Below are 70,338 nucleotides of genomic sequence, written 5' to 3' on the forward strand. Positions count from 1 at the left end.
TGACGAATCCTTTGTTGACACACACCAATCTTCATATATAACAAATCATGCCGAAGTCACGCCCTTTAGTGATGCTATGATCAGGGTAGTGGTTACTAACATAACTTGTTATATATAAGATTACCGTGGTGTCTCAAGTCTAAGGATTAATGGCACACAATTGTAAGGTGAGAATCCTATATTCGACACATAGTTTCATATAGAATTTCTCGTCGGATCAATACAGTGAACTAGTTCTCTAACTAGCACCCACATATGCACATTAGTGTCTCCACACTGATATCCATGGAATGGGATATTTTCCCAATTGAAAATACATCATATGTACTAGTCTATCCGAATCATTAATGTCCCGTCTCAATGATTCTATGACTAGGTATATTTAAGATCTAGGCTTGTAAGGAACATATTCCATGATTATCATCACTATGCATAACCATGTTCCATGAGCCACATTGAACTAAGGACCTTATCCAAATTACTTAAATATATGAATATATTTACAACAAGTAAAATGATAAGCGGTGCTTTTATTCAATACAAATATTTAATTTACATTACTATTCAAAATAAGATTACAGAAATGTTCAGATACTAGCGAATCTAGAGCCAATCACATTGGTTCTAAGGGCACATTTCTAACGGTATAAACTCGTAAATTCCATCACGAATAAACTTTAAAGGATTCGAATCATATTGAAAGGGTAAAAATATTGACACGTTGCCAAAACATTGTTAAATACACAATGGATCTTCACATATATGCTCATGGAGAGGTAATTTGATTCACTCATCCAAAAATTAGTTAACTTGACTATTCCAAAACTACCTCGGAAAAAAATCACAACCTAAAAAATGTATTTTTTACATAGAAAGTGATCATTCGGCATAACAAATCCAAAGATGAAACAAATCCCATTACAATAAAATCTTCAGATGTCTCTAAAAAAACATCACATATAATCGATTTCGAATTGTTTAATTATCCAAGTAGAAATCAGAATAAACTAAACTAAAAGGATAAATAATCTGTATACTATCGTTTAAGTGACGATTCAGGAAGTGAATGGATCTTGTTGTTGTCTTACTGAACATAAATCCAGGCCTCGAATGCACATAAACTGAAAATCTATCCTCATGTCCTTGCAAATCAGGAACACTTTTTCATCTCCAAATTCTACACACAATAAGAATTTCATGCTACTTTTTTCAGATATATTTTGGAAACAAACACACTACCACTGCTTTCAAAACAATACCGACAACATAATTATAGCATTTTGCAAAATTCAACAACCAAATTCATAAACTAACCTTAAAGAATGAATCCCAAAGCATATCGAGAGGAATACGATTCCTGGCAATGAAGAGGAAAGCGATTTTGGGTTTGTGAGAGTGATCGAAAGCAATGAAGTAGGGTTTCACCGATCACCGTTTCAAGAGACAAGAGGTGTGTAATTACATACTCACCCCCTCTATCTGTTCTACAGCTGGGCTGGCCCTGGCATTTTTTATTTTTTTTTACAAAAGCCCGCGGACAACCCGGGACCTGCTCGGCTCGAGCTCGCAAAAGCCCGGGTTCGTCGATCCCGAGCCCAAAAAAGCCCGTCTTCTAAACGATCTTTATTTTCTTGACCGGGACCGCTCATTTTTCGAGCCGATCCGAACCGATCCCAGACTTTAAGCCCTTCTTCCCAGCCCTAATTGTTAGACATATCGTCTTAGTATAGCTAAATTTTTTTGTTTATTGTATTGGATTGATTGTTTAGACGTGGAAGGAATAATATTTGTGTCGGGTAAAAAGTGGTCGGAGCCCCTGTATCGAAAAAATAGCTTCATATAGCTCCTTGTGTCAGGAAAAAATGATTTGAAGAAGCTTTTGTCTCCTTTGTCTGATTTTTGCTTATGTTTCGCTTATGTGGCAATTAACTAATTAATTATTGAGTGAAGCTCGTAACAAGGAAATCAACTTAATTTGTTAATGCGATACTTAGAAGCCTCTTTTAATCTCCTGAAGGCGCATTTTAACAATACCAAATGCGCTAAACTTCGTCATTATCTAGAAAAACATAAAGATTAGGGTTTTCATTACTGTATACTAGATTAATTCACAACTCGTCGGACGAAAGATGGCTGCCGCTATTGTATCGTGGATTGATCTACCAGACTGTCTTCTAGGTTCAATTGCAAATTCGCTCAACACGAAGATTGACGTGAAGAGATTCCGATCAACCTGTTCATCATGGAGGTCGTCTGCTGAAGTCCCTCGTGGTATTCAAATTCATCCTCCAATTCAAGAGAATATAATTTACCATCTACAACACCGTACATCGGGTAAAGAGTGGTTGATTAGAATAAATGAAACAACTGGCAACAGAGTAAAGCTTCTAGATCCATTTGGAAGGGAGCAAAATTTTGAATATACAAGTGATGATCACATGCCGTCTTCAAAGATACTAGACTTGAACAATTTTCACATATTTGAAATTACTAAAGTTTATGTGATAAATTGTTTATATAAATATATAAGTGATGATGATGAAGATGGGTATGCCGGTAACATTGATGTGGATGAGGAGGAGGATGATGGTCATGATGTTGGAGATGAAACTTATGCTTATATTGATGATGAAAAAAATGAGGGAGATGATGGAAATGGGAAAGATGAGGAGGGTGAGAATGAAGATGAGGATGATGATGAGGAGGAGGAGGATGACGCTGACGATGATGATCCTTATGATTCACTCTCATTTCATAAAGTAGTTCTATCATCAAGCAGTACTTATGAACAAAATGATAATTACATTGTTCTGGGTATGGATTTTAGTGGAGTACTTTTTTATAGAGGAGTGGAAGATGAACATGATGAGTGGAAAAAGATGACTAGTGCTGATTATAAAGGTATGTCATGGAATTTCAAGGCAAATGATATTGTTGATTATAATGGAAATTTTTATGTAGTCGATAAAGATAACTATTGCATTTTGGTGTTCAATTATTCATTGGAAGTTATAACTTCCAAAATCGATGTCCCAAACGACAATCTTGGCATCGGATGCCTTTACTTTTTGGTGGCTTCTACCGAAGAACTTTATTTAGTTAAGAAGGTGTGTAATCCGATGTATTGGTTGGTTGATTGTGACCCATGTTTCTTTGAAATTTATGTGTTAAATGTGGCGTTGCAAGAATGGGTGAAACTGGATAGCCTTAGAGACAAAGCTGTGTTTCTCGGAACAAATTGCAGTTTTGTCATCTCAGTGAAAGATTCTAATCAGTTTAAGGAAAATGTCATCTACTTCCTTCTCGATTATACAGAAAAGGATGTAAGTGTTATTTGGGAGTTTAGCTTAGAAACTGCTATGTGCAAGAAACAACGTCATAATTCTTTTTTAGGCTGCAAGTCCCCTCAGAAACATGCTAGATCAGCGACACTAATGGATGAAGAATAGGGATAATCTCGACCGCGAATGTGCAACTTGCCGATGATGTTCATCTCTCTTTACTTTTTTACCTTAATTTACATTTATGGTACTATTTGTTCCTAAAGACTTGATTTTTGTTGGATTCAAGTAAAAATAGTTCCTTTTCATGGATTATATTGGGCATGTCGTCCCCTTTTTCTTATTTATGTTTCCTTTTACTTATGATGACATGGGTTTTGCTTGAGTGATTATTTTAGTTTATGGTTGAAGTTTGGTTTTTATTTTGTCTTTGATAATTTCTTACTTGATTAGTCTATGCCTGCGGTTTGGCATTTTGATTGACATGCTGATAGTTCTGATTCTGCAAATTTTCTGTGCATATATACAAACTTGAAATCATTGTCTTTAGGAGTTAAGTTTGAGAAATATGCATGACAATATCAACCAAGATTTTCTATATAATTATGTTATGTAGATTTAAACATGAATTTGAACGGGGTTTAAATCAATATTGACTCTAATTGAATTTAGGATTGAGCTAGTCTTTCTCAAATTATAAAATATTATTCAATCTAGTTGGACTGTATAAGCATGCATTAGCTCTTGAAAACTTTGTTGTTACATGAAATTTGGTATAAAATCAATTATTAATTGGATTTGTGGATGAGATAGTGGAAAAAGAGGATCCTGATATTACTCAAGTCAAATTGCTGGTGTTGACAAAATCTAAGAAAAAGTTTATAGAGTTGAATTTCTGATTCGTTCTCATGCTAAGGATGGAACACCTGTGGATTGAATTGGGTATAGGCAAAAAGTGGGAAGAAGAAAGCTTTGGAAGATGATGTATTCTAGGCTTTTATATGTAGATGATTGGAAATCTAAGCCTAACCAATTAGTCAGCACTAGTACTTTTTACCCATTGATATTAGCATACCATCACTTTTATCTATCAAGCTTAAACACATAGACGTAGACATAGCTATGGTCCCAGATCGGAATTGGAATCGATCGGGGTCAAAACCAAACCAAATCGGTCAACGTGGTTTCGGGTTTGGTACCGAAATTTTACGATTTCATTCCTATTTTTTAAAAATTTATATGGAACTGAATCGAAATCGTTTAGAACGATTCCGATTTGATTCTATAAAAGTTACGGTTTTTATTCGATTCCATAAATTTTAAAAACCGTGAACAGTCAGATTTAAACAAAAACCGGACCGTTGCTATGTCTACCATGAATGCAGAAAAAAAGTCTATTAACAAATGGCAAGGGATTAAACATTAGGGACCTTTGTGAATTCGAATGTAAACATTAGGAATGTTGTGGGTAGTTTGACAATTAATATTATAATCTATCAAAACACAAGAACATTATAAGCCCATTTACACAACTGAACAGCCACTCGTGACTCCCAAAATAACGCACGAGAATATTTTCCAAATGAAGTAAATGATCCGTTGACAGTTGTTTTGTAAAGTAGTATAGTGAATTTTTATTGAATATTACAAGTTTCTTTTTCAGGCTTCAATCCAAAACATTTGAATTTCAGCGTCCGTTAACAAGTTATTGTCACATTCCATAAACAAGGCAGCATTAGAGGACAATGGAATTGGCATGATCAATTTGATGTTTAGGTTAGGTAGGGAAGAATATCATTCATTTTTCATTTAATGGAATGTTTGGATTTTAAAGTAAAAAGAGTACTGATTATTTCTTTTCCTAAACGAGTAATTAACACACCAACTAATACCATCTAGATATGACCACGGTTTGATTCGGAACTCTCTAGATCCGAAACGGAATCCTCATTAGTATGAACCAGAACCAGACTTTATGTGATCTATTTCGACGATATCATTACTGTTGGAAGAGACAATCTCATAAACAAGTCTCCAATGAAACGTTATCGAGATGATAAGAATTAACGATAAAAAAATAATTTTTTTAAAGTATTTTTGTTGAAGTAAGCTAGTGGATATCATTAAGGTGTTTATATCTTTGTTATTTAGCTTAGGAATTAGGATTATCATTATTTGTAACAAATAAATTATTCACTAAATTTTTGCTCATCGCTAAATTATACTCCCTCCATTTATCGTCTCATAATATATGATGTCTCGATTTTAAAAATATAATGTAGAAAATAGTATATCTAATATAATATTTATTGCGTGATGGAAAAAATACTACTTCCATATCCAAAGAAATTGGATGTATGTTAAAAGTCAAAACTATACTTATTTGAAATATACACAGCCCAGTATACTTAAATATACTTAAATATAGAGAGAGAAAGAAAGTGAAGAGAGAGAGGAAGTTGAAATGGCTACGTCGAGACCAAATTCTTCTCCTTCATCTTCTTTCTCCAACCTTAAATCGTACCTCCGAGCTCTATCAAACACTCCATCCCGCCTTTCACGGCGAGCATGTTCCGTCACCACGCCATTCGAAGAATTGAACGGCGTACGGGCACTCTCTGGTTCCGACATGCAAAAGACACTCCGATGGTTCGACCTCATCTGTTTCGGAATCGGCGGCATGGTAGGCGCCGGCGTCTTCGTCACCACCGGAAAAGCAACTCGTACTAATGCCGGACCTGCAATCGTCATATCATACGCCATTGCCGGAATCTGCGCTCTCCTCTCCGCATTCTGCTACACCGAGTTCGCCGTCAACATGCCAGTCGCCGGCGGTGCCTTTAGCTACCTCCGAATCACGTTCGGTAAAATCAGTTCTAATCACATTTGAATTAATCGAGACTACTAAATAACATATATATATATATATATGATTTACACAGGTGAATTCGCGGCGTTTTTGACCGGAGCAAACTTGATAATGGAATATGTGCTGTCGAATGCGGTGGTTTCTAGAAGCTTCAGTGGTTATTTAGGATCCGCCATTGGCGTCTCAACCGCGAAATGGCGGTTTGTGATCCATGGCTTGCCCAATGGGTTTAACGAAATCGATCTCGTCGCCGTCGCTGTCGTTTTAATCATCACATTCATCATTTGTTTCAGGTAAATCAATTTAAACTTAATCACAATTAATTATCTCATAATCAAATTTAATTTCTCCGTTTAATTTAAACAGTGTGAAGCAGAGTTCGTTAGTGAATATAACGTTAACAGCATTTCACATCCTGTTCATAATCTTCGTGATCATAATCTGTTTTCTGAGAGGAGACGTCAAGAATTACACAAAACCCGCTAACCCGAATGAACCATCCGGGTTTTTTCCATTCGGAGCATCCGGCGTATTCAGTGGAGCTTCGATTGTATACATGTCTTACATTGGATACGACGCCGTTTCGACCTTGGCTGAAGAAGTCAGAGACCCGGTCAAAGATATCCCTTTGGGCGTTTCGGGCTCGATTACCATCGTAAACGTTTTATATTGCTTGATGGCTGCTTCCATGGCAATGCTCCTCCCTTACGATATGGTAATAATTAATTTCGATTTAATTTACTAATTGGGATATAATAAATTAATAATAAAATGATCGTGTGTGGGCGACGTGCATGTCAGATTAATGTAGACGCGCCGTTTTCAGCAGCGTTTAGCGGGAAATCTGACGGCTGGGGATGGGTATCTAACGTGATCGGTGTAGGGGCCTGTTTTGGGATTTTGACGTCGACGTTAGTGGCGATGTTGGGTCAATCTCGGTACATGTGTGTCATCGGACGGTCAAGTGTGGTCCCCACTTGGTTCGCTAGGGTCCACCCAAAAACTTCTACCCCTGTCAACGCCTCCGCTTTTCTGGGTACGTTATTTTTATTTCTTTCCATTAATTTTGTATCTTCTTATTTCAATTAATAATTACTCCTTCTTTTTCGAATATAAATAAATGATATTTTTGGAGATTTTTTTTTTCTTTAAATAATTGATATTTTGAGAATATTTATGTATTTTTTTTATTTTTATTCCTCCACTAACTTTACGCATATACAATTAATATTTGAATAGAAAAAGAATAAAATTTTAAAATAAAAATAATTTATGTCTTGAAATTAATAATATTGATATGCGTGAAAAGTGTGAAAATATAGTCTATTTGAATTAAGAGATAATACTAACTAAACCTCAAAAAAAATAAAAAAGTTATCAACTATATAGAAAAACGAGAATTTATTAGGGATTGGAGAGAGTATTAATTTACGTGTGGGATTGATTGATTCATAATGTATACTAGTACTTTGTTATCGATTTATTCACGCTAATTCCAGCATTTAAAAATTTCGATATGCATTGAATCATAAATTAAAGCATGAATGAATGAGACATGCTTAATTAAGATAACACGCTAGTAATGCGTGTTAGGTATTAGAATTGTTTTTGTAATGTAATGCTGATTATGTTTTGTTTTCCTTTGTAATAACTATAATGCGCCTAATGCTGGTTGGTTTCTTCTTCCTGTCTGCCATTGATATAAGATTGCTGATGTTTAATTCCTCTTCCTGTTTGGCATTTAAGATTACTGTAAACAAGAAAATAAACGCAACGAAAAGCTTGATTAGTCGTTAAAATTTCTATGTCTACAGTAATCATTGTAAATTCTGTTCCACGAAATCTCTTCCGTTTTCATTTTAAGCCGTACTGATTTAGCTACAAACAAAAGATTTTTTTCAACTCTAGGTCCGAACTTACCTGAGATTTTATTTTCTTGGTCCCAAAACTTATACTATCTCCGTCTCAAAATAAATACAAATTTTTACAAATAATTTATATAGAAAAATTTGCATCTATTTTGAGACGGAAGGAGTATAATGGTCCTTTTAGTCGTTTTAGTTATCTCTCCCTTTCATATAAAATATATGGAGGCAGTCATGTAGGGGCTCCATTAACGTGGATGGTGTCAATTTTGCATCATAAATAACAATGTTTCACATGCATCCAAAGATATACAAATTTGTTTTGCTAGAATTTAATTCTGATGTTCAGTTTTGCTTTACTAAATCTGAGACGTGTCATATTGGTTCGAAAAGGAAGAAAAAAAACAATCAAATTCGAACTCTGTGGCTCAAATTCAGTACTGAGAAAACATAATTCACTCACAAGATCAGCATGGAAGTTCGCATCAATGTAGTCTAGGACTAGTCCTACTCTATAATGGAAGCATCTTTTCATTTATTTTGTTGTCGATATATACTTCTCTGTCCGTTTTTCCAATGTAAATTGCATAGGAAATCGACAGTTAATTAAGGACGGAGGTAGTATCTGAAATTATTATTGTGAGATATATAAACTATTTTAAGAAACATGCTAACTGCTTGCTCCAAGACCTATTGACATTTCTTTTGCCTTTCCAGGTATTGTTACGGCTGTAATCGCGCTTTTCACTGATCTAGATGTTCTCCTAAACCTCGTCTCAATCGGTACTCTTTTCGTCTTCTACATGGTGGCAAACGCCGTAATTTATAGACGTTACGTGGTGGTCGGAACAACTAACCCATGGCGTACATTATCTTTCCTAAGCATTTTTTCAATAACATCCATCATTTTCACCCTGGTATGGAAATTCACGCCGGACGGCAAGCCTAAGGCTTTCCTCCTCGCATTTTTCTTCGTTATCGCAATTGCAATACTACAAATATTCCGGTGCACGGTAGAAGAAGCAAGGAAACCTGAGTTTTGGGGAGTTCCTTTCATGCCATGGATACCGTGTGCATCAATCTTCCTAAACATATTTCTATTGGGGGCGATTGATGGAGCTTCCTATGTTCGGTTTGGAGGCTTCTCTGCTCTTACAGTGATTGTATATGTATTATACAGTGTTCATGCAAGCTTTGACGCTTCCGAACGGAATGAATCTTCGTGAGAAAATTAGCCGAAGATGATAATTGAAGGAAATGAATATCTCATAGTGTAAAAATTCTCTCATTGTTAGAAATGGCAGGATTAATAGAGAGCAAAAAGAATTTTGATTCAAAATTTAAGGGTCGTAAATGTATAGTTCAGGGTTAAGTATAATAATTAGTGACCAAATTAAACCTCAATTAGTTTGTGGATCCTAGGCATTGGATGATTAATTAATGAAATACATTTCAGAATCCTTTTTTCATTTCCTCATGTTTTTTCAATCTACACTACAAAAATATACGTTTGCTAACTAAGACAGAGTGAAATGGCTAAGACATCTGTCCCGGTTCGTGAGATTGAAAGTTCGAATTTCGTGTAATATCTCTTTCGAAAGTAATGTTAAACGATGTTCGAGTTAGATTTGGCTAAATTATTCATATGGACCGAATTTGTTGGCTGGACCGACGAGTCATAAACCATGGACTTCGTGAAACGAGTACTGAACCAATTGTGTTCATACCGAACCGAACCAGAAATATTGCGGAAAAATAATTTTAATCCACTAATAGGGTCAGGCCGCTCATTCCAGGCTATCAGAAATCTCAATTTTGAAATTCGATAATAACAAAGCCCGGCCCAAATAAATTATAAGTCCAAAGGGGAAACCCTAAATCCCTCTTTCAGTCGCATATTTTAACACACTGCTAAAGAAAAAAACGAATCTTTACAATACTTGACCAATCTCTGGAGCAGCGGCGGTCTTCTCTTCTTCAAGGTACATTTCTGGATTTTGGGTTTTGCTCCTTATTGCGTTTAAATGCTGAGAATGCTTAATTGATAGAATATTTGTTATTTATTTGGTTTTATGATAATGTTAATTGTGAATTTAACACCGTTTGCTATTCCTGCTACATAATGAACTGCGTTTTTGTATGTTAATCGATATTGTTCATGAATGATACGAGAAGGATTATCATCGAACTGCTTTATATGCTTTATTGGGTGGAGTGTTTGAGAGTTTATATGAAGGGATTGATAGAAGTTTAGGCTTAATTCTTTGTAAACATTGTTCTATAGCCTCAAGTTTTGAGATAGTACGTTTGTTTTGCTTGGTGTGTGATAATATTTTGACATTTCATTGTTTTTCGTCCTTCATAGTGAAATGTTATACTGTATGCTAGTTAAAAATCATCTGTTCATGTCAACTGCTGCTCGAAATCGGATTTATTATTGGTTTCTTGTCTCAGCTAGTTTTACTTACTTTTCCAATGTAGCAGCTAATATTAACTCAAGATGGGTCGTGTACGCACCAAGACTGTGAAGAAGTCTTCTCGTCAAGTCATTGAGAGGCACTACTCTCACATGACCTTAGATTTTCACACCAACAAGAAAGTCTTGGAAGAGGTTGCCATCATCCCATCAAAGAGGCTGAGAAACAAGATTGCTGGATTCTCTACTCACCTGATGAAACGTATCCAGAAAGGTCCAGTTCGTGGAATCTCGCTCAAGCTTCAAGAACAGGAGCGCGAGCGTCGTATGGACTATGTGCCCGACGTATCTGCCATTAATACCGATGAGATCAAGGTCGACAAGGAGACGATGGACATGCTTGCTGCTCTCGGCATGTCCGACATTCCCGGCCTTGTTGAATTTGAGCCTCAGGCTGTTGCTGCTCCAGCAGGTTTCGGCCGTGGTGGTGGAAAAAGATTTTAAGACAAAACTGTTTCTTCTTTTCTTATGTTAGAATCTTAAAATATTTTGTTTGGATTTTGTCACAATTGTGTACTATTGTTTCGTTTTGGCTTCGACATGGAATGTGATCGATTTTGAACTTGTTTATGTTGATTTGATCTCAGATGTTTTTGTTCATAGTTTGTGAATCTTGCTGGACATGTGTGCTTGAATCAAGTTAAAATATTGGCATATTTGTATCATTTGATTGGCAAAATTGAGGCCACTCTTGCGGACGTATAGTCGTAAACGACGTCGTATCTTGATTGGTAACTTACAAGAGGCAAATGTTTCTGCCTTGACAAATATTGATCATAAATGATTCAGAATACACAAGCTCTCCTCTATGATGTTCCGAGCAGCATATTAACTATTTGTAGGAATCAAAGTTTACCTTGAAGTGAAGTCTGAAAAATAGTACTTATGGTAAGGAGTAAGGACAAGCAAGCCATGGTTAGATACTTGTTAACGATCTTAGTATAATTGTACCTGCATAGTAGGATATTCAAATTTGCTCAAACATAATTAATTGTATTCATGTAAACTTGTATGAAAAACCCGAAGCACCTAAAGAAAGGTCGAATATCAAAATATAAAGCACAACGTTATCATATCAATCAAAATGCATAAACTATCCAAATTAATGAACTACTAATTATGAGCGTTAACTAAACCTTTAAAAGTTTTGAGATATCAATATTTGATGCTTATAATATCACTTGGGCTAATTTTGGGAGATAGAAATCCAAGGTTTTATTGTTGTCACACCTTCATCTCCTAGAGGTGCACATGCATGCTTAAGTTAGATATTTTGTCTTAGTATAGTTAAATTTTTTGTTTATTATCTCGAATTGATTGTTGGATGTGTGAAATATGCGACATCTAATATCATGTCATAGTTTTTTCCGCCAAATTATTTTCAAACTCTTAAAAAAGGTATCGATGATGTAACCATTACATTCTTTAAATTTATACTTTAAAACTTAAACGACATTTAAATATATCTAAGACACATCTTACTTCGTTATTATCGAGAAAATTTTAACCATTAAGGTTTTTGCTATTCAATAGATTGTTAAACTCGCCGGACAAAAGATGGCGGTCGCCGTTGCATCATGGATTGATCTGCCGAGTGACCTTCTAGGTTCAATCGCAGACTACATCGACAAAAAGATTGATTTGAAGAGGTTTCAATCCGTTTGCTCATTTTGGAGGTCGTCAGTTGAAGTTCCTCGTCGTGAAATTCAATTTCGTCCTCCGCTTGAAGAACATGTAATTTACCATTTACAACACCACACATCCGATAAGGAGTGGTTGATTAGAATATATGAAACAGATGACAACAGAGTAAAGGTTCTAGATCCATTTGGGAGGGAGCAAAAATTTGAATACGCAAGTGAGGATCACTTACCCTCTTCAAAGGTACTAGACTTGAACAACTTTCATATATTTGAAATTACTAGAGTTTATGAGATGAATTGCTCATATAAAGATATAAGTGACCACGATGATGATGATGAAGATGACTTAGTTGATAATATTGATGTGGATAATGAGGAGGAGGTGGCGGAGGAGGAGGAGGATGGTCCTAGTGTTGGAGATGAAAGTGAATCTATGGAGGTTGAGAAGGAGGAGGTGGAGGATGGAAATGGAAAAAATGAGGTGGATTGGGAGGATAAGGATGGCGAATACAATGACGATGATGATGATCTTGATGATTTATTTTTCTTTGAAGATGACGATGATGATTCATTCTCATTTCGTAAAGTAGTTTTATCATCAAGAAATAATAATGAACAAAATGGTGATTCCATAGTTTTGGCTTTGGATTTCGGTGAAGTACTCTTTTATAGAGGAGTGGAAGATGAAGATGATAAGTGGACAAAGATGACAAGTGCAGATTACGAAGGTATGTCATGGAATTTGAATGTAAATGATACTGTGGATTATAATGGAAGTTTTTTATGTAGTCGATGAGTGTACTCTGGTGATGAATTATTCATTGGAAGTTACTTCCAAAATTGATGTGCCAGTCGATAATGTCAGCCTACTATGTTCTTACCATTTGGTGACGTTTGTAGAAGATCTATATTTAGTTAAGAAGATAAAGGATTTTAAGAGTCACCGCACTATAATCCATATTTTTTTGAAATATATATGTTGAATGTGGCCCTACAAGAATGGGTGAAAGTGGAGAGCTTAGGAGACAAGGCGATGTTTCTTGGTATTGATTGCAACTTTTTTGTTTCGATCAAAGATTGTAACCAGCTTAAGAAAAATGTCATCTACTTCCTTATCAATTATATTGCAAAGGATGCAAGTGTTATATGGGAGTTTAGCTTAGAAACTGGTATGTGCAAGAGAAAACATCATAATTTCTTTTTAGGCTGTAAGCCCCATCATGATCAGGATGCTGGATCAGCTATGCCGATGGATGAAGACTAGGGATAATCATCGATATTGCTCGTGTGGAGCCGATTATGTTCATTCCCCTTCACCTTTTTACCTATTATGCATTTATCCGGATATTTAATTTCTCTTAAAGACTTGGTTTATATTGTATTTAAATAACTATATAGTTCATTTTCATGGATGATTTTGGGCATGTCACCCCCCTCTTCGTACTTAATTATGTTTTTCATTAACTTATGCCGAGTTTTGCAAGAATGATTTTTTTTTATTAATATTATATTATACTGTTATGCGGACTGTACGATTCGAACCCCTCACCTCACGAATGAAGGACACCTCACGAATGAAGGAGGGGATGTTCACCAATTGGACCACTGGTATGCCATGGATGATGCCTGGGTTTAATTTTATGTCGACTTTGATAATTGCTTACTTGAATTGTCACATGTAATGTGACTTGATTGAAGCCACTCTTGACTGGTAACGTACATTACACAAGAGCCTACTATGTTTGTTTTATTAATAACTCAGGACCCATTGCCGTAGAAATAAAAGAAAAGGACCATTTATGACTAATAAAACAAAGTATGGGGATCATTATAACATATTATCCCATAATAATAAAATATAAAAATCTAGCTTCGTCATCGTCACTGGTTCGCGGTTCGCTCACTTTTAACAGATAATGGAAGTGTTCTCTCTCACTTCCACTCCACGCTGTCATCCCCGCCACCAAACCGACCTCCGCCACCGTTCGTCGAACATCACCACCTCCCTCTCTTACTCACTCAAACCTCCTCCTCCTTCTTCTCAACCACAATATCAGCCACAACCCCGTCGTCCCAGCCCCCTCAAACCACCACCACCAACAACACCTTCCTCCTCCGCCTCCCAACCTCCGCCGCAAAACAAAAATCCTCCGCCCGCGAAGACCAATCCTCTCAAACTTTTCAGTAACCCAACTCTAATAACTTCCACTCCAACCACCAAAGCTTCCAATTCTCAGTCTCTCTCATCAAAGCTCCGGCTTTCCAGCAAACTCAACCCTCCTCCACCGCCACCGCCATCGCCACTTCCAACTCCCCCTATAGCTAAGAAACTAAACCAAGAAGCAGAAGTCACTAAAAAGGAAACCCGAAAGTGGGAAACTGAGGATCCTGCTCCTGAGTTTCGTCAGGAAGGGAAAATTTTCGTGGGGAACTTGCCTAGCTGGATTAAAAAGCCTGAATTTACGGAGTTCTTTCGACAATTCGGGCCGATTAAGAATGTGATACTGATAAAGGGTCATGATGAGATAGAAAGGAATGCTGGGTTTGGGTTTGTGATATATGATGATCCAGGGGCGGAGAAGGCCGCAATGAGGGCGGTTGAATTTGACGGAATTGAGTTTCATGGGAGGTGTTTGACTGTGAAACTTGATGATGGGAGGAGGACGAAGACGAAAGTAGAGGAAAGAGCAAGGTGGGTTGAGGGAGAGGATGGAGATGAATCGAGGTCTAAGTGGCATGAAGAGAGGAATGGGTCGAGGAATGCTCTCAAACGGGTTTTGGATTCGCAGCCGGAGAATTGGCAGGCGGTTGTCACGGCTTTCGAGAGGATTAAGAAGGTAGAGAATTGAGATACTCTCTTTGCTTGCTCCGTAATTTCAATTTTATTGATAACTTGATTTTTGTTCTGAGAGGACTCTGAGCTTCCTCTGTAGATACTTATAGGCACTTTGGATAGCTGAATTGTTGTTCTGATTTTACTATGATGGAAATGGCAACACTTTGAGGTTGAAATGAGTTGTCCAGCATGTTCATTGGTTGTTTCAATCTTAAATGGTCTTTGTCCACGTAACCCTGGGTTTAAACTTTTCAAATCACGATTGAATGAGCCAATTAAATATATTATGTTTAGGGTTACCTACTAGTTTTGTGAAAGGAGTCTTCTTTACTGTCATTCTTCTTTTCCTTTTTAGCCTTCAAGAAGAGAGTTTGGGTTGATGGTGAAGTATTATGCAAGACGTGGGGATATGCATCGTGCACGCCAAACTTTTGAGAGCATGCGGGCAAGGGGTATAGAGCCAACATCACATGTGTACACAAGGTATTCACTTCTAACAAATTATGCTATATTCTAGTCTTGACTTGATGTCTATTTATATTAGCTTGATTTCAGTTTTCTTTAATAAATGCTCTTATAAGGATGACCATGGCCGTGATGGACAAATGTGGTCTGTGTCCCGAGTTATATTCTTATACAAGTTATTAGTATTATCAACTTTCAAACGGTGTCTTTCTGTGAAAAACAACTGATTTTTCCTTTAGGCTGTGTTCTAAAATGAGGTTTATTTCTTAATAAGTTTCTTCCTTAGTTGAACATTAAAATAATTTATTTCATGCAGCCTCATTCACGCTTATGCAGTTGGTAGAGACATGGAAGAGGCATTATCTTGCGCCCGGAAAATGAAGGAAGAGGGCATTGAAGCGAGCTTGGTTACCTACAGTATAATTGTAGGGGGATTCGCCAAAATTGGCAATGCTGAGTATGTCTGCCAACTCATATTCACATCTGATTGACTTTTTTTTTTTCCACTGTTAATATGCTACTATCTAATACCACCTCATGTTGCTTTGGAAGTGCTGCAGATCACTGGTTTAGAGAGGCTCAGAGGAAATATACAACTTTGAACGGAATCATTTATGGGAATATTATTTATGCCCATTGGTTAGTATTCCATTCAAAGCTCATTAGCGGTGTTTTGTTCAACTATATGCTTAATTTACTGGTGTGCACCTCTTAACCCCTGAAGAGCTTCTACATGAGTCAAGCTCAGTTGAATCATCTTAGAGAGCTCCAGTCGGTATTTGTGGAGGAAAAACTTTAAAAAGTAGAGTTGTTTGTCAGTACTAGTGATGATATTTGCTGCTGATATATGGTTTCTTTACGTAATGTTGGTTCTTGTTTCTGAGTGTGTGTAAATTTCTCTGATGGTGCATTAGTAGATTTCATGCCAACTAAACACATACTCTCTAAGCTACTTACGTCCCGTCTTCCACGCTCTGATCATTTTGTTCGGATGATGTTTGTGTGATCGAGCTGAAGTATATTATTAATCTGATATGTACTACATCTTTTCAGCCAAACATCTAATATGGATCGAGCTGAAGCATTGGTAAGGGAGATGGAAGAAGAGGGTATAGATGCACCAATTGATATTTACCACACAATGATGGATGGTTACACCATGGTCCTTAATGAAGAGAAGTGCCTGGTTGTTTATGACAGACTCAAGGTAAAATACTTTCCATCAAGCGTTCCCTGTGAAAGACAACACTTTGATTAAATGACTTTTAATATTAAGCTAAAGCTGTATATACACGAGTTTGCTTGCTCAGTGTTTTTTTCTGCTTTAATAATTTTGCTTTCTTTGTTTCTCAACACTGTAGAGATGTTATGTTGTCCAAATCACTCACACGTGTATTTTCCATAGGAATGCGGATTCACTCCTTCAGTAATTACCTATGGATGTTTGATCAACCTCTACACTAAGGTCAGTCAACGGTCATTTTTTACACTTCATAATGGAGCAATTTGCTCTTCTAATTTAGCAGTTTGAAAGTATGTGTACGATTCATAATCAATGTTCTCAGCTAAGCTTATTTTAAAGGTCGTTTGCAAGTTTTTCTTCCCAGTGGGCAGTATCACTTGGTTAAGCCTTTATTATTTTGTGACTGCGTCATGTGTAATTGTAATATTTCTCTTGGCGTGCTTATTCGTGCTGCATTTTCTCTAGATAGTATGCAGGCGTCGTATGTTTTTTTTGATTGTTATCTTGTAAACTGACAATTTAGTATTTGGTGATTAAACCTTAACATAGCATGCCTACTTTTCAGGTTGGAAAGGTTTCAAAGGCGCTAGAGATTAGCAAAGAGATGAAATCACTGGGGATAAAACATAACATGAAGACCTACTCTATGCTCATAAATGGTTTTACAAAATTGAAAGATTGGGCAAATGCCTTTGCAGTATTTGAGGACGTGATGAACGACGGATTGAAGCCTGATGTGGTGCTTTATAATAACATTATCAGAGCATTTTGCGGTATGGGTAACATAGATCGTGCAATTCACACTGTCAAGGAAATGCAAAAGGAAAGGCACAGGCCTACGACACGTACATTTATGCCAATCATACACAGTCTTGCAAGAGCTGGGGAAATGAAAAGAGCCTTGGAAATTTTCGTTATGATGAGGAGGAGTGGTTGCATTCCAACTGTACACACTTATAATGCTCTAATTCTTGGCCTTGTTGAGAAACGTCAGGTACATTATGCTTTTATTAATATTAGATGGCCAAACCCAGTATTGCTAATTGAAGGAAATTTTATAATCTCCTTTTACAATTTATTTGCAACTTGTGCAGATGGAGAAGGCTGTTGAAATATTAGAAGAAATGACAGTAGCAGGCATAAGTCCAAATGAACATACATATACAACCATCATGAATGGGTATGCTTCTCTGGGGGATACCGGAAAAGCATTCGAGTATTTTAGTAGATTACGGAATGAAGGCTTAGAGCTCGATGTATTTACCTACGAGGCATTGTTGAAGGCTTGCTGCAAATCTGGCCGGATGCAAAGTGCCTTAGCAGTTACCAAAGAAATGAGCTCTCAAAATATTCCAAGGAACACTTATGTCTACAACATTCTAATTGATGGGTATGACTATATTATGTATTTATGTTTATGTAGAGCCATATCTTTAAAACCTGTCTGAAATCGATCTTCTCTGTTTAATTTTATAGATGGGCTCGAAGAGGTGATGTCTGGGAGGCTGCTGATCTGATGCAACAAATGAAACGAGAGGGTGTTGAACCTGATATCCATACCTACACTTCTTTTATAAATGCTTGTTGCAAGGCTGGAGATATGCAGGTACTTTACACAATTATTTACTTAAAATTTCTTAAAAACTGATTTTCTTTCATTTGTCTAACCAGTTTGCTGCTAAAACATAACACATAGGAATTTCATATTCAAAGGCCACGTGTCTTTTAATCATTTTGGTTTGGAGGTCCTCTGTTTCGGAAGTCCCTATCTACAATTTCTGTTAAAAACTCCTTACATGATGCTGAATAATGCGTCTAACTTTGAGATTATGTCCAGAATTTGCCAATAGGGTATAATTGCATCATTCTGTGCTACTTTGTACAATCTCTTTAATATATTTCAATCTGTTTTTTTCTAGAGAGCCAGGAAAACAATTAAAGAAATGACTGCTTTTGGAATTAAACCGAATGTCAAAACCTACACAACACTGATTCACGGATGGGCACGAGCATCTCTTCCAGAAAAAGCTTTGAGATGCTTCCAGGAGATGAAGTCAGCCGGATTAACTCCCGACAAAGCCGTATACCATTGCTTGATGACGTCATTACTCTCTAGGGCTGCCGTGGCGGAATCTTACATATACTCCGGAGTACTGTCTATTTGTAGAGAAATGATAGAATCTAGTTTGACGGTAGATATGGGCACGGCTGTTCATTGGTCGAAGTCTCTACGAAAGATTGAGAGGACTGGTGGTGAGCTAACAGAAATGTTGCAGAAGACATTCCCGCCTGATTGGAACACTCACCTCACTGTCGATTCAGATTCTGATCCCAACTCGCCTGCCGACGGACATGACAGTAGCGTCGACGATGATGATATCGAAAATGAAACGTATTTGTCCATAGAGACCGATGATGAGGATGATATTAATGAACAATTTGTGTCTTAGCATCATTTTTTGTGAAATGGCTAGTTCCTTCGTGCTAGGAATATTGTATTTGTAACTCTAAGACAATAGAATGTAGAGATGTGTTTAACTTCATCAAGTAATTATTCAGTCTTTACTGCTTTTGAATCTGAATTTTATCTAATGAAATAGCCACTTTGCAATTGCAAATGAAGAGTGTGTTCTACGACATCCCCTCTTATACCCTCAAAATACGGAGCCCCGCCACTCAAAAAGCGCCAAAGCAGGTAGTCTTAGTGCAGCTTGCCATTTCTTTTCCCCTTTGATGTATGCAGTTTGTGATATATATATATATATATATACATGCTTTATGGAGAATTTGGCTGCATGGTTTTGCATGGCTACATAAAACATGATTGGTGAGTGGTGAGTTGATGGAAGATATGGTACATCATACATACTCCTACAACATAACATTTTGGGCTGGGCCCAGAAATGTGACTGTAAATGGGCCATACGATGGCCCATCTCAACAAGAAAACTAACAAATCCATGCAGACAGAGAGGGAGAGACAATGTTGTTTTCTCTCTCTAAAAAGTTAAAAGGTTTTAATGGCAATGGAAATGGCAACAATGGGCAAAGCAAGCAAGTTGTGCAAGTGGGAATGTGGAATGCAGCTGACAACCATTACATTACAAAACAAAGCAGCCAGTATCGGTACACTCACTCCTATTCGTTCATCACTTCCATCTTAATATTTTATTATTATGTAATCCAATCCAAGCAACAATTTCTCAATAGACAAATTAAATAATTTTTTTGAATTAAAAAAAAAAATCACAAGAGAATATCCTTACTCGTGTTTTTTGTTTAGAAAGAATACAAATATATGTCCCTATTGCTGGTTTAAAAGTAACTTAAAATACTCATTATAAATCTATTTTTCTTTCTTTATTTATGCATGTATCTTTTTTTTTTAAATTAAATTTATTTATGTATCAACAATCAAATATTTTAAAATATCTATTTAACTCTTCACATTATAAAAAATGAAAGGCATATTGTATTACACAAGTATTCTTTTCCCTATATATTGTGAGTGAGTCATTTTGACTCAAACAAAGCATACAATTCATGGATGAGTTAAGGAAGAAAAAGAAAATTACCTAATTATTTTATATCGTAATACAATCTACCAATCTAAAATTCATTCTTCAGAGTCGAAATCAAGACCCCACATACGAATAGGAAATGCGTTAAGTCCTTAACTATTAGGAAAAAAAGTTACCCTTATTCATTTTTTTTAGTTACCCTTATTCATTGCTCATATTTAAATTATTAATTTTTAAAGCTATGGATTTTCCGTCCAACGGACGGACCCACTGACTTGTTATGTACACATGTTAAAAATAAGTACACTTTTAACATGTAAGAACTCACAACAAAAAGATGAATGTCTAAGTCCCACAAAAGCTAGCTCAAAGGAGAATCCCTCTCATGCACACCAACATATAACATGGTTCAATTTGATTCATTCATCGAGTTCATATGAAATTTCTACATTGATAACATGTTAAAAAGATGAATGTCTAAATCATCATAAAATCTACCCATGAAGAGAGAGAGATAAATGTAGAGTAATGAAGAAATGATATTGACAGTACAAGCCTGTTATCTCTACTAGAGAACTTAATAATCTACAAGCATAAACAATTCCTAAAGCTGCCGAGAGTACAACAATACACTACTTCAAAAATCCAAAGCTTCCTCACACTAAGCGAGGACTGGAAATTCTCCAGTTCATTTGTAAGTTCATCTACAGGTACGCAAAACACGACAAATTTATAATCGATATGAAAAAATGATCGGGTGTTGTGCCAGGATCTTCATAATAATAGCATGATCGTTTCTCGGAATTTTCTTTATTCCTGTAATGTGAACTCTCTTCCCTGCCAGTAGCTTACACATGAACCTTCGAGGTATATTGACGTTCTTCAATGAACCCTCCATGTCTATCCAGTTGGCTGTTGCCTTCGTGGTTCATGTAACAAAAATCCAGTTCAGCTTCTGATGAATATGTGGAGCTTAATTCGTGAAGTTTCATGGTCCTTTTTCTCTTTAGTGGTTACGTAATCATATAGAAAATCAACCAATTCTTGATAGGAGTATACAGTAATGGCTGGATCCAAGGCTTTGATATATCTTATAGCAGACAGTCAAGAACATGTTGCAATTGACCCACAAAGATCTGAAAAGAAAAATTTTAAAAATTAAAACATAATCACTTTTAAAGTTAATAGTTTTTTTTCTCTCACAATTTTAAGTACATACTTGTTTGTCGCTGATCCACAACTGGAGGAAGCCAATTTTTCCAATTATCGAAATCAACAGTCCAATTATTCCAATTACTCCAATCAACAGTGGAACCCCTAGAAGGTTAGAGATGTTTTAGAACACTACCACCATATAAGGTTGATACAACATGGACGGTAGATCTTGCACCACAAACAAGCACTGTAAAGGCCTTTGTTAGTGCCAAGAGCAAAATCGCTTCACAATTGATTTTGAAAATATCCTTGAAGCCGAAGCCATGAGATGTTTGAGACCACTACCGCCATGTAAGCTTGATATAACATGAATGGTGGATCTTGCACCACAACAAGCACGATAAAGGTTTGTGTGAGTATCAAGAGCAAAATGGCTTCACAATTGATTTTGAAATTCTTGAAGCTGAAGCCAGGAGATGTTTGAGACCACTACCGCCATATAAGCTTGGTACAACATGAATGGTGGATCTTGCACCACATTTGAACTTTTACATTATATTGAAGTTATGAATCGGAGAGGAAGCTTTGAGGTAAACTCAGTTTTTCTATTAATTCTAACTTTAGTGATAAATTACAAGTTTGATTGGTTTTCCTATTTATACAACTAGAGCTAAGATAAGAGATTAATTAAATACAATTGGTACTTGACAAATCTAATCTAAATCTTGTCTCAGCCATACTTAGACTGGTAGAGTGGCTGAGAGTTGGTGAATGATGTCATGAATATTCTTGTACAGTGATGACTTTGGGAAGAAGCAGCAAGGCTTGCTGTCCAAGCAACCGAAAGGAAGAAGAAGGAGTGATGGGCTTCAGAAGAGACGAGGCCCGCCTGGGCCGAGATTGCTTCCGGCCCATTTGCAATGCGCGAGTGAAAAACGACGCTGAAAGTCGTCGTTTTGATTGTATAGAGCGCAAGAGAAAAACGGCAGCATTGGATGTCGTTTGGCCGGAGCGCGTTGATGCCAAAACGCAACGTTGGGTGTCGTTTGGCTTCCAACGGTAACTCCCAATTATGAATTGAAATCCCTGTTCATCGTCTTCCTTAATCATCATCACACACACAATTTCAACACCCCCTGTAAGCTGGGCTTGTCAAAAATCGAGAAGCCGAAGCTTGGAAAGAAATACCTGAAATGTGGGTGATCTCTGAGCTTTAGTGAAAAGGTCCGCCAGTTGCAGAGAAGAAGAAATCGGAAGCAGTTGGATTTGGCCAGCTTTCACCTGATTTCTTATAACGTGACAATCAATCTCGATATACTTAGTTCGTTCATAGAAGACGGAGTTGTGAGCGATATGAATGGCGGATTGATTGTCACAGTATAAGATTGCAGGTTGAGAATGAGGCATTCGAAAATCGTGTAGAAGATATCCAAGCCACATTAACTCGCAGGTGACCATGGCAAGAGCTCTGTATTCTGCTTCTGCAGAGGAGCGAGAAACCGTGGATTTCTTTTTTGATTTCCAGGAAATAAGGGCATCACCGAGAAATACACAGAATCTGGTTACTGATTTCCGTGTAGTGGAGCATTTGGCCCAATCAGCATCAGAATAAGCTTTGAGTTGCATACAATTATTTGAAGAAAAGAGGAGACCTTGATCTGGTGCGGATTTCAGGTATCGTAAAATTCTGCGTGCTGCCTTTAGATGGTCTTCTGTAGGATTACAAAGAAATTGAGATAAATGTTGTGTACTCTGTGAAATATCAGGTCTGGTATGAGTTAGGTACAACAATTTTCCAATGAGAGTTTTGTAAATGGAGGGATCCGGTAGCAGTGGTGAAGTCTCAGAAAATCCACAGAATAGAGCATTGGAGTTGAGGCAGGTTTGCAGCCAAGGAATCCATAGTCAGTGAGCATCTCCAAGGTATACTTCCTTTGGCACATGTGTATGCCTTGTTTTGATCTTGCAATTTCAAAGCCTAGGAAATATCTGAGCTGTCATAGGTCTTTAATGCTGAATCTGTCATGTAGGAAGAGTTTTGTTGCTTGTATTTGATCACAGTCATTATCTGCAATGAGTAAATCATCAACATAGACTAGAATTGCAGTGAATGACTTATCATCATGCTTGATAAATAGTGAATGGTCTGATTGTGCTTGTGAGTATCCAAACACAGTCAAAGCCTCAGTTAGTTTGAAGTTCCATTATCTACTGGCTTGTTTCAAACCATAGAGTGATTTGACCAATCTGCAAACCTTGTTGGGTGGAATATCAGAGCCTGGAGGAGGTTTCATATAAACCTCCTCATCCAAATCACCATGTAAGAAGGCATTGTTAATGTCTAGCTGTGCAACATGCCATTTTTGAGATGCTGCAATAGATAGAAGAACCCTGATGGTAGTGAATTTCACTACTGGAGAGAATGTCTCAGAATAATCTATCCCTTCCTGTTGTGTGTACCCTTTTGCAACCAACCTTGCCTTGTATCTGTCTACAGAACCATCTGAATTGTGTTTGAGTTTAAAAACCCATTTACACCCAATTGCTTTCTTTCCCTGAGGTAGTTCAGAGAGTTCCCATGTTTGATTGTCTGTTAGGGCCTTCAATTCCATCTCTATAGCTATCTGCCAATTCTCATCTTCCATGGCTTGCTTAAATGTGTTTGGCTCCTTTTGACAACAAATGTTTAAACTGAGTTTTTGAGACATTTTTGAAAAAGCAAAATGATTGTGAATTGAGTGTGGACTACCTGGGATTTGAATGATTGGAATGTTGTTTGGCCCTTTGAGGAGTGAATCATGGTTCAGCTGAGAAAACACTTGGACTAGATTACAATGAAAATCTGCTAGATGCTTAGGTGTATATCTAATTCTTGTAGACTTTCTGATATTAGTTCTAACATTTTTTTCAGGTTCAAGCAATCTTTCCTGTGTTTCAACATCAATTTCTATATCAGCAAGTTGGTCAGTTTCTAGGTGTTCAAAAGCATTCTCCTGTGATATTTCAACAACATCAGGTTCTTCATCAAATTCAGGTAAGTCTTTTCTCTTAACAGGAAACAATTTGCATAGATCATCTAGGTCTATTTGAGGTCCATTGTAGGGAAAGATGTGTTCATGAAAAATAACATGGAAACCTACTTGAATGTTGTGGTTCTTTAGGTCTAGCACTTTGTAGCCTTTAGTACCATGTTGATGTCCTAGCATGACACAGTTGGATGCTCTAGATGTAAATTTAGTCTTATGTCTATCTAGTGTAGAAATGAAACATAAAGAACCAAAAACTTTAAAATGTGTAAGATCAGGTAATTTGTGATGCAGCAGTTCATATGGTGTTTTATTATTCAGAATAGGAGTTGGTGTCCTATTGATCAGGTGAATGGCATGACAGAGGGCAAAACTCTAGAATTTTAAAGGGAGCTTACTTTGAAACAGTAAGGCTCTCCCAATGTTCAAAATGTGCTGGTGTTTTCTCTCTACCCTGCCATTATATTCAGGACATTCAACACATGAGGTTTGATGTAAAATGCCATGTGAGGCATAGAATGCAGCATAGTTAAATTCTTGACCATTATCACTTCTTATAGTTTTAATTTTCTTGCAAAATTGTGTTTCTGCCATGTTGTGAAAACTTTCAATTAGGCTTCTAGTTTCTGATTTATGTTTCATCAAAAAAATCCAAGTGTGTCTAGTATGATCATCAACAATAGTTAAAAAGAATCTATGGCCTTGCATAGTTGGAGGACCAGGTCCCCAAATATCCATGTGAACTAACTCAAAACTCTCACTAGCTATTGAATTACTGACTGGAAATGTAAGTCTTTTCTGTTTGGAAAAATGACAAACATCACAAACATGGTCTTTTCTGAAATTGATATTTTGATTAATGTTTTTGAAAGAATTGAGTTTAGCATTAGACGGATGACCAAGTCTAAAATGCCAAACATCAAAACTATCCTTAGCATTATCATGAATTACATTGACAGAAGATTATTTTTTAACACAAAAATTCCTAGGTTGGTGAAAATTATCTGTCAGATTCATGTAATAGAGTCCATTTCTTTGATCAGTTGTACCAATCATCCTCATTGAGGTCAAATCCTGCATTAGACACTTTGAAGAGTAGACCATTAGAACACAGTTAGAGTTTACTGTCAACTTGTTTGCAGAAACAAGATTGAAAGCAAACTCTGGTGTATATAGAACATTTAACAGTGTGATTGTGTTTGATAACTCTACTATCCCTATATGTGTCACAGAAATGAATTGTTTGTTTGGCAATTGGATGTGATGATTTCTAGTTGGCTCTAAATGTTTAAAAAGACTTTTTGAACAACAAATGTGGTCTGAGACACCTGTGTCCAATAACCAAAAACTATTTTGTTGTTTTGATATTTTATTAGATAGCTTACCATTGGAAGTATGAGATGTGTTGACCATGTTGCTAGTAGAGACTTGGATTTGAGCATTTGCTTGAGCTTGTCTTTTCAATGCTTCATATTCATCCTGTGAAATTGTCATTGTTGCTGTCTTCTGTGTTGTATCAGGATCAGTTGCAGCATCACCAGCCATATTGGCAGAAGTAGTTTTGTTGAAGTAGTTTGGAGGGAAACCAACAATTCTATAGCAATCCTTTGCAATATGACCAACCTTTTTGCAGTGAGTACAAACAAGGTTTTGTCTCTCTTTGAAGTTAAGTTTCTTCTGTTGATGCTGCTTTGTTCCTTTTGCTGAGGAGAAGGCAGCCAAGGTTGGTTCTTCTGTATCAGGAGGTAATATATTTTGCCTCTCATACTGTGCCACTGTTGCATACACCTTTTCCAAGGATGGAATTGGATCTAACATCATAATTGTTGACCTGGTTTGTGCATAGACAGCATTTAATCCCTTTAGAAACTTGATTATCTTGTCATTTTCATAATAATCAGCAATGACTTTGAGTGCTTTACATTCACACTTAATTGCACATTCACATTCAGGAATTGGTCTGAGATCATCAAATTCATCCCACAGAATCCTCATTTTTGTGTAGTAATCAGAAATATTGAGATCACCTTGTTTAAGGGTGAATATTTCTTCCTGTACATCAGAAATTCTTGAGAAGTCTGTTTTTGAAAATCTGCCTTGTAAGTCCTTCCACATGACATGAACAGTTTTGAACCTGGAAATTGATGGCTGGATAGAGGCAGAGACCGAGTTCATGATCCAGCAAGACACTGTAATGTTGCATCTATCCCAGTTAGGAAAGTTAGCATCATCTTCTTTTGGTTGTTGAATCCTGCCATTAACAAAATTGTATTTTACCTTGGATCTCAAGGCCATAGTCATTGATCTAGACCATGAGTGGTAATTATTGTTGTTTAGCAGGGGAGAGACAAGAACTTGGGTAGGACTTTCACTTGAGTGTAAGTAAAAGTCAGATGTTGGTGAAAGAGCTAAATCAGCTGTAATTGAAGACATTTTCAGAGGTTATGCTCTGATAGAAAATGCAAAAAAGAGTAAGTGTTTTTGATGACTTTGAGTAGAATTAAACTTGAAACTGAGTTTCCTTACTGGCTCTTAGATACCATATTGAAGTTATGAATCGGAGAGGAAGCTTTGAGGTAAACTCAGTTTTTCTATTAATTCTAACTTTAGTGATAAATTACAAGTTTGATTGGTTTTCCTATTTATACAACTAGAGCTAAGATAAGAGATTAATTAAATACAATTGGTACTTGACAAATCTAATCTAAATCTTGTCTCAGCCATACTTAGACTGGTAGAGTGGCTGAGAGTTGGTGAATGATGTCATGAATATTCTTGTACAGTGATGACTTTGGGAAGAAGCAGCAAGGCTTGCTGTCCAAGCAACCGAAAGGAAGAAGAAGGAGTGATGGGCTTCAGAAGAGACGAGGCCCGCCTGGGCCGAGATTGCTTCCGGCCCATTTGCAATGCGCGAGTGAAAAACGACGTTGAAAGTCGTCGTTTTGATTGTATAGAGCGGAAGAGAAAAACGGCAGCATTGGATGTCGTTTGGCCGGAGCGCGTTGATGCCAAAACGCAACGTTGGGTGTCGTTTGGCTTCCAACGGTAACTCCCAATTATGAATTGAAATCCCTGTTCATCGTCTTCCTTAATCATCATCACACACACAATTTCAACACATTAATAGAAACGACTCCACATTTGAACTCTCGATGCGCTTTAACAAGTAAAGCAAAACATGTAACAACTAATTACGACAAAAAGATGAATGTCTAAGCCCACAAAAGCTAGCTCAAAGGAGAATGCCTCTCATGCGCACCAACATGTAACATGATGCAATTTGATTCATTCATTGAGTTCATATGAAATTTCTACTATAGTGACATGTTAAAAAGATGAATGTCTAAATCTCCATAAAAGCTAGCCCATGGAAGGAGAGGGATATCAGAAGATGGATTTTTACGCGCACAACTTCTCCTTTAGACTCATTCCCATTGGAATTTTACATTTACATTTAAAAACTTACCTTGCAATACCGCATGACACAAAATCCTTAAATGAACTGCATGGACAATGATAAATATGCTCTCTCTTCGAATTGACTTTTCTTTTGAAAATATCTGATTACCTTAATACATCTTCTTTGCTCAATTCAAGCCTTGTCTAGGTCAAGCAAGCTTTTATATAAAAGGATAATATATATTATTATTATTTTTTAATTTTTTTATTAAACTATTATTTCAAATAAAAATCAATCATTTTTTTTTTATTTTTAATTAAAATGAACATATTTTATTTTTCAAGTAATAGGAATACTAAAATGATTAGATGTAATTATAAATTTTATTATGAAATTAAATCTTAATATATGTAATTTTTATTTTTTGTTATGTTTATTATTTTTGAAAATAAAATAAATTTTAATGCTAAAATTATAGATTTTAAAATAAATTTAAAATAATTATAATTGATATAGAGTTAAAATAATTATTTTTTATATAATATTTGACATAGATATAATAATGTTTGATACGAATAATTATTGTATAATTTTTTATATGATATATTTAAATTATTAATTTTTAAAGATACGAATTTTCCGTCCGTTGGACCCACTTACTTGTAAATAAAAATATTCTAATTTAATTTTTATTTTTTCTGATGGAAAATGATATACAGTAGTATATTTTTTTTCCTTTTTTTTTTCCTTTGACAACTGGTAATTTCCATATACTAGTGTATAAGTAATTAATTTCATAAATAAATAAAAGCGTATCAGAATTTCCAGCCTATAAAGGAGGAGAGAAAAAGTACACACATGAGTTGGGCCATTTAATAAAGAATTAAGCATTTCACCTAACAACCATTGGGTGTGACAGAGAGTTCACAAAAAACGATGCCTACTACTATATATAGAGAGCTTTAGAGAGAGAAGAATTTTAATGAAAAAGGACTCTGTGTGTGTGCAAGCTCTTAAGCTCTCTCATTCTCTCTCACTCTCAAAGAAAAAAATCAAAATACAATCACAAGGTGAGCCAAAGTGTATCTCTTTTTTGTTTTTGTTCGAGTAATAATAATATTGTTGATAAAAATTTGTTTTTTTATGTGAAAAATTTGTTCTTTTGCTTTCGGCATGCTTGATTTTTCGTTCTTTGTTTTGATTTTGTTCTTGAATGTGCTACCTGGGAATTCTTGTTTAGTTGTAAAGGTGAATCCTTTTTTCACTGAAAGTGTTACATTGATGTGTTTATTGGTTAAATGTATTATTATTGAATCTTGGTTTGTTGTTTTCCTGTTAAATGTTGAATGTGGTGTGATATGACACCAGAAGATATGACCAGTAAGGTTTTTGGGTTTTCTCATATTTTGGCTAGCTGTCTTGTCTAATCAAGGTTTTTGGCTGTGTTTGGTAGCTTAGAAAGTGAGTGAAAGAGATGGCCAAAAACCCCAAAACAAACACAAGGTTTAGACTCATTTGTTTGATTATATAATGTAACAGTTGTTTTGAAAGTTGGTAAACTCTTTACTCCACATTTATGAGTTTTCAAAGTCCTGTTTAAATATTCTAAGTTGAATAATTGATGGGGGTTTTTTCATCACTGAATTGACAGAAGAATCCCCCAAGATTAAAAGAAAAAGTTAGGCTCAAAGAGAATAAAGCTACAAAAATGATGTTCTTTCGTTTGCTGGTTTTCTAAATAGTTATAATTTTTCTCCTCAGAAGTGCCGTAAAAATTACTGTAGTAATGAATAAAGTTTGAGCACTTTACAGTTTTCTGCTGGTTTTCCTGTAAAAGGTAGTGAGTAGTAATCAATTTGAATCAAGCATGCCCTCCTTTTTCTTTTTCTTCTTCTTGGTTTTTCCCTCATTTTGATTTGAAACTCTTATATTCAAATGTTTTCTCAACTTAAAAAGTTTTTACGTATACGGTCACTTAGATGATATCCAGAAACTCTGCAGATAGCAACTTGATGGATGATAATACTGCGCTCTTTATGTTCCAACAAGAGCTGCAAAAGTAGCTTAAAAGCGTGAAAAAACTGTACGTTGTTGGCTCAACATGTCAAGGCCATCACATCTTCCACCTCGCTGCCCTTTACAAAGGAAACCACCTTCTCGCCCAAGTTATAATGCAATTCCTCCAATTTCGTCAACCAGATCATTACCACAACACCACAAGTCCTTTTCTCAGAGTTCCTTATGGGAGGAGCAGCCAGATTGGTTGGACGGATTGCTGGAAGAAGATCCAGCAATGGATCACTCAAAAGGAAACTCTCATCGTCGGTCATCCAGTGATTCGATTGTTCATTTTGATGGTCTTGTTGACACTTGTTCTGCCAAAAGTGGTGAGGAAATCTCTGTGGGGAGTGAAAACTGTAGTGAATTGGAGTTGACTTCTCTATATGGTCCAAATTCTCCTCGTGGAACAAATACTCCAAGTTGCTTTGAAAATTCCACCGGGTTGGATTCACTTCTGTCCCATAATGCCAGAGACAATGCGTTGGAGTCAACTTTATATGGTCCGAATTCCCCTCGGGCAAGGGCGAATTCGAGTTTCTCAGAAAATGCCTTTGTTTCTGCTCTGTCAGAAAGTGTTCCTCAGTATTGCTTGCCATACATGGCCAGAAATTTTGGAAATTCTCACACAGTTGCTATGGGGGACTTTTGTGGTTCGGCTGCTGAGCCCAATTCTGAAACAAGCACTACAAAACGGTACGAGTTTGGCCTCTCTTTTGTTCTTTATTTGTTTTGAAGTTTTCATATATCCAAACATACCATCATTAGCAGCTCAAACCAAGTTCATAATCACAGCCCTAGTTCTTTAGCTTTGCTCGATATATCCTTACAGGGAAGGCTAGGTGTGTATTTCCATTGTCTGTATCGATATATTTTTTAATCTTGCCGCCTGCTCACGGGCAGTCCTTAAATCATGTTGCCAATACTTGTTTACATAAGCCTTATTTGCTAAAATTTCATCAGGGGACGCTAAATGCTTCTTTTCCAGACAGATTCCCTAAATCCCCTGAACTGGCAAATGTAACTCTATCCATTTAAATATACAAGTGTAGTAACAGAGACTATCCATGTAACGTGGATTTGGACAAGTTCTCGTGAATCAAATAGTCAATGTTCAAATATCAGTCACTAGAGAAAATGTTTTCTTGCTTATATCTGAAGATTGTTGAGTCCCGTACTTCATCTTTTGTGTGTGCATACTACATTATGCTTATATGTGGATGTGCAGTCATAAATTCGTGGATGCATTCTTTTTGCAGCCATGCTGGGCCACGTTCCCGGGTTCGGAAACTTCAGTATATTGCAGAATTGGAAAAAAGAGTCAACTTTTTGCAGGTATTACTCTTATAGATGAAATTCATAGTCATAAAAGAAAGCTCATTGATGATTTCCAATGTATGAAGAACAATATCTCATTTTGCAGGCTTTAGAATCAGAGTTATCTGTGAGAACTGAAGATCTGATTCAGCAACGTGCTTCTTTGTCAATGGAAAATAGCACATTAAAGCACAGAATGGCCAGATTACAGGAGGAAAAATTTGTGATGGAAGGTCGAGTCTATTTTCATTTACTGTATATTGCTTGCTTATATATAATTGATATTACGTACTGGTCTTAACTAGTTAAAATGGTCTCTTCTTTTTGGTTTTTCAGACGAATACCATTCTCTGATGAAGGAAGTTGAGAGACTGAAAATGAAGTTGGCGAATTCTCCAAGTAGCAACAAAGCTGGATCATATTTCCGGTTGAATGGAAAAACTCACGTAGATGATGGTTGGCAGAATATGTTAGACATGTCGAAACTCAATATACGCTGATGATGATGGTGATAGTATAAATAGGAAATGCCAATGATTCTGTGCACATTAGCCAGCCAACCATGCCACATTTAGCTGAACATTTTGTCCTTGATGATATTAGGAACATAAATATGGTCACTTTTTTCACATAAAACATGAATCCAATGCGACATTTCATATTTCAGAGATGTTTATTTCATGACTAGCCCTTTCAAAATTATTAGATGATCAAATCAAAGTGCCTATCTGGAGAATGATTGACCATTCCAAAGTCTCCTGAAACTTACACAGCTAGCATAGTAATCAGTTTGGAATGATCCAAGTTTTTTCATCTTCAACATCTTCCTCCTTTTCTGCTTCTGCAACAGTGGAATAAAAAGAAACAAATTGTTGAAAGAAAATATATTTAAGCTTGAGAAATAAAAAGAAGAGAGTGTTGTTGAGCTGTAAGCTTGTTGATGCTGTTCCAAGTTGTAGGGTTGTTGAAACCAGTCCGAGTTGTAGGCTTGTTGGCAGTTTATGTTTCGAGTTGTAATATTGTTGGACTTAATGCAGTTGTAGACTTGTCGATAGTTTACTGTTCCGAATTGTATATTTGTTGATACTTATCCGACTTGTAGGCTTGTTGAAATAATTCCAAGTTGTAGGCTTGTTGAAAGCTTACCGTTCCGAGTTGTAGGTTTGTTGGTAGTTTACCGTTCCGAGTTGTAGGGTTGTTGAAAGCTTACCGTTCCGAGTTGTAGGCTTGTTGGTAGTTTACCGTTCCGAGTTGTAGGCTTGTTAGTGTTTTACAGTTCCGAGTTGTGAGCTTGTTGACACCATTTCGAGTTAGACTTGTTTGAGTCATTAGTTGTAGGCTTGAGGCTGCATTTGGTTTGGGGTACAGTCTAGGCCAGGTCGATTTTGGTTCGAAACAGACGCACCACGGTTCAAGATCAACAGATTCGATTCAAGAATTATTCGTGGGTTTGAATTTGGTTCAATCACACTGAAACTTTTATAATTTTAGGACTATGCTTCCCTTCCGGGAAAAACTTAGATAGTTATCTGGGCTTTATCATTAAAGCTTGTAACCCATGAGGGGCTGGTTGAAACAATTGGGCCCAGCCCACGATATTTAATGTCATGAGTGGGCCCAACAATGTCTATTCTAAAATATTTATATATATTAAGCAAATGACAAGATCACAATACACAAGAATAACTGAATTGGGTGCCAAAATATATATCCACACAACAACTTCCAACTAAATGTTTTACATCATCAGCAATATGCTTATATCCCACAATGACAAGAAAAAGGGAAACCCTCAAATGGTCTAATAATAGAATGACTAGACATATTATATCATAGAAGAATCTTCACACACCCCCCATATTCATACGTGTCACAGAAAAGCTCTAATTGCGAAGGGATGACCGAGGGACAGCAGGCAAGCCGAATTCGTCTTGAGCCTATCAATTACAATTAAAGTGAAACGTTAGAAACTTAAATGAATTGAATTTATGCAACTAATAAAGAAACGTATCAATCTATCTATCTAGATACCTGGGCGTTGGCTCGGCCAGCCGGAGCTGTGTTGGGAGCAGAAGGCAAATTCAGTTCTGAATCCAAATCAGATTCCCTGTCAGGTTGGAGATAAGATGGCATCCCCTCAGATTCAGTTTCTGTTCCCATGTCAGCTTCCAGATCATCAAGTTCTAATAAAATAAAATAAAATACAATAGCACGTCAATTGTGAATCATACAATTTCTGGGAGAATAAGATATTGGAATGGAGAGTGACTACTAAGCTTACCACCCATTAGGTCTTCTTCATCAATGTCATCTGGCACGCTATAGCTTCTACCTAGAGTCTCTTGAATTTCATTACTCACATCCATCAGGTCCATCATCTCATCTTGTAAGTTCTACAAACAACAATAAGAAGCATCTTCAGAATCTTTATGTAGAGGACAAAACAAAAATTTCCAGGCTTTTAAATAATATTCAGAGGTACAAACATCAATGTCATTGATCTTCACTGTTTTCATCATTCCTTTCAACTCCTTGTTGGCAGATTTCAATGCTGACATCTGCAGAAAAATATAATGCGTTATATGAAAAAATCTTCATATATGAATTGATTAAAGAAGTTTTCTTTGAACAATACTTAACAAGCACTGTGAAAGCAATCTAGCAGTGTTCATGGAGAATTTTAAGAGATTCTTATATTCATGGAAAGGTGAGATCAAAGGATGCCAGAGTTAACAATATATAATCACACTCGTAACAGAATAGAAATATTGAAAGGTAGTTAGACGTACGGTTTGTTGGGCATCTTTAATACCCTCTGAAGCAAACGCCACTTGATCAAGGTTAAATGTCTGATTGTAGAGCATGTCACGTTGCCCTTCATACCTGTACACAATCTTAAACATTCAAGGAAATCCTAAATAAAGAAGGGGCATCCCCAGACAGAAATTATATGATTTCACTTGGGCTCAATATTAAATTATTCAAACTGCCAATGTAGCAACAAAAACTCCATACTGAAATAATGACTCGAATACTTCTTGTTGCCGTCCAAACAAAAGTCATAAGATCAAATCCTGAAAACCCTAATTCACTATACTCATTAACATTCAAAATTTGCTTTCATTGGCATTGCAATCTTTTGACTATTATAACTTATAAGTAGCAGATCATCTGATGTCTTAAACCACCATTCGTCATATACCCTTTAACAAGACAAAGATACACCGATAAGAAAAGAGGCACTTACATTCTCTTTTGCTTAAGAACCCTCATGGCTCGGGCTTTAACAGCTTCTTGAGCAGGACCAGGTCGTGTCTTTTTTATCTGTTCTTTGTATCTGTTAAGCTCAACATCAAGCTTTCTAATCTTCTCTTCAACTGTATCGCCTCTTTTAGTGATCTACACAAAACAACTCTCATCTTAAGCAATGAATGGTTCGCAAACAATCTCTACATACATCATCATAACAATCCCTAACTAAAATGCACATAATCAAAAAACAGTAAAGCATACACTAGCTCAATTTGATTTTGAAAAACAAAAAAGGGATTCCAAAATTTGTTTCGAATTGACTAAATCAACAGAAACTGAACCTAACCCTGAAAGGGGATTGGATTATTACCCTATCGGAGGCATCTTGAATTGACGGAGGAGGCTCTTTGTCCTTCTTAACACCAAACACTCTCCTCATCTTCGACTTACGAAGTCTGTTGAGCTCTTATGGTTGCTTCGAATATAAGAAAATTGGGATGAAAATCAAAACTTTTACACAGAATGAAACGCAATCGACTGGTTATTCTCTCTGACGCGGGTTTAATCGTAATCAGATATTGAATAGAAGAACTTTCTTAGAAATAAAACTAAATTTTCCTATCTTTCTTTCTTTTATTTATTAGCGACATTGGAGGGGGCGATCACTTGTTGGATAGACAACACTGGAAATCAGAGACTTTCGGTCGGGTTTGAACTTGAACCAGTCTTGGTTAAATTTTTAAATTGAACCAGTCAAACTCTCTCTGCCATAGCCGGTTCAGTTTTTGATTCAGGACCAATTTCAATAAAAAAAATAGAATGAAAGGACCTATTTGTATAAATTGATAAAATAAGCAGTTGGTTTCTTCCGTCTCTTTTAGTCCGATACACTGGTAAATGGTAATCTCTCTCTCTGAAAGCTTGTAAAGCTTAACGATGGAGGCCAACAATACAATTAACCCAATACAACCAAATCAAAGGCAAAAACCCATTCGTTTCTACACATTATCATTCCTAATTCTCATAATTTCACTCTTAATCACACTATCCAACACTAATTACTTCAAGATCCAACGCCTTAAATCCTCCTTCACGTCATCAAATCCCACCACTGTCACTCTCTTACAATCAATTTTCAATTTCCTTCATCAGAAAACCCTAGCTCATCCAATTTCAAAGCACCCTCATTGTGTTCTATGGATGGCTCCTTTCTTCTCAGGTGGCGGTTACAGCTCCGAATCCTGGTCGTACATTCTAGCCATCAATGAATTCATTAAACAAAATCCCAGGTTTGGATTAACAATTGAGCATCATGGTGATTTAGAGTCTATAGATTTTTGGGATGGATTGCCTCAAAATGATAAAGACATAGCTTTTGAGCTTTATAATACACCATGTCAGGTTAATAAGACTGTTGTGGTTTGTCATAGTGAGCCAGGTGCTTGGTACCCGCCATTGTTTCAGACACTTCCTTGTCCGCCAGTTGGGTATAAGCAATTTCTGTCTGTAATCGGTAGGACTATGTTCGAAACTGATAGGGTGAATGCTGGACATGTTAAGAGATGTAATAAAATGGATCATGTTTGGGTTCCTACTGATTTTCATGTGTCTACGTTTGTGAAAAGTGGGGTTGATCCTTCTAAGGTTGTGAAAATCGTGCAGCCTATCGATGTTGAGTTTTTTAATCCGATCAAGTATCATCCGTTAGCTCTTAAATCTGTGGGAAACCTGGTTTTAGGTTCTAAAAAGGTGGATTCTGACAAGCCTTTTGTGTTTTTGAGTGTTTTTAAATGGGAATATAGGAAAGGATGGGATGTTTTGTTAAGAGCATACTTGAAGGAATTCTCAAAGGCTGATGATGTTGCATTGTACTTGTTAACGAATCCTTACCATTCCGATAGAAACTTCGGTAATAAGATTGTGGATTTCGTGGAAGACTCCGATTTAGAGAAACCTAGAAAGGGTTGGGCTCCGATTTACGTTATCGACACGCACATAGCTCAGATTGACTTGCCGAGGTTATACAAGGCAGCCGATGCATTCGTACTTCCGTCGAGAGGGGAAGGTTGGGGAAGGCCACTAGTGGAAGCAATGGCGATGGCTTTGCCAGTCATCACGACAAACTGGTCTGGACCCACGGAGTACTTAACCGAGGAGAATAGCTATCCTTTGTTTGTGGATACAATGAGTGAAGTAAAGGAAGGCCCTTTTGAAGGCCACTTATGGGCTGAACCTTCTTCCGAGAAGCTTCAAGTTTTGATGAGAGATGTTATGAGCAATGTCCAGAAAGCTAAAGCGAAAGGGAAAAAAGCAAGGGAGGATATGATTAGGAAGTTTTCCCCGGAGATTGTTGCGAAGATTGTTACTGATAATATACACAATATAATAGACAGCGCTACAAGATAGTATTAGGTTTTGCATTTCTTGGTTTCTTTTGTCATCTGGTGTTTTTTGTTAGCAGCAAATGAAGAAATTTCTTTCGGTTGAGAATTTTTCATCCTAGACGTGGTTTGTTAGTTCTTTCATTCGGTAATAGCTTTGTAATAACATATATAGGCTTAGCATTTTCATTTTAAGTGTCATAGTTGATGTATATAGTTGTAATGATGAGTAAAAGTTGTAAAGTTGACAGTTCATTTCCTGAATTTCAGAGGCAGAAGCTTAGAACCATGCACATTCTACATAAATAAGGTCCTTCAAATCGCATAATTTGATTAGATGCTGCAAATTGACAAGGCTAAAGATGCACCAAAAAGTTTGAATATTGTGATGAAAACTCCATAAGTAATATTGCAAATTGATTCCGTCGTGTAACTAATTTCCAAGTTAATCACTCGATTGAAACAAGATTACATGAATGATGCTTATGATTATGTCGTCTATTCCAGATAAATATCAATATAGTTTATTGCAGGCTACAACTGCTATTGTGCTTAATTATCAGTGGAGATGAGGGGAAAACACTTCCATAACTTCCTTGTAGACAGGTTTCTTGAAATCCACAACCTGTGCAAAATAGGAAGAAGAAATTTGATGAATACAAATTCCATAAAACTAATCAATCTAAGTTTTAGACAAATGACTCTACTCACATTCTCAAGTAATTGCTCTGGAGACATCCATGACCAAGCGCCAAATTCAGGCTTTTCGGTGCCATCACCTAAAAGATTGATTTCTTCCTCAGTCCCATTGAATTTAAGGAGATACCTGCGAATTTGCAGATGACTTAATGAGATTGTGACCGAATAAAACAAAATAAACTAGTCTTTGCTTAAGATAAGTTGAGTCATGTGGGCATGTTGATTCATATTCTTTTACAATTAACTAGTACTGGCATTTTGAGGGACTAACCACTTCTGAGCTTGTCCTTTCCAGTCAGATCCCCACTGTCGTTTAAGTTTTTCCCTTACGTCTGGCGGGAAATCATATGTCAACCAATGAGGCACCTGCGTTCATAATCAAATACATGGTAAGAAGAATAATACAACACTGTAAGACGAATAACGATAAACGAAGATAGCTGCTCTTACCATTAAAACAAAAGCTAAAAAAGCATGTGAGAAAGTTCAGTTGTGGATCAAAAGTTAAAAACTTTGCTGGAAAAGCGTCGAGTTAAATCTTTCGAACATTAAACCTTAGGTCATCTGTAAGGGGATTAGCTAATGTAATGCAACCGGAAAATTTTCCTGAATACATATCCAAGTATTTAACTTTTTATCGAATCATCCCCACAATCAAGTGGTACATTTCAACAAGTTTCTATCATCACTCACAATAACAAGAAAGGTAAAAAAGCAAACCTCTGCAATAACCTCAGCAGAGCTAACTCCTGTTTCCTCTTTCAGTTCCCTTAAAGCAGCAGATTTAGGATCTTCATCGGCGTCGATTCCACCCTGTTGAATTCGGTTTTGATTAACATATCAAATAATATAGCACGAAAAATTGACCAAATGCATTCTCATACTATAAACTAACCTGAGGCATTTGCCATGAATCGGGTATATCTAGTCTTGAAGCTGCAAAAATCTGCAATACCCAAAATCAAATTCGATCATTTATGATTAAAACTTACATCTTTTAACACATAAATAAATATTAATTTCACCTTTTTGACGGATTTAAGAGACATATACCAACATTTCTCCGATACCCTTCAGGTGAAGACTCCATGGATAACGACGAGGAAACGCAAGATAACAGCAGCAAACTATGATGATGGACTGGTGGAAAATTCGTAAATTTAGAGAATTTTGGAGGCTGTTTTGGGAGGACTATAGCTGATGAGGAACGATGAAGATGAAGTGAAGAATAAAAATGGAGTGATCGGGCTAAAGCCATTCCAATCCCATGAATGACATAGAAAAATACAGATACAGGTATGCACGAGAGATAAAAAAAAATACAAGATTTGGTCCTTATGTTATTTACATTATCGATAAATGGTCTCTACTTTATGTTTACACTACGGTTAGTCCTCTTAAATAGCTTAAGCATTTGTTACTACTTTTTTTTTGATGAATTTTTGTTAGTACTTTTGGTTTCAGCCAATTCTCAATTGTATTTGAATAATTGAATTTCCAAATACTTGCTTCTTTACGACGCTGAACTCAACGATAATGTAACTCGAAATTTAAATCGCTGGTTCTCCTCAACTCTAGCAGCTGATAATCGAGATCGAGTATTACAATGGGTTAAAGAAATTATAAGTGATATAACTCGAAAATATAAACGGATCGGAAAGTAAGAGCCTAGAATAAGGTCAAGCGGGACTGACCGAATAAAGTGGTTCAAATTGAAAGAGCAGACACAACAAATTTTATTTTATAATCTTTATCTTCTTACTATCGATAAACTTTCTTAATATTTTTTAGATGATCATCATGTATTCGGTCTACATAAATCGAAAGAGATTGTAAAAATTTGTAATAAAAGACGAGGGATATCTATAGGTTATTAAAATTGACGGACCAAATCTCTCTAGAGTTTTACATTGAAGCTTCAATTAATTCAGACAAGGATATTCAATTACTTGATTGTAGAAAACTAAAAAAGGTTGTACGTAAATGCCCTAATTGGATCAAGATGGCTTTCTGACCAACTTTCTATTTCGTTGAAGATAGAGTTTGTGCCAAACCTTGAAGATATACTATATGGTATATGCTTTGCCTGTTTTGAAAATATTAATTTGTTAAATATATCATTGACCATTTATCAACAATGTAATTAAGATAATTCATGAATGGAATCTTTCAGTTGATCATGGAATGGAATTTCTTGTCCACATGATGTTGCTCAACATGAGTTGTTCATCATAATCGTTTAAAATATAACGTTATATAAGCGGTCATATTAGACACATCATTATATCTCTTTACGTTTAGAGAAATGGGGGTTCGATGGCTTGTGGATTCGGTCAAAAATGCAATATTAATAGTGTTTAATTAGATTAATTTAATTATTTTGACTTTTATTTTCAGAATTATAATCCAATTAGATTTTTTTAAAATAATAATAATAATAAACAGAGGAACAAATAAAAGATTCGATTTGACTATAAAATTTATAATTTGAACAATTTAATTTAATTTTTTCTATTCTTTATAAGATTTAATTTAATTTTTTCTATTCTTTATAAGATTAAGATATGACTTTTTATTTTATTTTTTTGAAAGTAAGAAAAGATTGTTTCATAGTGTGAATTACAACTTTGTTTATTAGTTTATCTCTTACCATAAATAATTAGTAATCAATATTAATGGTAAATGTGAAATAGCAATCACTACATTCACACTGCATTTAATAAGTTGCCTTTTAATTAGAATCCCTGTATTTAATAAGCTACCTTTAATTATTGTGGAGAGATTATTGACATAAATAGGAGTACATGGCAACTATTACATGTATACAAATTAAATAAATAAATTAAAAACCACTTAAATAGCTAATATGTACATTTTAGTTTTGTGGAAGGAATAGCAATTCTTAAATGCGACTTAAACAACCAAATACAGACTCGAGTTAACTTTTCTATTTAGAAAGAAAATTGGTAAATAGCTAAGTTGATTAATTATTAGATATTGTTCATGAGTCTCGTTTCATCTAGCTTGCAATGATAAATTTGATACTTAATCCACCACAATAATACAAAAATTCTGTATAATTTGAATAAAAAAATTAAAAAATGAATGAAACATTTTGAGAGATTTTATCAATCTTCAATTATAAAAGTGCGTTATCGGTACGAATAAATTATTACTTACTAAAGCGTTACAATGGAACTCGATTATAAATATGGATTCATCACTTAAGAGAAATATAAAAAATTCTAAACAAATTTTTATATTACTAGTATTTTTGTTCTCCATGTTTCAGCTGGTCGCTTTGTTGCTCACCCTAATGATGCAACTTTCCCAGACATCCGTGCGGAAGATCGTCTTCCAACGAAATATCAACAACCACAGATGTAATTTTTCTCCATTTGTATCATATACTCCTCCATTTGTATAGTCTATTATTAGAGTAATTTTGATTTTGATGTGAGCTTAATTTGACCGGTATGTCCAATAGCTAATTATAATTTTCCCTACAATTTAACATTTGTGATTTTGATCTTACAGAATTACAGACTCTTTCCAGCGGACCGGACTTATGTACACTTCCTTACGTACGCTTCTCTGCTTTAAACAGTTGTACTGTCGGTCAAATGTACAACTATTTAAAGCAAAGAAGCGTACGTAAGGAAGTGTATGTAAGTTTTTTCCCTTTCCAGCTCCTCCTATCCAGCCAATCATAGCTGGTCTTAATGTCCACGTCCTAATCCAATGGGGGGCAATGGGCAATCGGCCAATCGTATGGGGACTATTTGCGAATAAGTATTCGTATTTTGGTAATACTCCATTTTTTCCCTATGTGATGGGGTTCGAAAACATGAGGCCGTGTCCTTATCCATTACGAAATCAAGTAAGTGTTCTTTCACAACATTTTCTGATCACATACAAAATTTATTCTTTTTGACTTATAATCATTATCAGGTCATCGTAACGAGACGGAATGGGACCGGGGTTTTTATCCCTCGAAACCCAGAGTGTTTCGAATCTAGTAAGCTATAAAATTATTATTTCGTTAATTTATTGAATTCTTTATGTTATAGAGTCAAACCAGATTTTTGGATTGTAATCAATGTACTAAAAGTGTTTAAATTTTTTATAGGCAGCAATTGGAACTATAGAAATGAGACCTACCTTCAGAGGAAATGTTGTGGGGGAGAGGGGGAGAGTTGGTCACTCTAGGGAGTGATTTTACCAAGTTCCATGAATAATGGGGATCGAATCAATAATCCCTTTTCTTTTCAATGTAAAAAATAAGAAGTTTATTGTTGAATGAAATTGGCATTGAAATTATTTTGCTGTCTCGTAAAGAAAAATTTTTGGATGAAAATTTTCTAATTTAAGTCTGTGAATCACCTTTTTCACGCGTGCATGGTCAAAAACCACTCTTTTTTTTATTGGATAAATTTTAAAATATATACACATGTCAATTAATAATATGCATGGCTACGTGATAACGTGTTAGGAAGTTCTCACCCAATAATTGCTCGTATTTTAAATTGCATTAAGCCGGAATGTTACTATATGTATTATATTTTTTCTGCAATATTATTATTCAGAGACTGACAATTGTAGTTTACCAAATAGGCCTAAGAAAATTTAGAGATCTCGAATTCATATATTTAAACCAACAATTTTATGAATGGACAATAACATGATAGAACCGAAGTTAGAGATGCTAATTGTAGCAAACTGAACTTTTAGAGACCTAAGTGAAGTAGTAATAACTTTCATTGGCCTAGTAATAACGTTTCGACATACAATTCTTCAAGAGGCGTGCTAAAACAACACTATTTCGGTTCAATACTGTTTCAACACCGATCGGGTCGAACCAAACCGATGCCACGTGTCATCCAGTCACCAACACAACCAATCACAAATAACCACCTGTCATATATTTTCATAATTCGTTTTAGTTCTCCAAAGATTTAAATTATATTTCAGGGTCCTGATCATAATACGTTGTCCTGTAACATCCCCCACTAAGATCTAGCTTCGACCACCCAATAACTTCTTCGTCGGCCAAATGAACAGTGTAGCCGCCGCCGCCCAATGCATCGAGAGATGAGTTCAACATTAACACAAGTACTTGTCAAAACTATACCTTACATCAGAATATGAGAAATTGTAGATTTGTTAAACCTGAGGATTAGATCGCCGTTCAACCGATCAAGTATTTTCCGTATTATAGTCAAAGGCAAGCATGTATGTATAGCACATGATGATTTGTACTGTAGTCTTTCAGTGCAAGTAACAATTTAAAGATTTATATAATGGAAGTGTAATCCTATAAATGAAATGAAAGTAAACTAAAATACGAAAAATGGACAAGACCATATGAAATAGACACAAATCTCCACTTGATATATACATTAGCAGTTAGAAAGCAAGCAGAGATGTTGTACAAACAAAAAAGGAATTACACACAAAACAAACCGATGGATTCATTCTGCATTTTCACTTTCTTCTTTTCTTCCTTTATTCCTTTTTTTTTTTTTTTTTTCTATTTTCTAATTTTTGTGTGACCTAGTGACTAGTAATCTCTCTCAAAACAACATTATAATAAACTGAACAATTGAACAAAGGGCAAAAAAAGTACCCATTCTCCAATTTAATTGTACTAAATATGGTAGGTAGTACCTCCCTCTAGCTCTCTTTCATGGGGTATATATATCAAGACTTCCAAACATCTCAAAATCGTTACTATACAACGAGTGATCTTGAATTTCCAGGTTCGCGATGTGCTAGTTGATGAGTTGAGATTGTAAGACTTTACACACAATAAGTTTCATTCGGGAAAATCCACCATTCACGGTCATCCCTGCCCACAATCACAAAACAAAGTCAGCATCTATCTACGTTTTAATATACAGAGAAAGCAATAAATAAATATAATCTCACATGCTGAGCTTGATAGTTAAAGTGAAGGTATCCACAAAGAAACACAACCCCTTGAAGGATCAGAAAATTGGCAATTCATATTTCAGGTAAAAGTAACAAGAGAGGAAAACATATATTTGCAATCAGAGAAGCAGTATCGAGATAACCAAACCAACAAGATCCGGCAATCAAGCAAATGCTAATATTCAAAGCTGAAGACTTTTGAAGACTTTTTTTAGACTTTTTTTTCCTTAAAAAATAAGAAAACACAAAAAGAAAACAAAAAAGGGAATCTATGTACAAGGCGAGGTGGTAGATCATATCTTTTTCATCTTTGCCAAGGAAAAAGTCCACATATGCTAGCATTAAATCAGAACTTGCAGCCATCTACAGTAATAGAGAACTTCACTGTTCTATCATTCAAGTTCAATAAACCTAAAATACACCGTCCAGTTAAAAGATCAGTAAGTAACTAGCAACTTCACATTGAATCTGATGCAACAAACAACAAGAGACTCTAGCATGCCTTAGCCTACCTAAGTATTCAGCTATTTTAGACTAAAACAAGTAAATATCATGACAGCTAACAGAGTATTCCGTAAACAAATCTTTATTCTTCATATAAGCACGTGAACGGCAAGATCGCAAGCAAGTGTCATCATATGTCTTATGTGACATTTGTGAAAGATATTTTGGATACACATAAAGAACTTAAGGTATGTCTCATGGGTTTTTTTTCTAGATATATTTCCTTATTTATATTTGCTGATTTCTAATTATAAATTCCCTATGTTCCTAGTTGTTGCTTCGTGTTCCATAGGAAAAATGAATGAAGAAGAAGATGGTCAAGATAACTTGGTTTGTATCCTTAAAAATCAATTACAATTATTAAACTTAGTTTTCAACGGTACTTCTTTGGTCCCTGACTTTATTGTTGCTCTAGATGTTTTGTGAGCATTGTAATTTGAATTCTGCATATAGTAGTTGTTAATTTGAATTCTGGATATAGTAGTTGTTAATTTATTATTCTGGATATTATAGGTCTGTATTACCTGACCCTAATACATTGAAAGTGTGGTCCGATTTACCTATCTTTCACACCGAGGTAAGTCCCTGACTTTCTTGTTTTTTTTACCACCGGAGGGTTTTGGCGTTTTGCCTTTTATTTGTGCTTGCAAAAATTGTGCATAATAGAAGTTGGTTAGTGATTTCATCCTCACACCTTTGGTATACAAGGCAGCCACTGCATTCGTTCTCCTGTCGAGAGGGGAAGGTTGGGGGAGGCCACTGGTGGAAGCAATGTGGATGGCTTTGCCGGTCATCACGACAAACTGGTCTGGACCCACCGAGTACTTGACCGAGGAGAATAGCTATCCTCTGTTTGGTGGATACAATGAGTTAAGTAAAGGAAGGTCCGTTTGAAGGCCATTTATTGGCTGGACCTTCTTCCGAGAAGCTTCAAGTTTTGATGAGAGATGTTATGAGCGATGTGCAGAATGTTAAAGCGAAAGGGCAAAAGGCAAGGGAGACATGATTAGGAAGTTTTTGCCGGAGATTGTTGCGAATGAAGAAATTTCTTTCGGTTGGGGATTTTGATATGATGAGTAAAAGTTGTATACTTGATAGATTTCGAAGGCAGACCCTTAGAACCATATAACATTTTACATAAATCCTGTTCTTCAAGTCGCATAAAATGATTAAATGCTGCGAATTGCTAAAAGAAAACCAGGCTAGAGATGTACTACAGTTCGAATATTGTGATAAAAACTCGATAAGTATATTGCAAATTGATTCTGTCAATAACTTATTTCCAAAGTTATCACTTGACCGAAACAAGATACAAATGGTTTGTTGCAGGCTACAACTGCTATATTGTGCTTAATTATCAGTGGAGATGACCCCATTGCACATTCTTCAACTTGACAAACTCTACAAGCTCAAGCTTCTTCGTCAGAGCCACGATGTTCAAAAAGAGCTACTTAATTATAAAAGTGTGTATAAATCATGAAATTAAATGATCTTGGAGGCTTCAACATCGGAAATTTTATTCTCAACACAGTTAAAAAAAAGAAAAAAGAAAAAAGTTTTAGATTTTAATTTAATATTTGAAATGAAATAAGGACAGAAACAGAACCATCATTAATTTTATTAGTTCTTTCCTTGTTGGTCAAGTAACAATCTCTTGCGTCATACTCATTTCAATTGTCAATAATTAAAACTTAAAACCTAAATTATATACCTACTCCTACAATAATTAGGTTTTGATTGATTATTATTGCTGCTACAACATATATAAGCATCTTTTCTCTTGCTCCTAACTAATCGAACCAGTTTTCCTTTTCCTGGTTGATTTTTTGGTTTAGTTACATCATATGTATATACTACTCTTTCTCTCTATCATAATACATGTAATTTTGGAAATTTTTACAAAAATTAAGGAAAGTATGTATTTTACTAAATTATCTCTACTGGACATAAAGAATTACAACATGTTTTAACAACAAATAAAACAAATACTGCTGGGGTGGCTGGTTGTGGCATGTCAACGTGGGTCAATGGTTGGTCAACGCCGGCGGTGGTGGTCAATGGTGGTTGATGGTGGTGGATTATGGTGGTCTGTGTTTTGGCTTGTGTATGTAAAAAAATGAGTTTGAGGTTAAAAAAAGAAATGTCGTGGTTTGATAAGAAGACAAAATAAAAAAAATAAGGTGAAAATATAGGAAATGTTATGTATTTTGATATAAAATAAACAAGCTCAAAACTGCATGTATTGTGATACGCAGGGAGTAATGTATTTGATTGGCGATCCAACAAACAGCAAAATTCCAATTAATTACTATGGACGCATGGGCTGATATTCCTACCGATATCTTGTTGTGCATATTTGAACGATTGATTCATCTAAGGGGACTTCATTGTGGTAAGTGCATGCTATCTGTAAATCATGGCAATCGTCGATTAATCTCTTGTTAGGAAAGATTCAAATACCTCCAAATGCTCCGTGGCTCATGCTTTCTGAGGAAAATAAACACGGACATCCAACTAGCAATCAAAAATTGCGTACTTTCTTCAATTTGGGCGATGATGCTAAAAGTACACTCGACCTTTATTTGCCGGAGACAGTAGGTAAAAAGTGTTAAAGCGTAGGTTTTGGATGGTTATTAACAGTCGGCATGGATTTAGAGTTTAATCTTTTTCATCCATTAACCGGACGCCGAATAAATCTATCCCATTATTCTACACTTGCCATCAAGAGAATGGAACCGATAACCAAACTTGGCGACATCCAAGTTGAGAAAGTTGTTGCTTCTGCAAATCCTTGGAATTCAAATATCTGAGGTCCTAATGAAGATTGTGTCATCATGATAATTTATGACATAGGAATTCCTGCTTTTGGTAATCCGGGAGACAAAGCATGGACTGATGTCAAGGCCCCTTCTAAATGGTATTCCGACATTGTTTTGTACAAAAACAAATTTTTTGCTGCATCTTTCTCCGATGTGTATTCTTGTAATTATGATCACAATATTATGAATATTGTTGCAACTCCTATAGCAAAAATTCCACACAAATTATTTAGTGAGTATCCTAAAAAGTATCTTGTCGAATCTGATGGGGAGTTGCTTCTAGTCGGCCGTTCTTTCGGAGGTGCTTACCACGGTGATTACACAAGAGAAGTACCATACACGACGATGGGTTTTAAAGTCTCGAGTATAAGAAAGATGAAAAATCGAATCACCAACGAGGACAAATACATATTCAAACAAGTCGCAATGTTACCAAATCGAGCATTGTTTGTAGGTGGAGGCGCTTCTTTCTCTCTACGTGCCACGAGCTTGAATGGATGTCGTAGTAGTTGTATCTATTTTACAGACGACTCTATAGAATAATGCCACAGATATAGACGCTGGTAATGACATGGGTATATACCACTTGAGACATGGTACGACCGAACATCATTACCAAGGAGAATCACTCTCTTATTTTAATCCTCCATTTTGGTATATTTGATTATCACCTTTATTATAACTGTACGATGTTAAAAATCGCAATGAAATGCCCATGCTATTAGTTTGGGTCGAATATAGTTTCTTTTCAGTAGAATTAAATATATTTATTACAAGTGGTTTTTAACTTCCTAGACATTTATTTATGTTGTGCATTTATACATTCTGTGGGAGTGTCTATTTATAAAAAGATAATTTTATTAATGAACAATTAAATGTGGCCGAGTTTGAAAGTGCCAACGTTCGATCATCAGGAAACTTTTACAGTTTAAGCTAAAACGAATCATAGGTAATGGGGAGAGCATCATCCACGACCAAACTACTTAAATGTTCTGACTTTTAGATTTTAAGTTCAAAAGAATTGTAGGTGATATATGGAAAACATCATGTATCACCAAACTACTTAAATGTTTCTACGGAGTCACAATGCATTTATAGATGATCACTAGAACTTGGAAAAACAATAAATCCTATACTACCAACAGCGTAACCATCCGAAAAACGGCAAAGGTAAACACCTTCAAAAATAGCATAACAACAGCATAACCATCCCATATCTTACGAAATATATAGGACAGAAGTTATCCAAACTCGTAGCAAAGAAACAAGAACAACTTCCTCCGCATGTCACCACCATATATATATATATAATTGTTGACCACCATGCAAGCTTCAAAATCCAAAATGCAGTAGCATCATCAATCACAGTTTCCCTTTTTATATTCTTGGTTCTAAATTAAGGTCATCCTCGATTCACCGGTTCCACAATTACAAGTGGCAGGATGTATCCAGTATCTCTGGATCCCACACACATCCATACCTTGGCTTCACCGGTAAAACTTGGTGTACATCCGGATATACACCAAGCATGCCCCTGGCTTGACACCATATATCAATATAATCGTTGGAAATATAATTTGTCCATCAACCATCATAGACCTTTTTGTTGTGTATTACGTTTTCCAGGTTCCCAACTAAAGTAGCACAAGTAAACTTAATTGCATATCATTTCTATCCTCTCTGCATCATGAAATCTTCTATATATTATGCCACATACTTTTTCATAACTCTATTCAAGCTACCAACCACATCACATATAGATGCAAATATGCATCAATATTATATGGATTTGATAGTGTAACATATATGTTTTCTCGGGTACCCCATCTTACGTTGAATACGAGTGTAGAGTTATCAAAATATATTAGACAAATGCTATGAAAATGTTAAGCAGGATCCCATTTCTTCTGATTGCTCATTCTTTATTCCTAATGATTTCATTACGACCGGTCATAATATTACCAAAAGAGTTATAAAGCTTTATGACACTATAAGCACAGCATAACGAGGCATCGGCCCTTCTCTCTCTACTGTAACAACGAATCTAGCTAATAATTTGTCGACGCAATCATAAATCTTCCATCAGATCTTAAAGTAATGCTATTCATGCGAAACTACTTTATATACAAAATATGACGTGACATACACGTATAATGTTATTCTTAATTATCTAAATATTCAAAATTTCGTATGAATAGCATTCCTCCGAATCTTATTCTCTCTCAAATTATATTAGACATACGGAATAAATAAATCATTCACTATATAAAATAAATTTTATATAAGAAATATTGACATGAATCTTTAGAACTGTAATCTCAGGCCATTCATTCTTTGGATCTAATTTTAGTTGGGCAAAAAAATTTTAATACCTAACCCACATTATAAAATTAAATATTCATATCAAAATATATGATATTTTAATTAATATGATATTTAGTTAATCGATCGAGGTTAAATCGTTAACGGTATAATAATTTAGTTGAAAAAATGATGCCATACTTTTACTGAATCAGAATTATTATTATCTTCAAGTCTATTTTTTATACTACTCCAAAAAAAAGTTTATTTTTTATTACTTCTAATTTTTTATCATTTTTAATTTAACAAATTGAAATAAAAGAATTAAAAAAAGGGAAAAAGAAAAGAAAAAGCCTTGAAGGGAGAAGGAAAACTAATTGAAAGACACCCTGTCAAAGCTAAGTAACGACACACAAATAATGTACGAATCAAATGAATAGAAGAAATATTTACATCTAACCGCTACAAATAAACTTATCATCTCTCCTTTTAGTACCAAAAACTCATAATTCTCTGTGAATTACGATCGATTTTCTTCATTCTTGTAGAGATTAGAGAACAAGGCACAAAGATGGTGGGTGTAGCAATAGTGGGCAATGATTCGTTGAGTGACAAAGCAGCTATGATGAGAGAAGCTCTGCAAAAGAGCCAGAACATCACTGATAATGTTGTAACCATTCTTGGTTCCTTCGATCATCGTCTATCTGCACTTGAAACCGCCATGAGACCTACTCAGGTTGGTACCCTTTTACTTCAATTTCGATTAAGACCCAGTTCAGTTTTTAGTTTTTAGTTCTATGGGAAAAGTTTTAGGTTCATTGTTCAATAGTTTGGAGTTTTTAAGATCGACCCAGATGATAAAGACGTGGTTTTTATTAGTGTAATTGGCCAATTATGGATTTTGTGTGTTTGAGTTACTTTCAGTTTGCTTCCTTAGAAACTTAAAAGGCTGGTGGAATTCGTGATAGCGGATGATCGATTAATCCCGCTCAGTTGATCATTCCGTAGAGAGTTGTTGTTGTCTGTTGAATTCGATGAGCTGTTCTTACTGAGTTTATGTATCTAATTGGTTTTGCTTGATCCTTTTTTTAACAGATTAGAACTCATGCCATAAGAAAAGCACATGAAAATATTGACAAGACTTTGAAGGCTGCCGAGGTTATACTAGCGCAATTCGACAACTTACATAAGGTTGGTCGTTCACAAATCATCATACGATGGCCGAGATGCCAAGTATCTTTCATGATGGTTAATGAGTTTAGTTACATGATGTTTCATTAATTATTGAAAGGATTATTTCACGAGTTTAGTTAGGCGGAATATATGGCCGGAATGCCAAGTATCTTTCATGATGGTTCTACTTTGAACTTGTTATATAAAGTCCGATCTCAGTTTTAGAATATGCTGTATTTAACTTCATGAACCATGTTACGCTACATCGATGACCTTGTATAGAAAACTCATCAAGCTTATTTTGATTGAGAGTGATCATTTTATGTTTTATGGACATATGGTATTGCTTATTAGAGAAGCATATTTTGATTCGTTTAGTTTGTGATCAAAGCTGTGTTTTAATTGGTGCAAAAATAATGGAAGACGTAACGTAATCCATTTTTCTTTTTTTGGCATGAAAGAAATGAACTTGCATACAAATTGTAACTATGTTTTTGCCACTTGATTCAAATTATAAAGTAACGCTGGTCTAATTATTGGTTTGCTAATTGGGTCATAACCTATCTATGTTCCGACATCATTCTTTCTTTTGTCGCTACTAATGATGCTCTTTCCTTGTGATATGCAGGCTGAGTCTAAAACACTTAAAGGCCCAAATGAGGACCTGGAAAGTTATCTGGAAGCTATTGATCAATTGAGAAGCACTATTCGGTTTTTCAATAATAAAAAGGGCTTAAAAAGTAGTGAGACTGTACTCAGCCAAGCTAACAGTTTGCTTGCAGAAGCTATTTCAAAACTGGAGAATGAATTTAAGCAGCTCTTGTCATCGTACAGGTTAGTAGTAATAACTATATGGTGGATGACGTTTTCTATGGTGTGTATCTGGTTATTTTTGAAAATATGCTGTGGGTTTTGTGCTTGTGTATCATTTATAAGTTCTTTTAGGGCCATTTAAGTCACTTTCTGCTAATTTTCCTGAAACTAATATCTACTGGCATCCAATATTAAGCACTGACTCTTTGAAAGAGGATCTGCCTCACGATAAAGTTGGTTGCTGCTACTTCCTTAGTTCATCTAGCTGAATCAAAATCATTCTCTGAGATGATTACTTGGTCTTGAATATTGAAAATCTACCATATCCATTATTAGCGTGATTGTAACATGTACGTTCGATTAATCTTGTCCGTTTTTTATGTAGAATGAAGCTTTCTAACATGAATAGTCTTTTATAGTCAACCGTACTGCACACTCTTTTTAGAATTAGGGAAAGACTCAAATTTGTGAATGGCTTGCTAATCCGACGAACATATAAATTTGATGTTTCAAGAGATCATGTAAATTGCACAATTTCGGCTCACACCTGCAATGCATGCTTAATTCTAATATTATCAAAGAACTTGTGGATATTTAATCATATATGAGTATGTTTCTTCTACGCTTCTTCATGTTTACCAATTGTTTTTGGATTTGAAATCCCAGCAAACCCATGGAACCCGATCGTCTCTTTGAATGCCTACCAAACTCGATGCGACCGTCTTCAGGTGAAAATGGAGATGCTGGTGGAAAGACCCACTCGGAGCACCATAATGACAGTGTAGACACTGCTACTACATTCGTAGTGCCCACACTCATACCCCCGCGGGTTCTGCCGTTACTGCATGATTTAGCCTTGCAAATGGTTCAAACTGCCCACCAGCAGCAGCTACTTGAAATTTACAGGCAAGAATAATTGTTCTTTCCTAAGTTTGTTAGATCTGCACAACAAGTGAGCTTTTTATACTCAGACCATTTCTTTTTGTGAGTTTTTATAATCATCCATTGGTCAGTAAATTATGCAATCGCGTATCTTGTTCTGTTATCAACTTGTTACTACCCCCTTTGACGAAGTTTTCTTGTAAATTATTTGGTTGAGTTAGAGATTTCGTTTCTCGGTAAATTAGAAGCAGTCAGGGACATTACACTCTAATCCTGGCATGAGAAGAATTAGAACCTGAAGTTAAAAATATGAATTGAAGAAACAGAGGTGGGTTGAGAGGAATGATGCTTTCTGTTACCACTGATAATGGAGAGTAGCTTCCGAGTACCCCATGTAAATTAAGGATCTTATGATTTAAACTTTGTAGTTAAACCACTGGATCCCAGCCTACTTAAGGATTTTAAAACTGTTAGCACTACGTGGGACTAAAGGTTGTTAAGTCGCTTATTTTTTCCAGCTTCCGTTTGTATTTACTTAGTGTATATGTATGTTTATCTGTTCATTTGGCATCATGTTTTGTTTGCATTCTTAAAACATTCAGTTCTAGAGTTTGTGCAATTTAGTTTTTATCACACTGACTTCTGATATTATTGTGTACTATTCATCAGGGACACCCGTTCTCCAGTCTTGGAAGAAAGCCTCCGGAAATTGGGAGTGGAAAAACTTAGTAAAGAGGATGTTCAGAAGATGCAGTGGGAGGTTTTGGAGGCTAAGATTGGGAATTGGATTCATTTTATGCGTATAGCTGTAAGGATTCTGAGAACTTCTGCCTATATCTTGCTTACTGCGTGTTGGTGCCTCTAATTCTAAACGCATAATGTGTTTGAAACAGGTCAAATTGCTCTTTGCCGGAGAAAAGAAAGTCTGTGATGAGATATTTGAAGGTCTTGATTCACTGAGGGATCAATGTTTTGCCGCTGTTACCAAAAGCAGTGTCTCAGTGCTACTTAGTTTTGGGGACGCAATTGCCAAAAGCAAGAGGTCCCCTGAGAAATTATTTGTGCTTTTAGACATGTACGAGATTATGAGAGAGCTTCATTCAGATGTAAGTCTTTTTTTTTTGGCATTTTGGTTATTGGGCAGTTATAGGTTTGGGTAGTTAAACACATGGAAATTATCTCCTCCCATTTTTGACTTTGTGAAGTCGGGTTCATGAATCTTTCAAAAAGAAAATAAAAAGATTTTGGCCTGAGGTTATTAATTTTCTTGTTTTCATGTGCAAGAATAAGGATACCGAATCGGGAATGCTTTCTAGGAGTTGTACCATACCTCACTAACTGGAATTGGGTGTTCTTTGCAGATTGAGACGATTTTCATAAGTAAAGCATGTTCTGATATTAGAGATTCTGCTTTGGGTTTGACAAAACATCTGGCCCTGACAGCTCAGGAGACTTTTGGTGATTTTGAGGAAGCAGTTGAAAAGGATGCAACCAAAACTGCTGTTTTGGATGGAACTGTGCACCCCTTGACCAGCTATGTAATTAACTATGTCAAGTTTTTGTTTGAGTAAGTTATTCTTCTTTGCCATGTTTTTATCCGAAACTTGTCTTTTTTGAAGGAATTGGTAACGATTTTACTATGTGGACAGTATAACTGATTATGTAGTCTGTCTGATAAAGTTTTGCAATTCTAATTGGTTTCAACTTTCAATATGTAATCCAGAGGTTCAGAAGATGTAACCTCTTTATTCAGCGAACCATCAATAATTTAAATGTTTCGATTTTTCGCCTCTGTACCTTTTTTGACCCTCAAGGACTGGAATTATGAGTAATCTCTCTTTATGCTTTTGCTTGCATGATTGTCATTGACCATTTGATACTTAACTTGGATTATTGACTTCTCTACGTCATATATTTGCAGCTACCAATCAACGCTGAAGCAACTTTTCCAGGAGTTTGAAAAAGGCGATGACAATGCACAATTGGCTTCAGTAACCATGCGAATAATGCAGGCTCTACAAACCAATTTGGATGGCAAGTCTAAACAGTATAAAGACCAAGCTTTGACCCATTTATTTCTCATGAACAACATTCACTATATGGTCAGATCTGTACGAAGGTTTGTGTTTCTTCATTCCTTTTTCCCAGTTATCATGCGAACCTTTTTTTACTTTATTTTTCCATTTTCTCAGGTCTGAAGCGAAGGATTTATTAGGCGATGATTGGGTCCAAAGACATAGAAGGATTGTCCAGCAACATGCAAACCAATACAAAAGGACTGCTTGGCAAAAGGTAAAAACACAGAGAACCGACAATGGCCCTTATAATTTTCGAGAGAATGGTTACTCCATCCAATATATTAATTATGGGTTGTCCCTTAATTTGTAGATCCTACAATCCCTCACAGTTCAAGGGCTTACGTCATCAGGAGGTAGTAGTGGAGCAACTGGTGATGGAGGAAGTGGTAGTAGTGGCGTTTCAAGAGCATTAGTTAAAGACAGGTAATGAATTGAAACTTGTTTTTTTTTGGTTGCATATGCTTAGTTATTATATATCCTGAATTCCTGATGAAGTATAGTATGGCACGATCAGATTTAAGATATTCAATGTGCAATTTGAGGAACTTCATCAAAGACAGTCACAGTGGACAGTTCCCGACACCGAGTTGCGAGAGTCTTTGAGGCTTGCAGTTGCTGAAGTCTTGTTGCCTGCTTACAGATCCTTTGTAAAACGTTTCGGGTAAGTTATCTGTTTCTTACATTACATAGAGAAAATAACCTCATCCATAATATTTTTTACTTGCAATAATTCTAACTCTATATGTTTGTTTATATCTATCTGGGTTTTCATATTTTCAGGCCTTTAGTTGAAACTGGGAAGAACTCCCAAAAGTACATTCGATACTCCGCAGAGGATCTTGAAAGAATGTTGGGTGAATTCTTTGAGGGAAATACTTTGAACGAACCCAGACGGTAAAAAACATGGAGCTGTCAAATCCATTTATCGTTTTTTCAGATCGTTGGTCGAGACAAGGTGGTTTCTTTGTGCAGTGTAGTTTTGAATGTTTAGCGGTTTCAGGGATTTGAGGATTTTTAAAGTAAGATATCAGAAAATCAAAGAAGCATTAGTGTGATATGGTCATGTGCATTTCTGTATATACTTTTTGTGCAAGTTTGCAAGTTGCTTGGATAACACTCTACCCTTAACATCAAACTGTTAAATCGTACGGTTCAGACAGTTTTAAAGCTATTTTTCCATATCTCTGTTCATTAGACCAAACTGGATCGTCTTGATGAACCAAACTGGATCGTCTTGATGAACCAAACTGGTGATCTGAATCTAATAGCTCGTTTTTCTTTTGAAATTGGCCTACCGATTCTGTTTTATCATTACAAACCACTGTTCTCTTCTATGCATGATATATACAACTTCCGTTTTAAAATAGATGCAAATTTTTACATGCAATTGAGGTAGCAGTAATTGTCGCAATTTCAAACTGATTTCTAAATTGACGATTCCAGACCGATTCTAACCCAAATCTGGAGTACTCTCTTTTTGCTAAGGGTGAGATTTGACGCTACCAGTTAAATGGAAACAACCTCTTCGTAAGTGTGAGGGAAATGCTGAATACTACAACGTTCTTCCCCATACCACTCAAAGCGGGGGCTTGCCCTTTTAGCGCTCTCTCTCTCTTTGTTTGTTTGTTTGTTTTTTTTTTTTTATGAATAAGCTCTCTCTTTGTTGACTGCTTTTCAATACAACCTTTGATCGGTCTATTATTACGTAAACTGTCACATGTATATAACAAGACGATGTTTTGAAGGATCCAAAGCCCTATTTGCTCGCCTCAGGTTATATGAATGAGAGAGAATTTTGAGAGGCTAGATTCATTCCAATTACACACTGATAATTGGAGAGGTTTTTTGTTTGGGATCCGAGAAAATTCCCTTACTTTCTTGCAAAAAATGATTTCAGATTGATGGTGACTCTACCCTTAATTTAAAGCTCTCATACATATAGTACGTACATATAACCCAATCTTATTCACTTTCTTTTGCTAAAGACTGCAAAAGTTGATAGTGTGTGGAAACTTTGTCTCCATGCCATTGGATCTTTCATTTTGCAGTTAGAGTGTATTGGAAGAGAAAAGAAGAATTGCCTTTGAAATATAAATACATTTAGGTTATAATGACCCCTAAAATAACTACACATTTTTCTTTTAGTCTTGTGCTTTTTTTTTACTTCATATATGCAATGAGTTGTTTATGTTCAAACTTATATAGTGGCCAAAATGGCTATGTGTTTTCATAGTTTTGTAAAAACCATCGATATATCATGAACAAGGGCGTCTTGATTAACAAGTCAGTGGACCCATCCGTTGGACGAAAAGTCTGTACCTTTAAAAATTATAATTTAAATATATATCATATAAAAATTATATAATAATTATTTGTATTAAACATTGTTAAATATATGTCAAATATTATATAAATGTAATTATTTTAACTCTATTTCAATTATAACTATTTTGATTTTATTTCAAAATCCACAATCCTAAAATTAAAAATTTAACTTTTTTTCAAAAATAATAAACATAGAAAAAAGTAAAAATACATATCAAGATTTAATTTCATAATAAAATTTATAATTGCATCTAATCAATTTAATTTTTTCTATAACTATTGTTTGAAAAATAAGATATGCCCATTTTAATTAAGAATAGAAAAAAAATATAGTGAATTTTTATTAAGAATAATAGTTTAATAAAAAAATTAGAAAAATAATAATATATTATATTTTGATCATGAATAATTTTTTTAATAATATGCACGTTTCAATAGGAAAAAAGAAGATATGTTCGTTTTAATTAGGAATAGAAAAAAGGAATATAATAAATTTTAATTAGGAAAAATTATTAATTGTTTGAGGAAAAAAGATACTGTCGTTTTAATTAAGAATATGAAAAATAATATAGCGGATTTTTATTAAAATAATAGTTTGATAAAAACATTAGAAAATAATATATATTATAATTTGATTAGGAATAATTTTTTTAATAATATGTTCGTTTGAATAGAAAAAAAGAAGACATGCCCGTTTTAATTATGAATAGGAAAAAAATATAATAAATTTTAATTAGAAAAAATTGTTTAATAAAAGAATTTCAATATATATAGTGTGTTATAATTTTATTAGAAATAATTTTTTTAAATAATAGATAGGAAATTGATTAGGAATAAAATTATTATATTAGAAAAAAAGAATTGGTTGAATTTTATTAGGAATTATTATGTTTTTATTGTGTTTTGATTTTCTAATTAGAGTACGGAAAAAAATAATATCATTGACTTAAAATAATAACTTGAAACCTAATTACACTTAAAGTTTTAAAATATATGTGTCAAATACTATTCATCAATAAAAGGCCATGTGTCGAATTTTGATTTGACAATAAAATTTGCAATTGAATTTATAATTGAGTTTGCAATTGGAACAATTTAAAATTGAAAAAGTCTTACTATTGTCTATAAGATACTACGATCTCGATCTTTGAATAGTTGACGTGTTTGAGTGTTTCACACATACCAATAACACTATTTTTGAGATAAAATTTATCAATATTTTACAAATTTAAAATTTCTTAATTCTAAATTAATTAAAGTTTCTAAGGTATGAAATAATAAATAAAAGTTATACTCTTTATTTCATTTAATAAATTATTGATCAGGTAGTGAGTTAGAAATGTTAGAGAAAAAAAGAAAAGATAAAAATATAAAAATTATCTTGATATTTTAAAAATATATACTATTTAAAGAAAAAAAATCATAAAAACATCATCCAATAACACTATTTTTGAGATAAATTTATCAATATTTTACAAATTTAAAATTTCTTAATTCTAAACTAATTAAAGTTTCTAAGTTATGAAATAATAAATAAAAGTCATACTCTTTATTTCATTTAATAAATTATTGATCAGGTAGTGAGTTAGAAATGTTAGAGAAAAAAAGAAAAGATAAAAATATAAAAAATTATCTTAATCTTTTAAAAATATATACTATTTAAAGAAAAAAAATCATTAAAACATCATCTATTTAAATATAAAATGAGTATGATTTAAGTCGAGTGATCCTATTAAAAGAGGAAGCGTACCCATAATAACTGTTCTATATAAGTCGAGTGATCCTATTAAAAGAGGAAGCGTACCCATAATAACTGTTCTATATAAATTCAAATTTGATATCTCTAAAATTAAGTTGGAACATATTGTAAAGCAGTTAGAGTGCATTTCTTTCAGATGCTCGTAGGTTCACAATAATTTTTGCAATATAAAATATGTTTATGTTATCATTTGTTAATGAATGGTTGGAACCAGTATGAACATAGTGGAGAGTTGTTGACTAGGGTCCCAAAAGAAGACAAAATAAATATATATCGAGCATTGTCCCCATTTAGGGGAATGATAATCATGATAAAAAGGTTTCTCAACATTATAATTAAATAACCTGTATATATATTTTTCATTCTTTGACCGAAAGACTAATGACTTTATATTGTTCAATATTGGGAGGTTTAATTAACGCTGATATATAATGTTCGATATAATGATAAGAAATTAAGAAGTGTTCGACTCTTATGATTACATATAGTCCACCACCATATAATGCTCCTTTATACTATCACTATTTATTTTTATTTTATTCAATTAGTACAAGTAGCGGCAGTAATTATAGCTCCTTTTGAAATTTGTAAAATTGTGTGACGTCTAGTCTATGAGACAGACAATATGAGATCATAAAGTATATAATTGATCAACATTTTCCAAAATTTTGTCTTCATATTCTCACAATATCTTTCTGTCGATCGACGTATAATTCAGGTTGAATCAAAAAGTGTATTATTTGTAAGTTGAAATTGTTGAAATCTCATTTAAAAATAATTGAATTTCATAAACTAAACCTACGAACATAATCAACTTACTAATTAATATTCTATCTAGCAAATATTTATAATTTGCTAATGCATGAGTGATGAGCATCAATGGTACTGTATCTTTTCTTCACGTTAAAAAGTGTCATGCTAAAGACACCAAAATAGATGCACACCATGTACATCATGAGAGCGAAATGATTAAAAATATCCTTCAATCATAATATTTGAAGGATATTTTAGTCATCTCTCTTCTATGGTGTACATTTAGTTTGATTTCTCTTTTATAATGTGCATTTAATTTGGTGTGAATTTAATCTCGGTGCGTTAAAATGTTATATGGGGTGATCCGACCCATCATGGAGGTGTATATATGCACAAGGTTGGTTTGATCCTTAATTAATCAAGATAGGCGATTGCTTGGGACCAAAAAAATAAAAATTATATAAGTATGTTGGATAAAAATTTATTATATCATCAAATTAGATAATTTAAAATATAAATAATTTTTTTTGGAGTAATAAAACTAATGTATAAAGTTTTATACAACATAATTATTATATGAATATATTATCAATAATTTTTTTAGTGTTGTACAAACGTATAAATATTTTATTAATTTATGTTTTATATGTATTTTATAAAAATAATATAATAAAATATTTTTTTTCGTTTCATTTAGAACTTTCAAAATAATTGAGCGGACATCAAAAAATTACAAATGTAAATTTTTAAAAATAAAGGTAAATATTTTAAAACGAAAGGAGGGGGAGTGAACATTTATAGTCCGACCGGCAATGCGAATGCCGGTCGGACGTCCTAATTGTGGTGATTAACAAAATTAACCTTGAACCGGCAATGACATTGCCGGTCAAGGTTTTTTTTTTTTTTTTTTCTTCTCTCTTTTGCTCTTCCTTTTGTGTGGTGTGGGTGGGTTTTTTTTTATTCAAGACCGGCAATAGCATTGCCGGTCATAGGATCATAATTAACTTGCTAAACACTGATTAGTAAGACCGGCAATGGCATTGCCGGTCCGCCTAAAAAATATTCATCTTCTCCGTCTACTGTTCACAAAAGTAGCGCACCCGAGCGGACATACGAGTCAAGCTTTTGGTGAGTCAGCAAAGCTCTAATGCTATGTACCCTCAACTGAAGTAATTAAGTTACCAGACTTTGAAGTTTATAATATTCTCCTTTAATTCAACAATAGTTATTGATAGTGACGAATTCTTTGAAAATATAATTTATTTTTCATAGTACTTCATACTTTATTACCCAAAATCGATGTGTTTGTTGTGTGTTCATAACATATTCCGTCTTGTTTTAGATATTTTAAAAGATATATTTTTTATCAATTTAGTAAAAATATGATTTTTAGAGTGCCAGAAGCAAGACGAAACATGATGTTTGAGAGTAAAAAACACAATTTTTGGATACACGATTTAGAAGTTCTATTTCTATCTATTGGTGGATAATTTTTTTATTTTTTTGGGTGAGAATATGCGTTGTTATTTGTAATAGTACACTTGTTTAAACTTAAAACTAATGAGATCATAAAGAATAAAAGTTCCTAATTCCTATGCCACAAGATATGAGTTAAAGTTAATATATCAAAAGTGGTGAGATATGCTTTGATCCTTTAATGAATCTAAAGTTAGAGAAACAAACTTTATGGGTCGAAAGATTAATATAAGATGCTTCTGCTTATTATAATTTTTTTATTTATTAAGATTTAATGCTTATCTTCTCTACTTTTCGATGAAGAGAATGTTTGGTAGCAATACAAACTTAATAAAAAGAGGAAAAAGCTATATGGGAAAATCTTTCATTAAAAGTTGTGTGCTTTTTTTCTACTTTATTTAATTTTAATTTTTTACTTTTTAATCCTTTTTTCGTCTTAAAGTAAACACTCACTTTGCATAGCACTTACGTTATGGATCACACCTTCTTCACTCTTTCCTAGTTTTTTCAAAGTCTTTTTCTTCATCAAGACATTATAACAAACTTACTTTAATTAGCCACTTCTTCTTTTATCCAATCTACAGTTGGAGTTTGTGTTTTTCACGAGATAAAAGTTTAGGAATATTCTTCTTACGTCTTGGTACTTTTGTTTTAATCAAATTCATTGATTTCGAAGGTCGCCATGCGAAGTTCGATTCGATTCAGATCGATCCTTCAAGCGGCGAAGTTTTCATCGTAATTTTACTTTCCATTCTCTGAACTCGAATTCCAAATCTCTTAAGGACCAATGGCCGAACCATATATTGAGCTATCGCTGAAGTAGGTTGCATCTTAGTTATTTTCTTTGATATATATACCTAGCTCTCCTACAAAATACTCAATCTTCCACATTGAGATTTGAACCATTCTCCAGTATCCAACTAGAGGTCTATTAAAGATTCACAGGGAGCTAATAAACTGAATTTCCTAATGACTCAATTGCTAGGAAACTGATTGAAAGTAGAGGAACCTAGGAACAACATGGAAACTTAATTGGTGCATATACTTGTGTGAGCTAAATTCTTAAAATCAATTTTTTGTTTAATCATGAATTCCAAGTGTTAAGGATAAATATATATTACCTAAGTCTCAAATAGTTGTCAATTTCTTATATGTATTTATATATAAAAAATTGAAAGTATTTTGAGACGGATGTATTATACTTATTAACTTGTTAAGAAAGTCTCCATCGCCAGGAAAATTAAGTTTTTCCAAGAAAAGAGGAATACATTTAGCACTCTTCGGAAAAAAAAGACAACGGCACAATCTTAGATAGCAACAACAACAATATTCACATAGATTCAAGAAACTAAAATTTTATATCACACCTACACCCCCTTGATGAAAAAGAAGCAAATCGAAGAAATATGCCCTTGTATTTTTTGTTTTTCTCCATATACCCCCATGTTAGTCTATATTTCTTTCTCTCTCCTCCCCACAAAAACATACAAAAAATTAAACCAAATACCCCAAAAGAATCCTAAAACCACCTAGCTAGCAATTAGATGGTTCTTGAAAACAAAGTTCCTATCAAGACATTCCATAATCCCAATATCCCCAACCGATTCTCCACGTTCTTCGATTCCTTCATTGATTGATAGGTTTAAATCCAATGAAACAATTTTCCTTTTCAATTCATCATCTGGTTTTTTGTTTTCTTGGAGAAGAAACTCTTGACATTGCACAGAAACTTTCACAGCTGAAAATGATTATTGCATCTTTGAGAGGAACCTTTTCGCCATGGCCAGAGAATTTAATTTCTCCATTTTCGATTCCATCCTTAATGTCCCTCTGGGAGAATTTATCTACTTGCTCTACATCTTCCAGAAAGAAAACCCTATGTGGATTCTCATTCAGGGCCTCACTAAACCTGTCAACATAGCTGGAATTTCCTAACTCATCTCGACCTCTCTTTCTGTTGCGTTCTTCGCTGGAACCTTTCCCCGTTGGCGATGAGAAGTTCCCAAGGCTGATTGAAACAAAGCTGTTTTGAGAACTGAACACAATTTTTGCAATTTCCCTAGCAATCTTTTCTTTCCCTTTAGAATCCATTCCTAGGAAGGACATCCAAGTTTCCTCTCTAGTGTTAGGATTTTTGTCTGATCTTGATCTGCATTCAAGAATTAAGCTTGCAATTCCAGGAATTATTTCCCTTTGCCATGGAACGTTTTTCTCTAAAGCGTCTCGGATTAACTTTAAATTCTCTGCATTAAATTCTTTGAACCCATGGACACCATCCATATCTTCCATTGCTTCACTAGAAGAAGCTGAATTTGGACTGGAGTTCGGATTTGATAAGAGATCCGGTATAGGATGAATCCTAGGATTCCTCTCACTGTCCACATCACTAATTGATCCTGATATCCAAAACTGGTGTTCTTTTATTAGTGTATTAGACTCTGAGATGACTGGCCAAGCTTGGAGCTTTTGATGCAGATTAACTTTTCCGTCATATGAGTTAGCTGAAGTTGAGGAAGGAGGAGATTTTTGAAGGGAAGTCGACAACTTTTTCAGGGGAAATGTCGACTGAAATGCCCAATGAGTTCCATTTTTTACTGGCATCTATACATTCCTGCTAGGAAATAACAAATTTAAGTTAATGTTAATACTAATCCTGAAAGTTGAACCAAGAAACAAACAATCTTATCTCTATGTTTACCGACTTCAGACATTCTAAGCTCTTAATTAGCGGAGTGAGTTTAAAGGTCTAAATATATCTAGTCATGGCATAATTTAAAGACAATATATTATACTCAGTAATGACAAATACCTGATTATTGGTCACGTTTCCTCTGTTCTCTTCCTTGTATTTTTGCAACCATGAAGGCAAAATGGAGCTCTGAGCCTCTTTCTCAACATTAGTTGAACAGTCACTGAAAGAAAATGTAGTACTAAATTAGGATACTAGTTGACTTATCAAACAAGAAACATGCAATTGCTTAGGAAATTCTTATAAAAAAAGACTTATAAATTACCTTTCAAGTTTGAGACTGAGGCTCAAGCTACCCACTGGAATTGTGAGAGAATGAAGTTTCCAAATCGATTCGAGTGAAGGTAACCTCTTTTACACTTCATGTAAGTTGGAAATTAGCAAGTCCCATCAGCCAGAATTTTCCTTTCTCGCCTATTTCACTCACCAATCTTTTAACCTCCATAACTATAATCTCCAAGGGACTATTATAGTAAAAGCTCCCACCACCATTATTAGACCAAAACTCTGCGACCCATTTGAGATCACCCAAATACAGAACAACTCCTCTGCTCAAATAATCCTTCACAATGCATCTGAGCTCCAATAGCTTCTGCTCGATTTCGTATTTCGAAAGACTAGTTAAAGAGAAAAGAGGAAAGTTGATAAATTGAGCATACCCTAATTCCCCTGGAGCTTGTCTTCTCTCGAATTTCTCCATAATCCCTCTAATCACACGCTCATTAATGTTTCCAGGAATTTCTCCAACAATGACATAATTTTTCCTTTTCGTAGCCATTTCGTTCAAAATATTATTGACGTCGTCATCATTCCTAATGGTGGTTTGATCTGCTACTAATCCTAATGGTACTAGAGATTTTGGTAATTCGGAAACAACATGAGGACTAGTTTGAGAAGACGACACTTCTAATTCTACTAGAGAAATCGACTTTTCGATGTTGATTTTTACTTGAGTGCTAGAAAAGCCAGCTTCCCTCATAACCCTACTAACACTTGGATCATCTAGAATAGAGACTATTAGCTGCTCAGCCTCTATTTTAACGGCTAGGATCGGCTGCTGCTGAGTATCAACAGACCCACGGCGCTGGTGAGCTTGAGCGCGCTTAAATGCGGCGATTAGGGCATTTGAGAGGGAAGAATATCGACCTACTAGAGTGGTTGACGTGGAAGCAGGGAGACGATTAAGCGCAACGTTGAAACAAAGCTCCAAGGCTTTGCATTGGAGAGGATGAGAGTGAGACTGAAGGCAAGCTCGTCGGAGAAGACCAGAAGAGGATTGCAGCAAGGCACTTGCCACGTGGAGAGGAGTCACTTGGGCATGACCTCGCCGACGTGCAAGAGTTACCGATTGTTTCACGATATTTGCAGCATCAGGAGTTAAACTCTGTTGCACACTACAAAGGCCTGCTCTCATCTTTTCTTTTCTAGGGGTTTAGGATTATATATATTCCTGTAACTACGTACAATTTACTCGATTTTCAAGTGATGGAAACTTGAAAATTGGGTTAGGGTTTCATGTGTGGGTGATCGATATATATTCACTCAAGTGAGAGTTATTTAAGTATATATGTAAGATTAAGATTGAGCTGTTTTTATATAATGACAGTGAGAGTGAGAAATGATTTTTGTTCTTTTCTTGTAAGTGAGGGATTTCTTTTTATGCGAAAGTAGTTTGGCATGTGATTGCAACTTTACTCTTCTTTCGTTTATCTTACAAAGGTGGAGTTTATAATCAAAAGTTGGTCATAATTCTACAATGTGGGCAAGCATAAAATAAGATTAATTTTATAAAAAGCACTATGCTTTTAAAACGAATGTTTGGGAATAAAACCCACTTTGATATTTTTTTCCTTTTTCTTTTTTCCTTTAACTTACATTACATCTCTGGCCGGCTTGGTTTGATTTTAACTGAACCCTGATAATAGGTCAATAATATATAGACGTGTTTGATGCGTGTTCCGTCTTGTTCCAAATATTTCAAAATAAATTTATTAATAAAATAAATATATTTTGAGAATGTTCGGAGTAAAACGGAATATGCTCTAGACACATAATGGATATACCCGCAGTACTTTCATAACGATAAACATTTTTAAAAAAATTGGGAAATATTTCTACTGAAAGTTTCTTACTAATGGTATTTCCAATGCATGCATGGTCGACCAAACTTGTTGATGAGTTTGAACACATCCAAAATCGGACTCATCGAAATCATTATCAGGCTAAAAAAACTGTCAAATAATACGATTTGCATGATGAGTTCAAAGATTCCGATTTTGTGTGAGTTTGTTTGATATTACCGCTAGTTGATACCTTAATTCATCATTCGAACAACGTAGGGTAAGTCCTGATTAATTGAGGAAAGAAAATAGAGATGAGAATTATTTAAAGAGAGGGGCAAAAAAAGGAAAACAAAAGGAAAAAAGGGAAAGATGTAATACAGCAATTTCGAGGACCTGAAAAAAGGAGAGAGAAGAGACTGGCTGTCTGAAGGGAATCGGGAACTGTGTCTCAAAAAACCAAGCCCCTCCGGCCCTCCCAAGTAAGTAAGAATTTTATTTTATTTCATTTCATTTTATGATTGATCGATTGATTGAATCAATGAGTTCAGTTCTCACAGATCACGAAAGTACATATATACATGAAGAATGTTTGCATGATCTTATTTGGGAAATTTAAACCCCTAACTAAAATGATTGACTGGATTAGATCAATTACACTATTTCTTCATCTTTTTGTTCATATATGAGTAATTTTTTCCTTTTTTTCGATTAAACGAGAATTGTATTAATCTAAATCACGAATGCCTACATTATAAAGGTTAGAGGGGAGATCGTCTTGTCAAATGCTAATTCGAATCCGTAAGGTGGTTCCCCTCGCATCTGGTTACGAAATTCAAAAGAGCTTATTGCTCTTCTAATGTTATCTATTACATCGCAGCATAACTAAAAGTAGGTGAATTGCTAGCTACAACACTTACATCACTCTGTACGTCCGATTCGATATCAAGACGCCTTAAAAAATGCCAATTCCAGGCCTTCAAGAATAGCCAACGCCTCAATGTTTTGGATATCCCCTTTCGCCTGATCATACATCGCTTTGGAGCATGGGATCCGACCCTCTATGTCCCTAATGACCACTCCTATTTCGCCTTACCGTTAATATTATATCTTACATTACTAGTCCATGCTTAGGCCTCCGTTTCAATTACTCATCGGATATTCAATTCTACATTTTAAATTACACATACTAATTTGAAACAAAGTGTTGATAATATTTAAATTCAACCTTTTTTTTTTAATATACAATACTTGGCCATCCCAAATAAAATTTAAAGTTGAAATATGTAAAACTATTGCATATAGTTAAAGTTCAATTTAGGCCTCGTACAAAAAAAGCTAAGCCCTTCAATATTTGGGCCCGTTATGCCTGAGACAGTAGGTGGGCTTTTCAACATGACTGATCTGGTTTGACAGACTTTAATTTTCGGTTTGGCTATTTTTGAAGAGTTAAGTAAGTCCATCAACAATGCAACAAACAGATTTGATCAGATCAGATTAGACTACATTTTATATTAATTTTTTAACACTAATAATAAATGATTAATGAGGACAAAAATTTAAACCTAAACTCCCCATTCTTAAATAAAATTTATTCTGGAATCTGCACATGTCGATAAATAGGATAAATCAGACAATGTTCCTCAATATTCTAAACACTCTAAAATTTCATCATGACATTATCGAAAATAGAACCACCTGAATGATGGATAATTAAAAATAAAAAAGTATGTATATACAAAAAGTTTTTGAGACACATTTTTGGCCATGAACCAATAAATATATTACAAATTAAGGAGATGATGAACTAGACATTGATGAAGACAAAGCTGATGAATAGCAAGTCTTGTCATCAGAGATATTAGCACTACTCATGTAATTACAAACTGTATCATCATCTTCTTCCTTTTCTTCTTCAGCGAGATTTAGAATCAAATCAACAAATGCTCCAATAATAAAACCATGATTCTTCTTTCCATTAACGTTCAAATACCAACTCAACAACTCTTCCAAACGCTCCCAATCTCTTATTAACGTCATTCCATGACTCTCCACCATTTCCTCCATTGATTCCCTGAAATCCCAATACGGATCTTCCGACTCCATGGCCAAAATCACACTCTCCTCCTTGAAAGGAACAATCTCATCATCATTTACATAACCAGTACTATAATTATTAGATTCTTTAAGGATTGATTTTGTGTCGCCGCCAGGTTCGAAGAAGAGCCTTTCGTAATTTTTCGAGTTAGTAATTACTCCACGAACCACCATCTCCAATGACTGATCATCGCTATCGAAATATTCATCTGGCTGGTGATCCGTGGATAAGCTTGAAGAATCATAACATGATGATGAAGATGACGTGTTTGTGAACCTAGAAGAGCACGGTGGATCAAAGTAGACTGAATTATCGTCGTCGAAACGAAACGATGACGTTTTAGGATTATTGCAGGATGACCATTCTCTGTTCTTGAACAGAGTAGGGAGCTTCAAATTCTTCTTTCCCATTAAAAAAGGAAGGATTTGAGATATGGGTTTGATTTGTAATTGAATCTGGAGTATTGGGTCTGATTTATTTTGGGAATTGAGAATTACTGGAGAGAAGATTTGAGATATATAAAAGAAGACCAGAGCAAAGCTTATAACAAAGGATGCTGAATGGTGGGAGGGAAGATGGCAAGGAAATGGGGTGTGACTGGTAGGGTAGGCCCAGTGTTACTTGTGTAATTTATTGTCACCTGTCTGTACAAGAAAAACAAGAACAACTATATATCAACAACAAACAGCGAATGAATATAATATCAAGAAGAAAAAAAATCATGCTTTTATTCTTAAAAAAGGATTAATTTGATTTTGGCATTCAGAGAATATATGATATAGGAAATGATTAGTGAAACTAATGTACATATAGTTGACCTTAAAACTTATTTTAATCTTAATTTTGTATACTAGTAGAGGTAAAATGTGAATATTTTTTTTGACCAAATTATTCGTGCTTATCTTTTGATGTTGTTTGTCTAGTTGTGAAGAAATTTATATTAGTGAAAATATTTTTGTTTTCTTTTGACAGATGATTTGAGTAAAATTGTCTTATTTATTACTTGAGGACATGAAGTCAACTCAATTCTCCCTTTTACGTGAATTGAATTAATAAAGAAATAAAAAAGAAAGAAAAAAGTTCGTAGAGCGGTAGAGGGTAAGGTTCTTGTGACAGAATTAAGGTAGGACCGTTGAATCACACATTCATAAATATGACGACCTTTTTGCACATCTATTGCATAATAGTACTAGATTAGGTACACCATTCAAGACAATCTTTTTTTTTAAGTCCCATTCAAGACAATCTTCAAGTAATGGTTTTCATGAAGTATATATGTTTCGCATGCAGTAGCTGTAACAGAGAATCAGTAGTCAAATAATAATGAAAAAAAAAGGATCTTCCTTGATGTTTGAAGATGTCCAAAATATAATTTCGTAACGTCTTACATGACACTGAAAAGATCATCGAGAAATGCAAAAACAATTTCCTAATGCACCAAATGGAAGGAAAAAAATAAAATAAATAAAGTTTTCCTAATTTTGTTTCTTAACACACGAACATAACAATTGACTTTTTATATATATTTTTTCTTCTTATACGCGAGTACTAAACTTGCATTAATTTAATTTCAACTTCAAAAAAAAACTTGCTTTAATTTAATTATAATACTACAATCAACCATACGTACCCTAAACTATTTAACTGAGGCAATCATACTATTTAATTGAGGTAATCATGATGTGATCCAATAGCTAGCTGGATATTTCTTTTAACTTGAGATTATATGTTCAATTTAAGGGAACATATTTTAAGTGGATAATTTGTATTAAGAAATTATATTAAAAAATATATTTATTTGAACATAGTGTCAACAATTTTGTGATTTTTCAGTAACTCCACATACTTTTCTACATCTAGTTAAAGATAAATATCAACACATATAAACAATAGTAACATATAGTATAATTCATGATAAAGATAGTTTTCTCAAGTTCTTGTGAATTTTAAGTATTGATTATTTGATCATGGAAAAAAGAAGTTATTTTTCCAATCTATCATCGTGCATTGAAAATATAATTACCCATCATGATATAGCTAATATAGAAGTTAATTAAGAGATGAATCCTACGGATCAAAGTTGACTTCTGAGAAAAGAATGTTTTATCACGTAAGGTAGATCTTAGGTGGACCCTTACAATACACAATACAATACAAGTACTACTTACATAGTTTATATGATTAGAAATGTGTAGATGATCAGTCTGTTGATCTTTGGTACAAAATAGCTTCAAAAAAAATCTTTGGTACAAAATTTGATTCTTTATTTCGCTAATGCATGTGGATGGGCCTTTTTCTGCCTGTGAACAATTCAGTCCTTTCACTTATATATGAATTTGTTAGGTCCTCATCTCTTATCCGTTCAATTATTTACAAATCATGACATAAGAAACTATAGAAAAACGCCAAAAAACAGCATGGGAGCTAAGGAGTACGTACATCAATTAATTAATTACAAGAAACTTAGAGTTGTACATTGATCGGGTCAGTTATAGTTCTGACTCTATGGGTATTATTTAAGGCAAAAGTCAGATCGATTGTCGATGACACATGTTTCACTTTATTAAATATTCGAATTTAATCGTGAGTGATTTAAAACTCTGTATAATGCTTGTGTATATGTATGTTAGGAAGAAATGAATGAGCAATCTCATTTCTATCACGACGAATAAAATCTAATTTACAACGAATAAACAACTTTGGAAACTTTGAGTTTTGCATCTTGTATTTTGGCTTTTTTCCTAAAGAAGTTAGTCTCCGTCACAAAATAATTACAATTTTTTCTATACAGCTAAGTTGCAATTTTTTCTTATATCTATTTAGAGATGGAGATATTATGTTATTAGATATATGGGTGCATGTAGTACTTATTGTCGAGAATTTTTGCTGTTATAGTAGTTGAAATGTGGAAGATATTTTCGAAGATCGCCGATTTTTTTTCATTCGGGCCCTAGCTTGGAAGTTTAAGTTTCTATCCGCGGATTGTCGGTAATTGACACAATTTCACTTGACCACCTTAATTAATCAATAAATAACTATCCTTCATTATCAAGAAAAAAAATAAAAAACAGCTTAGCAAAGGATTTGAAGTCTTCGATTTTGCGGCAAATATTAGAGAATTAGAAGCAGC

The 70,338-nt window shown here is 34.9% G+C and overlaps 10 protein-coding genes and 1 pseudogene across 10 annotated transcripts; 7 read left to right on the plus strand and 4 right to left on the minus strand.

Annotated features, from left to right (window-relative positions):
- Positions 1-5,745: 5,745 nt before the first annotated feature.
- On the plus strand, positions 5,746-9,241 carry LOC139881187 (cationic amino acid transporter 7, chloroplastic-like). The gene is made up of 5 exons (XM_071865703.1): positions 5,746-6,145; positions 6,224-6,443; positions 6,517-6,865; positions 6,952-7,186; positions 8,733-9,241. The coding sequence occupies exons 1-5, from the start codon at positions 5,746-5,748 to the stop codon at positions 9,239-9,241; spliced, it is 1,713 nt and encodes a 570-aa protein (XP_071721804.1).
- A 1,274-nt stretch (positions 9,242-10,515) lies between these two features.
- Positions 10,516-10,935, plus strand: LOC139881199 (small ribosomal subunit protein eS17-like). The gene has a single exon (XM_071865715.1). The coding sequence runs from the start codon at positions 10,516-10,518 to the stop codon at positions 10,933-10,935; it is 420 nt and encodes a 139-aa protein (XP_071721816.1).
- A 3,115-nt stretch (positions 10,936-14,050) lies between these two features.
- LOC139881188 (uncharacterized) lies at positions 14,051-19,128 on the plus strand. The gene is made up of 10 exons (XM_071865704.1): positions 14,051-14,971; positions 15,326-15,453; positions 15,752-15,892; positions 15,988-16,074; positions 16,489-16,642; positions 16,841-16,900; positions 17,244-17,672; positions 17,773-18,068; positions 18,155-18,284; positions 18,598-19,128. The coding sequence occupies exons 1-10, from the start codon at positions 14,051-14,053 to the stop codon at positions 19,126-19,128; spliced, it is 2,877 nt and encodes a 958-aa protein (XP_071721805.1).
- Positions 19,129-29,881: 10,753 nt separating this feature from the next.
- On the plus strand, positions 29,882-31,655 carry LOC139881190 (uncharacterized protein At4g06598-like). The gene is made up of 4 exons (XM_071865706.1): positions 29,882-30,534; positions 31,098-31,173; positions 31,262-31,388; positions 31,492-31,655. Exons 1-4 carry the CDS (start codon positions 29,882-29,884, stop codon positions 31,653-31,655), a joined length of 1,020 nt encoding a protein of 339 aa, XP_071721807.1.
- A 1,383-nt stretch (positions 31,656-33,038) lies between these two features.
- On the minus strand, positions 33,039-34,846 carry LOC139881198 (vacuolar protein sorting-associated protein 60.1-like). The gene is made up of 7 exons (XM_071865714.1): positions 34,778-34,846; positions 34,403-34,554; positions 33,945-34,038; positions 33,642-33,713; positions 33,437-33,548; positions 33,187-33,338; positions 33,039-33,092 (listed from the first exon to the last, which is right to left on the minus strand). The coding sequence occupies exons 1-7, from the start codon at positions 34,844-34,846 to the stop codon at positions 33,039-33,041; spliced, it is 705 nt and encodes a 234-aa protein (XP_071721815.1).
- A 497-nt stretch (positions 34,847-35,343) lies between these two features.
- LOC139881191 (uncharacterized) lies at positions 35,344-36,813 on the plus strand. The gene has a single exon (XM_071865707.1). It carries the CDS (start codon positions 35,344-35,346, stop codon positions 36,811-36,813), a length of 1,470 nt encoding a protein of 489 aa, XP_071721808.1.
- Positions 36,814-37,347: 534 nt separating this feature from the next.
- LOC139881197 (nudix hydrolase 26, chloroplastic-like) lies at positions 37,348-38,745 on the minus strand. The gene is made up of 6 exons (XM_071865713.1): positions 38,514-38,745; positions 38,383-38,435; positions 38,208-38,300; positions 37,759-37,853; positions 37,500-37,614; positions 37,348-37,413 (listed from the first exon to the last, which is right to left on the minus strand). The coding sequence occupies exons 1-6, from the start codon at positions 38,743-38,745 to the stop codon at positions 37,348-37,350; spliced, it is 654 nt and encodes a 217-aa protein (XP_071721814.1).
- Positions 38,746-46,232: 7,487 nt separating this feature from the next.
- Positions 46,233-47,284, plus strand: LOC139881192 (putative F-box protein At5g55150). Its single transcript, XM_071865708.1, has 3 exons — positions 46,233-46,314; positions 46,368-46,520; positions 46,776-47,284. The coding sequence occupies exons 1-3, from the start codon at positions 46,233-46,235 to the stop codon at positions 47,282-47,284; spliced, it is 744 nt and encodes a 247-aa protein (XP_071721809.1).
- Positions 47,285-49,613: 2,329 nt separating this feature from the next.
- LOC139881196 (exocyst complex component EXO70A1-like) lies at positions 49,614-54,886 on the plus strand. The gene is made up of 12 exons (XM_071865711.1): positions 49,614-49,778; positions 50,138-50,233; positions 50,844-51,049; positions 51,695-51,934; positions 52,580-52,718; positions 52,804-53,016; positions 53,272-53,477; positions 53,832-54,029; positions 54,103-54,202; positions 54,299-54,411; positions 54,503-54,649; positions 54,769-54,886. Exons 1-12 carry the CDS (start codon positions 49,614-49,616, stop codon positions 54,884-54,886), a joined length of 1,941 nt encoding a protein of 646 aa, XP_071721812.1.
- A 6,944-nt stretch (positions 54,887-61,830) lies between these two features.
- LOC139881193 (protein SMAX1-LIKE 3-like) lies at positions 61,831-64,464 on the minus strand (annotated as a pseudogene).
- Positions 64,465-66,901: 2,437 nt separating this feature from the next.
- Positions 66,902-67,618, minus strand: LOC139881194 (transcription repressor OFP13-like). Its single transcript, XM_071865709.1, has 2 exons — positions 67,031-67,618; positions 66,902-66,955 (listed from the first exon to the last, which is right to left on the minus strand). The coding sequence occupies exons 1-2, from the start codon at positions 67,616-67,618 to the stop codon at positions 66,902-66,904; spliced, it is 642 nt and encodes a 213-aa protein (XP_071721810.1).
- Between the last annotated feature and the right edge of the window lie 2,720 nt (positions 67,619-70,338).

This window comes from Rutidosis leptorrhynchoides, unplaced genomic scaffold (genome assembly GCF_046630445.1).
Source record: "Rutidosis leptorrhynchoides isolate AG116_Rl617_1_P2 unplaced genomic scaffold, CSIRO_AGI_Rlap_v1 contig124, whole genome shotgun sequence".
NCBI lineage: Eukaryota > Viridiplantae > Streptophyta > Magnoliopsida > Asterales > Asteraceae > Rutidosis > Rutidosis leptorrhynchoides.

Coding starts and splice junctions, on each gene's coding strand:
- LOC139881187 (XM_071865703.1), top strand. CDS start 5,746: ATGGCTACGTCGAGACCAAATTCTTCTCCTTCATCTTCTTTCTCCAAC. Junction 6,146..6,223: donor CTACCTCCGAATCACGTTCG/GTAAAATCAGTT, acceptor TGATTTACACAG/GTGAATTCGCGGCGTTTTTG. Junction 7,187..8,732: donor CAACGCCTCCGCTTTTCTGG/GTACGTTATTTT, acceptor TTGCCTTTCCAG/GTATTGTTACGGCTGTAATC.
- LOC139881199 (XM_071865715.1), top strand. CDS start 10,516: ATGGGTCGTGTACGCACCAAGACTGTGAAGAAGTCTTCTCGTCAAGTC.
- LOC139881188 (XM_071865704.1), top strand. CDS start 14,051: ATGGAAGTGTTCTCTCTCACTTCCACTCCACGCTGTCATCCCCGCCAC. Junction 14,972..15,325: donor CTTTCGAGAGGATTAAGAAG/GTAGAGAATTGA, acceptor TTTCCTTTTTAG/CCTTCAAGAAGAGAGTTTGG. Junction 16,901..17,243: donor TGATCAACCTCTACACTAAG/GTCAGTCAACGG, acceptor CCTACTTTTCAG/GTTGGAAAGGTTTCAAAGGC.
- LOC139881190 (XM_071865706.1), top strand. CDS start 29,882: ATGTCAAGGCCATCACATCTTCCACCTCGCTGCCCTTTACAAAGGAAA. Junction 30,535..31,097: donor GAAACAAGCACTACAAAACG/GTACGAGTTTGG, acceptor TTCTTTTTGCAG/CCATGCTGGGCCACGTTCCC. Junction 31,389..31,491: donor GGAAAAATTTGTGATGGAAG/GTCGAGTCTATT, acceptor TTGGTTTTTCAG/ACGAATACCATTCTCTGATG.
- LOC139881198 (XM_071865714.1), bottom strand. CDS start 34,846: ATGAGGAGAGTGTTTGGTGTTAAGAAGGACAAAGAGCCTCCTCCGTCA. Junction 34,039..34,402: donor GTTCTTAAGCAAAAGAGAAT/GTAAGTGCCTCT, acceptor GATTGTGTACAG/GTATGAAGGGCAACGTGACA. Junction 33,714..33,944: donor TTAAAGATGCCCAACAAACC/GTACGTCTAACT, acceptor ATTTTTCTGCAG/ATGTCAGCATTGAAATCTGC.
- LOC139881191 (XM_071865707.1), top strand. CDS start 35,344: ATGGAGGCCAACAATACAATTAACCCAATACAACCAAATCAAAGGCAA.
- LOC139881197 (XM_071865713.1), bottom strand. CDS start 38,745: ATGGCTTTAGCCCGATCACTCCATTTTTATTCTTCACTTCATCTTCAT. Junction 37,615..37,758: donor AAAGGACAAGCTCAGAAGTG/GTTAGTCCCTCA, acceptor GCAAATTCGCAG/GTATCTCCTTAAATTCAATG. Junction 37,414..37,499: donor CAGAGCAATTACTTGAGAAT/GTGAGTAGAGTC, acceptor TATTTTGCACAG/GTTGTGGATTTCAAGAAACC.
- LOC139881192 (XM_071865708.1), top strand. CDS start 46,233: ATGGACGCATGGGCTGATATTCCTACCGATATCTTGTTGTGCATATTT. Junction 46,315..46,367: donor TCTAAGGGGACTTCATTGTG/GTAAGTGCATGC, acceptor ATCTCTTGTTAG/GAAAGATTCAAATACCTCCA. Junction 46,521..46,775: donor TTATTTGCCGGAGACAGTAG/GTAAAAAGTGTT, acceptor TTTATGACATAG/GAATTCCTGCTTTTGGTAAT.
- LOC139881196 (XM_071865711.1), top strand. CDS start 49,614: ATGGTGGGTGTAGCAATAGTGGGCAATGATTCGTTGAGTGACAAAGCA. Junction 51,935..52,579: donor CAGCTACTTGAAATTTACAG/GCAAGAATAATT, acceptor ACTATTCATCAG/GGACACCCGTTCTCCAGTCT. Junction 54,203..54,298: donor AAAGGACTGCTTGGCAAAAG/GTAAAAACACAG, acceptor CTTAATTTGTAG/ATCCTACAATCCCTCACAGT.
- LOC139881194 (XM_071865709.1), bottom strand. CDS start 67,618: ATGGGAAAGAAGAATTTGAAGCTCCCTACTCTGTTCAAGAACAGAGAA. Junction 66,956..67,030: donor TTGATTTGATTCTAAATCTC/GCTGAAGAAGAA, acceptor TCTGATGACAAG/ACTTGCTATTCATCAGCTTT.